General features: G+C 41.3%; 3 protein-coding genes and 2 long non-coding RNA genes across 10 annotated transcripts in view; 3 read left to right on the top strand and 2 right to left on the bottom strand.

Moving 5' to 3' along the window:
* Nucleotides 1–1,431: 1,431 nt before the first annotated feature.
* On the top strand, nucleotides 1,432–5,244 carry LOC146701936 (thiosulfate:glutathione sulfurtransferase). Of its 2 annotated transcripts, none has more exons than XM_085468366.1 (4): nucleotides 1,432–1,523; nucleotides 2,499–2,621; nucleotides 2,710–2,872; nucleotides 3,729–5,244. In XM_085468366.1, the coding sequence occupies exons 1-4, from the start codon at nucleotides 1,517–1,519 to the stop codon at nucleotides 3,790–3,792; spliced, it is 357 nt and encodes a 118-aa protein (XP_085324492.1). In that variant the 5' UTR covers nucleotides 1,432–1,516; the 3' UTR covers nucleotides 3,793–5,244. The 2 variants fall into 2 exon arrangements, with proteins under 2 accessions (XP_085324492.1, XP_085324491.1); XM_085468365.1 differs by lacking the exon at nucleotides 1,432–1,523 and adding an exon at nucleotides 1,535–2,012.
* Nucleotides 5,245–6,175: 931 nt separating this feature from the next.
* On the top strand, nucleotides 6,176–32,584 carry drd3 (dopamine receptor D3). 4 transcript variants are annotated; one of them, XM_085468360.1, is made up of 8 exons: nucleotides 6,176–6,971; nucleotides 8,874–9,206; nucleotides 14,303–14,415; nucleotides 19,390–19,526; nucleotides 23,218–23,411; nucleotides 26,989–27,054; nucleotides 29,444–29,813; nucleotides 31,493–32,584. In XM_085468360.1, the coding sequence occupies exons 2-8, from the start codon at nucleotides 8,916–8,918 to the stop codon at nucleotides 31,768–31,770; spliced, it is 1,449 nt and encodes a 482-aa protein (XP_085324486.1). In that variant the 5' UTR covers nucleotides 6,176–6,971; nucleotides 8,874–8,915; the 3' UTR covers nucleotides 31,771–32,584. The 4 variants fall into 4 exon arrangements, with proteins under 4 accessions (XP_085324486.1, XP_085324487.1, XP_085324489.1 ...); XM_085468361.1 differs by having other exon boundaries at nucleotides 29,447–29,813; XM_085468363.1 differs by having other exon boundaries at nucleotides 31,432–31,698.
* A 5,542-nt stretch (nucleotides 32,585–38,126) lies between these two features.
* On the top strand, nucleotides 38,127–39,938 carry LOC146701938 (uncharacterized). Its single transcript, XR_014922397.1, has 2 exons — nucleotides 38,127–38,571; nucleotides 38,782–39,938. It is a non-coding gene; the product is annotated as an uncharacterized LOC146701938 (long non-coding RNA).
* Nucleotides 39,939–41,475: 1,537 nt separating this feature from the next.
* LOC146701939 (uncharacterized) lies at nucleotides 41,476–43,273 on the bottom strand. Its single transcript, XR_014922398.1, has 2 exons — nucleotides 42,843–43,273; nucleotides 41,476–42,632 (listed from the first exon to the last, which is right to left on the bottom strand). It is a non-coding gene; the product is annotated as an uncharacterized LOC146701939 (long non-coding RNA).
* A 25,820-nt stretch (nucleotides 43,274–69,093) lies between these two features.
* The window catches only part of qtrt2 (queuine tRNA-ribosyltransferase accessory subunit 2), a 16,138-nt gene continuing 13,642 nt past the window's right edge, over nucleotides 69,094–71,589 (bottom strand). For both annotated transcript variants that reach the window (XM_085468371.1, XM_085468370.1), the window contains exon 8: nucleotides 69,094–71,589. This exon is cut by the window's right edge and continues 41 nt beyond it. In XM_085468371.1, the coding sequence (XP_085324497.1) occupies nucleotides 71,378–71,589 (212 nt within the window). In that variant the 3' untranslated portion in view covers nucleotides 69,094–71,377.

The following is a 71,589-nucleotide window of genomic DNA, read 5'->3' on the forward strand; positions in this document are numbered from 1 at the left end:
TTTATCTAGGGATTGAGAGTAACGCAATTTCTATTCTCTGTATGTCCTGTACATGTGGCAGAATCGACAAATAAAGTTGACTTTGACTTTGACTTATTAGTTCCATTCTAAACTGTTATTGTTAGTTTTTTTAACAGACACTCATATAAAATATAATCATGAAAGTTACTAAATGTAAAGTTTCTGCATAAAAAAAATAAGTCAGACTAAGACTCTCAAAGTGTGACGTTGAATTAAAATTAAGTATTGCAAACTCACCCTCCCTATCCAACGCCAACTCCAACGCTTACCTCCCCCATGATGTGGACATCGGGTCAGCTGGAGGCGCAGCCGAAGATTGCAGCGGTCCCAGATCAGATGTCCACACTGGAACACTTTCCCATGTTGCTTGTCTGTGTTTATTGTGTTATGGTGTGTTGATACTTGTGCATTCCTGTATTATCCTTTTGTGTTGCACATTTCGATGTGTTTTTTTCCTCGCTACCTGGCCTGACCTGTCTCCCCAATGTGATGTTTGTATTGTATGTACGGTCGGCAACGTCTGTCATCTCGGTTGTGGGCAAAAGACCTGCAACTGACAAATAAAGGCTATCTCAACTCTCATCATCATCACTTAAAAAAATAATGTGCACTATAGATAAGATATTACAGGTGAATACAGTCCAGGCATCATGAAGAAGAGTAATGAAGTTTGACGGCCACGGGTAGGAATGCTTTACTGTAGCCTTCAGTGATGCATCGTGGCTTAATGAGTCTTTTGCTGAACATGCTCCTGCATCCTGTGTGAAGGATTTCTCTAGTATTGACTGTAACCTGGACAGCATCCTCCTTTCTGAAACATCCGTCAGAAAGTCAAGCTCCACATCAACGACGTTGCTGGCCACATGAATCGGATTATTGAGCAGTGCTGTTATGCACTACCCTCAGTCTGCTGCTGCAGCACACCAATAACATAGAGGATTCGACTGGACACCACAGACTCATAAAACATCCTGAGCACCGTCCAGCAGATGTTTTAACTATTCCTTTGAAAAGATAGAAAAGTCACTCTATAAGAGACGTGGTGCTATAATAATAAAAAAAATCTTTTTATTCAGGGTAGAATATCACCTGAAAACATTTTTTTTAACCCTTTCTTAGCTGTTGTCCAAATCTTACGCATTTCTTTCCTTTACCAGAGGACAGGCATCAATGTTTTTAACTAAGTTTAACTGTTTGTAAAGTTGTATGGAGCTAGTTAGCAAAAAGAAAACTGACAATTATTACACTGAAGTTATCAATGACTGATTGTGTATAACATATTATTATGTGGATATTTCTTCTTCTTCTTTCTTCTTATTCATTCGTTTTTACCACAGATTTGTGTGCTTCAACACAGGACGTCCATATGCTTCTATATGCGCAAGCGCAGCTCTGAGACGGAAGCAGGGCGTCCAATGACAGCAGGCCGAGAAGGAAAAAAAAACAGCGTAAAGATGAAAGAAGTGTTTAAACTTGTCAAGTGTTTAAAGTAGACATGGCAGGTATGTTCGAACAGTCAGTTAGTTTATTGTCGCAATGATATGTGTGTCTCCAGATTACTGTAGAAATGTATAAACCTTTAAAGTAAAGGGACTACAGAAAATGGCAACAAACCTGCTTGATTTCACTGCCCTCTATCGGCAGAGAATGAAAGCCCTTTTACCAGCGGTTGGTGCTATAACTGCTACATCCTGAGATCGGCGCCAAACGCACCATTATTTAAGGAGCACCCCCTCCCAAAAAGAAGGAGAAGAAGCATTAAACAGGCTGAGTGAATGTAGTCATTTGGTGATAACAATAAAGTAGCAGTATGTATTTAGGTCGTGTCAGTTCGTGCGGTCCAGTAGTGTGCATAATGCTGTCCTTCGTGCTGTCCCGGAGTTTCTGCCAAGGTGTTACGGAGGCGCACCGGAGGTGTTACTCGACCTTTGGGTCGACATGTCGGACTTTTTCAACATCGAGTCCGAAATGCGAAGAAGCATCAGACAACGGTAAAACCGTCGTTGTGTCCTGTCGAAATCCTCTTACAGGAATAAAATAATAATCTTATAATACTAGTCCAGCATGTCACTTTGAGTCTACAGATATATTTCTTAGTAACTAATATTAATAGTTTGATCTCATAGTATTTTGTGTTAAACTGCTGGAATGCTGTTTTAAATCGTCAATTGCCCTGACTGTGTGTGTCACAGTCTGTGTTTATGGCTACCTATACTCAGCATTTTCACAGCTGAATGGACTGCAGGTGTACACAAGCAGTTTCTCTCAATATTTCAAAGAGAGGATAATACTGTAGCTTAGCTGTGGCACTTTGATTTCACCCCCACAGTGTTTACCATCAGCAGGGGTTCAGATAACACGTACTCTAATTAAATCAGGAAATGGTGGTTTCACATAATTTTCAACGAATATAAGCACTATAAGCAACAATAAATTAAAACTCTTTCTTCCTGTTTCCTTTCTTTGTTGCTTTTCAGGTTCAGTGGTGACCTACTCAGAGCTGAAGACCATGCTGGCAAGCCATAACATTCAGCTCTTTGATGTGAGAAATCCTGATGAGTACCAGGCTGGACAAATTCCCCAGGCCATCAACGTCCCACGTAAGCAGGGTTCTGAAACTTGTAGGGACTTGTCTGTTTTCCTGCATTTGTAGTTAACATGTGTGTTCTTTGTTGGTATGCATGTCAGTGGACAACCTGGAGGAGTCTCTGCAACTGTCCCCTGAGCTCTTTGAGCAAAGGTTTGAAGTGAAGGCTCCCACGAAAGCTGACGACAACATTGTGCTTCACTGCAGAAGTGGCATCAGGAGCACCAGAGCACTGAGCATCGCTCATCAGCTGGGATTTAGCAAGTAAGTAGTAATACATGTGCTTGTTTCTATGCAAAACAAACCTGGAGATTAAGCACACTACTAGTGGAAATTGACTGTGGGAATGCGATGTGCGTGTTTCCAGGGTAAATTTATGGAGAGGTGATGTCTAATACTGTATGGCGTCACTGAGAGATTTACAAAGTCTGAAAACATTGGGGCATTGCCAAAAACCTGTGTTGCTAGCTCTGTAGATTATGCTGTGGAGTGTTTTCTCTTTCTCCAGAACCAGTTCTAAGGGTATAGGCTAATGGTACAGAGCGATGGTGGAGAAATGTGGCCATTTACAAGTTAAGTTGGCAAATTGGACAGGGATCAGCAACAAAATGGGCAGTTAGGTCACAGACGAGCGTCCTGCAGATCAGGTTATGCCGAGTGAAGATCAGATACACTGTGAGGAGATTAGACTGGATGGCAGGTTTTATACTGCATGCAGTCTCACTGGCTCTGATAGACGGGTTGAAAGAAAATTATTTACTTAGTTTTGTGAATGTGCGATTTCCATACAGATATTTTTCTACTGACAAATCTACATGAAGTCTCATTTGGCCTATAAGGAAAAAAATGTATGTGCATATAAAAACAAAAACTCAGACATTAATCATCAATCAATTGAGATAATTAGTTATTTTTACAGCACTTCTGCTACATTTAGATGTCTCCCAAGAAGTCAATCCATGAGATATAAATAGTGCATTCCTGCTGCAGCTGGAGAAGTGTCCTCAGGTGATACTTTGACTTGCTGAACTGTGGGCGACCTTTGAATATAAAGCAAACAACAGTGTTAAGAGATTAAGCTCCTCTATCTGTGCTTTTGTTTTTGTTTTTCCCCCCTCAGGGCGAGACATTTTAAAGGAGGCTACTCAGAGTGGGTCGAGCGAGAAGGAAAGCGAATCGGGTGAAATCTGCACTGAAGTTCTTCAAAGTACTGTTCCTTTTATTCAATGCACTGTGACTGGGATATATTTCTTATTTTGTTCAAGAGTACTGTCAAAAGAAGTTTTTAACAGTTTTGCTGTAACTTTACTAAAAATATTACAAGTGCCCTTTTTATCCTGCTTCAAGATATGACATGAATTGGCAGCTGATGAATATGAAGGTTCTTTAAATAAAAGCTATAAAACATTAAACATTGTGTTAAAATCTTTTTTTTTTTCCTTTGTCATTATAAATATCTAATTAGTATAGAAAAAACAACCCACCTGTCCATTTTATATTCAAGTTTTTGGTTGTTTTGTTTTTCTTTTTTCTTTTTACCACGTTGATGTTTCCATGAAAACACTGAAAAAAAGGACAGCACAGAAGTAAAAATACAGGAGACAAGCTCATTAAAATGTTCATTTAAATAAGTGGTGAGAAAAATTTACTTCCATTGGCCCAAATGAGCATGTGGCTGTTTCGCCCGCACTTTGAGCTTATAATAATGGATTGCATTTATATAGCGCTTTTCTAGGCCACCAAAGCACTTTACAATTCCACTATTATTATTATTATTATTATTATTATAGGTTTTTTGTTGTTGTCAGCAGCAGCTGAAGACTACACTGGGTGTCACTCCTCTGAGCTAAGGACATTTGCGTAATAAAACATTGAGAAAACATTTCTTGGTCTGATTAACCCTTATTTCCTGTTGCAACATTTGGTAGAGTTGGTGTAATGAGATCCCTTCCCAGACGCCTTAACCCCCACGCATATCCTGGGCCATTTGACCTCAGTAAATGACATGAAGGGTGGGGCTAGGTTTCACAATCAATCAATACAACAAGGGAAAACAAATAAAATAAAGCTCTTTAGAATACCTAATAAATAAGCAATCCATAGGCTTTTATTATTATGTTTTACGTAATTATTCAACTGTGTCTATTTCCATTTAACATGTCTCCTAATATGTTCTCCTGAGTGTTAGGTATTTTAGTACCATGGGAGCATTTACTGGATATTGTTTTATAGTGACATTATACAGGAAAACTCTGTCATTCAACAAGGTTGAAATACCACAGAGATCACTCCCTCAGCTACATTAGTTTCTTAATCTTTTAGACGCCTGTTGAAGGCCAAATGGTTTGTTTCAGATTTCACTAATGAAAGAACTCTTCGTTTTGTGCCTTGAAAATATGTCGCTGAGATAATCACAATTGTAGCTGAACTAATAAACTACACAAAGGATGCTTCTTCACCCAAGGGCAGGAAGACGCTCCCTTATCTTGGTCTGTACTGGTTTAAACTGATAAATCTGCTGTCTCATGAATTTTACCCTCTATATAAACTGTTGTACTTGTGAATAAAGTTGAGTCACTTTGGGAAGACAATCTAAAGCAGTCTCTGTTTTCTTGTTCTCCCAAGCTGCTCCCGAGCTCGTACTAACACGCTGAATGGCATGCTTGAATATTACTTGAGAATATATTTGACTGTGTTACAGACTAAGGGACATTCTCTGCTGATAGGTGAAGGTACATTCTCTGCTGATAGACGTCCACGCCTCGGAGGAAGCCGATCCACGGAGTAGGCCCTGGAAACAGTTTCCTTCACTGAGTTTCATTTTTTTTTGTCCTTTTGCAGTGTGAACATACCCGCACATGCACTGAATTATTTCAATTTGGAATAACAGCAGTTCAGCCTGAATGCCAGCAGATAGCAGCAAAATGCCAGCCAACTCTAAGTGCTTATTTCCATTTAATCTCCAACACTGTTCTTTTTATTATTGTACCATGCCCTATAAGGACTGACCTTCACAGTGGTATTAGTCTGCGCTGATATTATATATATATATATATATATATATATATATATATATATATATATATATATATATATATATATATATATATATACATATATATATGCCAGAAAGCTTCTGCAGACAAGAAGGATGGGTCAGATTTCCAGTGGGCACCAAGGACATTTAGGCACTTTTACATGAGTTAAAACACAAACTGACAGGTGGTTCAGGGTGAAAAATGATCAGTGGGCGATTGTTTGTCAGCGGCTGCAGTTACACAGGACAGGCCATTAACTTCCTGCTGCTCGCTGCTTTTTAAAATGCACTCTACCAAGGCTTTGTAATAAAGTCGACTACATGGCTCTGTTTTGAATTTTTTTAAATTCTGGAAATGTAAACCACGTGGCCTTTATTTGTCTCCAAAACGGCTGTTGTGCTAAACCTCCCTCACAGGACTTTAACTGAATTTTCTCCGGTTTTTTTTTTTCTTCCTTCTTTGCAAGCTGGAATGTGTACATAAATGGGAAAAATGGCACCCTCGTGTTGTTTCTTTCAGATCCCACTTATTTGGTGCGCGCTGTAGGGGCTCGTGCAGTACTGATTCCTCTTATCTTAAAATGTCATGAGAGAGGATGGGGGGGACGCATTGGATGAGAGCAGAGATATATAAGGCAAAAAGCTCCTGGTATTCTTTATCTGCATAGAGTTTCTTTTTTCTTTTTGGTATTTCTTATGTCGCAGGGTTATAAAGTGGCCCATAAAGATAATGGCGCAATGGTTTACACATGTTTTTAAGCACCCAGGTTGGCCTAATGCCCCACAGGTCTTTCATTTAGTTGTTTTATGAGGCCAGCATCTGGCTATTTTTATTCCAATATCACTTCCAGCAAAGCACGACCCAGACTGCGAGACTGTGTCAGGGTCATACTGATGAGGGAGGGGATTCTAACTCACAACGCAGATATACAAAAACTTCTATCATAGCACTGACACGCAATCATTTTATCCTCAGATTAAAACATGTTCCGCGCCCCCCTCTCGTAATAATTAGCCACGGCGTCACTAAGCACACCTGATGTAGCCACAACAACTCCGGTGTGGCCGCAGAAAGCTCACCGTAGAAAGCCTCATAGCCACCGAGAGCCGGTGGGGGGTAAATGAAGTGAGCGAGCGAGATTGGAGCTTCATCTGTGAGCTCTCAACATCCACATTCGCCCGTGCGCAATGTCACCGAGCGCTTCCCCGGCTCCTCCCGCTCGCCTCGCAGGGCTGGACGCAACGACCGGGCAACTTTTAACTCAGCACGGATGATGCTTTTCCTCGATGGCATCCGATGAATTCTTCACTGCGAAACACTAACAGGTATGTAAGCGTGTGTGCGTACTTTTTGTTTGGGGTTTTTAAAAGAAAAAGCAGTAATGTATTATTAATTGAAATGTTTTATGTGTTGTCTCTCCAGCTAAATCCTCATCCGCTGCTCGTTTAACAGTTTGATTGCGCATTTACTTGGATAACTGATCATGTGGCACAATCATTTTTGTCCCTAATTGGGCCATTCATGTGTGTGACTGGACCACAACTGACCTCAACCTTTGCAGAAAGCTGGTTTCGACGCACGATAGGGCGCTGCAATTATGGGCTTTAACTGAATTCTGCGATAAATGTTTGACGATCGAGTAATAAGATGAACTTGGCAGGTATTTGTAATAAATTCCAGCTACCAAAATGAATTTATTACGCACAGCTAGACTGGGGGGGATCCTTGACAGGGTGTCAGCCAAGTCTGCTGTGGCAGCAGCCCACCCCTTAGTCTATGCGCAGTTTACGGTATTATTGGGTTAACATAACTGTCTTTACGAAAAAGCATAAAGTTAAACACCGTCACGATCGCCGCCACTGTGCAGGCTTCACTGTGACTTCAGAGCATGTCCGCTGAGTCAGATGCGATGCCACCATGCATGTGCATTGAAGGGTCTGTTAGATGCCTACTTCACAGGCACTTATGAGAGGTCAGACCCCTGGATAGGAGCAGTGAGAGGCCGGAATAAGCGGTTAACATTAAAGCGAGGTCGTAAAACAAAAGTGTGCACAGGGCAATCAGGTCCAATTAGCACTTGTTACAAGTATAAACAAACCCTTCAGCAGAGCAATATGCGACCTTGTGCTCCTGTTCAGACTGAACACACACTGTGTGTGTGTGTGTGTGTGTGTGTGTGTGTGTGTGTGTGTGTGTGTGTGTGTGTGTGTGTGTGTGTGTGTGTGTACAGATGTGGTTTTCCTCAAATATTTTTTGATTGGCATCCCTGCAACCTGCCACACCTCATTCTGTGATAAATCCACTGCTGCACTCCCCTGAGGAGACTTCAAGGTGATCGGTATTGGTGCCTGGCTTTCCCCTGCTTCTTCAGGTTCTCCTGTGGACAATAATACGATACAGGAGCTATTGAAGAGCTTGGTAGCATTATAGACTGAGAAAATCTTTAAAAGCCTCCTGGGTCTGAGCCAGTTCTAAAAAGGATCTGATTTTCTCTGTGTCTTTCTCCCTGTTTCTGTCACTGAAAGAATGGGGGAAGCTGGATTAGATGGATCAGTATGTTTACCATCTAGACACAGGTGTGAGTATTACCACAGTGGGCTGATATCTGGACTAGGGAGGTTTGATGATAAATGAGAAGAAGGGCTGAGTGCAAGGAGCACGGAGCCAAGCAGACCTCTCAGGGTGGCAGCACAGACTTATTACCCCTCCCTGATGAGCTAACCTTCCAGACACTGCTTAAGGCTTCTCTTCCAGGCCCTAATTAAAGCTACCATCTCTGTTTTATAGCTCCTGTTTTTATCAGTTGTTTTAGATGCCATTTACAGGAACGATCGCAGTGCTTTTGAAAGGCTGACTGGAACAATCATAAATGCATTGCACAGTCGAAGCATACATTGTCTGCTGAGTCTTTATGGAGATGATTGTCTCTATAGGAGCCATGGAGCCGTATCGTGAAGAGGCGTCAATACGCTCCCCCATTTTTTATTCAGCAGGAGAAATGAAACTCTCGTGCCAGCAAAAAGCAGTGATGCTCTGCAAAGAGAGTGTTACTGCTGGGATTTATCTCCTTACGTTTCATTTATCAGTGCATCTGACTTGTGTTGGGAGTCAGCATCTGTTTTCCAGCAGGCCTTTCTATGGGTAAATTCACCTAATGACTAAAGTGTGGGAATCCAAAAGGAAACAGAAGGTTGTGTGTTTATTCCAATACTCTTTTCTTTGGGCAGGTCTGCCAAACATCTCACCTCCCATGTCACTGGGACGTCTCAATGGCGATGTTTAGCAGCTCGGAGCGGCTCTGGAATGAGTCAGAGCGCCTCAGATGGGATGAGAGGAATGAGACCTTGGAGGCACCATGGCAGGATGAAGGGGAGCGCAATTACTATGCCATGCTGTACTCCCTGCTTATCCTAGCCATCGTGTTTGGGAACGTGTTGGTGTGTCTGGCCGTGCTGAGGGAACGTTCCCTCCAGACAACCACCAACTACCTGGTGGTGAGCCTGGCTGTGTCTGACCTGCTCGTGGCCTCTCTGGTCATGCCCTGGGCTGTCTACCTGGAGGTGAGTGTCTGCATTTACATCCTTCAGTATCTCGCGCATGTTCTTTTCAATAGCGTTTTAAAAATGTATTGTAATTACATCCATATAGAAGGATTTTCTTTACATATTTTGGAGGTTGAATGGTCATATTTTGCACTGTTTGGCAGAGGTTTCATTCCTGCTGCTAATGTTTAGAGTAGCAGAAGCTGAATCAAACTTTTATCCATGCTGAGGTGGGATCTGACAGAAATGGAACTCATTTGCGTTGGTCTGTTTTTCCCTTTGAATTTTCTTGTGATGCACTACACCGCTTCCAGCTCTCCGCTTATTCTTCTCCACCATGCCCGCACTTCAACTCTTTAACCTGAATTCCAGAGAACATCACAGAGTTGCAGGGGGCAAAATGAGACAAGAAGATGCAAGACATGATTAGAAATATGGAGGATGTAGACGGGATAAAATACCGTTATTTAGGAGTGAATGAGTTGAGATTATGAAGAGAACAGAGGAAAGTTGTGTGGAAGACAAAATAAAAAAGCTAAACTCAAAGAGGGAAAGGATGAGGGTCATTTGAGCTTATTACATGGTGACAGCTGTGTGGGTGATCCAAAGACAGTAATGATGATGAAAGTATTTTAGGTAGTGATTCAGTATTTATGTAGATTATGCATAATTGCTTAAGGATATATTGAATATTAAATAAGGGCGTCATCTGCTCTGTAATTGGCTGAGCCGCAGATGATAAAGAGGCTTCTGCAAACTTGTGAATTTCATTCTTATCCAACCTTCGCAGCAAAAAGCTTTTTATAGTTTCTGTTCACTTTTATTTACTACTTGAAGATTACTCACTAGTGTAACATAGTTTTTCTGGTAATTATCGCTTTCCTTCGTGTTACTTGCTGTTCACCAGCTCCATTAAGTATGCAGGTGCACATGACCATCAGACAACCACACTTCACTAAGGTCACTGAACGCTGCAAATTTACTTCAGGCAGGCTCATAGGTGTCTATAGAACAACCTCCTTGAAGCTCGCAGAGACAGAGAGTGTTCCTGCAGGACAGGTGTTTGCCAACATGAGTCCTGAAGTCCGGTTGTGTTTAATAAGCAGCCAACCTTTCGTGCAAGAATTTTGCACAGTGTCAGCAGAAAGTGCTTTTTCTCCTGCAGTGCAGAAGATTCAACAGCAGACCGACCCAAAAAAAAGTAATTACACACCCAGTGAGCAGAAGTTGACAAATTAAAGATGATTACATCCTCCGAAAGGTAAATTTAGGGCGCCATAAACCTCGACAGGGTTCAGTCATGGGTTTAACTTCCTAGCGAGCAGCTATGTTGTAAAAGCATGTGCTACTTTTTTTTAAATTTGGAGTTGGATCTCCTCATTTCAGATTCAAAGGGGAGCTTATTAAACACTGTAAAAACTGGTTATTAAAAGATAATATGACACAAAAGTCCAATATTCATTATTTTAGAGTAAATTTAAAAGAATATTGTTTTAAAAAAAGGCTGGGGAGAAACTTATTCAGCATCAGAGGTAAAGACTTTCAGCTCCCAAGACTAAGCACCATCACCCTGGGAGCTGTAATCTGAAGGTCTGCGGATTGATTGATTGATTGATTGATTGATTGAATCTTTATTTTGAACATGTTGAAAAAAAGGATTAACCTGATGTAGAGGGATGCTGGTGAGCTTCAGCAGGTGTGTTCTTACGAGAAAAGTCAGTGAGCGTCGCTCTTCCTGTCCTCAGCGGGAGCCAATCATGTGCCCTTGAGCAAGTCATATTATCCTTGAATGGAGCAGCTGATCTATGACTTGTACTTGAGCAAAGTGGTTGCAATGGCAGTAATGAATGAGCGCTCACGTCTAGCACCTCCAAAAATATGCAACATGACTGTATAGAAACGGCTCCATTTATAAAGTGGAGGCTATATTCTCTTTTTAGGGTAGTCAGGTGTTAAATGAGCCGGTTCATATATAGCACTTTTATACTCGAGCACTTGGAGCGCTTTGTACGACTTGCCTCATTCACACGAGCACTTTTTATACACCTTTATATCTAACATTGACACGCCAATGAATGCATCGGAGCAACTTTGGCATGCAGATTAGCAGTCAGGAATTGAACTACCAACGTCTGATCTAGTCTTATAATTAGCTTGTGCATTCTCAGTAAAAAACATACAGTACTTTACGAGTCAAATCTGTTAGGGTACCTGGGTTGTTGACCCAGTGTTTTGAGTTTTTTATTATTATTGAACTTTGATTTTGTCATTATTTATATTTCTAGTATTTTGGTTTCTATGTTAGCATTCTTAGTCTCCTGGTTTCTGTCTCTGCTTCATGGTTCCTCTGTCTCCCCTGTCACCTGTATCCCCTTGTTGGGGCTCTGTGTTATGTTTCCTGTTTTACTTTGAAAGTCCGTGTCAGTGTTTCTAGTTTTGTTTTCCTTGTCTCTTGAGGTCTGATTTGTCCCAGCTCTGTTTCCCTCCCATCTCCCATTCCCTAATTGCACCCTCTGTGTATTTAAGTCCTGTGTTTTCCTCGGTCTCTGTCGTGATCTCCATCATCTCTTACTGTGTGTTCTGTCTGTCAGCCTGCATACCTTGTTTAGTTTATTTTTATTTTCAGTTCAGTTATTTTTTGCCATCCTGCAGTAATGCTGTGTTTGAGTTCACCTTTTTGCCTCCATGAGTCTGCACTTTGGGTCCACCATTACTGCCTGCCGCACACAGACATGACAACATCATCCCTGGATCGATGACTTGTAATCGATGACACCTGTTCATGTAATATGTAATCAGCCAATCACATGTATTACTTTCAAAGCATTTAGGTACGTAGACATGGTCAAGACGACCTGCTGAAGTTTGAGCATTAGAATGGGGAAGAAAAGTAATTTAAGTAACTTTGAATGTGGCATAGTTGTTGGTTCGTGTCTCAGAAACTGCTCATCTGCTGGGATCTTCACACACGACCATCCCTGAGGTTTACCAACCTTGAAGCAGATGAACTACAGCAGCAGAAGACCACACCAGGTGAAAGTGAAGCTACAATTCACGTGGGATCAATAGGCGAGATAATAGTTGACTGGAAAAACATAACATTGGCTGGCCTGATGAATCTCAGTTTCTGCTGCAACATTTCAGATGGGAGGATCAGAATCTGTCTTAAACAACATGAAGACATGGATCCATCCTGTCTTGTATCAACCGTTCAGGGTGCTGCTGGTGTATATTTGGTGGATATTTTCTCGGCATACTTTGGACCACTCTGTGCCAATTCAGCATAACTTCATTACCACAGCCTACCTGAGTATTGTTGCTGAGCATGTTCATGCCATTATGACCACAGTGTACCCATCTTCTGATGGCAGCATTAAGCAGCATAACATATTACACAAAGCTCAGATCATCACAAACTGGTTTCTCGAACATGACCATGACTTCACTGTCTTCAACTGGCCTCCACAGTCACCAGGTCTCAATCCAATAAAAGAGCTTTAGTATGTGGTGGAACAGGAGATTCATATCAAGCTCACGGTCAATAGTTCAAAACATGATTTCTACTTCTCCCTGGGTGGTGGCTTTATTTGCCTGACTTTTTGTATTGGTCTCACACACTTATTAAAATAATTTAGAGTCCTCTTCCATTATGTTGCAGTGCTGTTTACATGCATGAACATAATGTGTGTAGAGCCCTTATTTATTGGAAATGTATTTAATTGGGGCCACAAAGATTTAAAGCATGATCTAGGTTCTTTATTTCTTTAAACATCTAGTTCTTGGTTAGTGTTTGGGCTTAAAATCAAGATGAGAGAGGTGCCACAGCAATTTGCTTGAATAGATGCAGGCATTCATGACTCAGTATGATGAGGCCCAATTCCTTCCATTTTACTGAAAGCATAAAGAGTTTCACTGTCAATGAAGCTGGTACATAAAACACTGCATTGCAATGTTGTATTTCAAGCAACAACTGTGGAAAACACTGACTTCCAGGAAACGGTGTCTCATGTGAGCACACTAAATACTTACAAATTGAAGAGAAACAGTATGTAGTTTCAAACTGGTACACAACGCAAAGCTGTTCTTCAATTTTCACACCTTTAGTTTGTGGAAGAATTTGTGTTGAAACTTTGTTATCTTAGTAGCAATCATAACCACAATGGCATCATTGTGCCGTCGTCATTAGATAATTATCTGAGACCTGCCAAAATTCCCCCCGAGCCTCCTGAGAGAAGACTTTATTCAACAGAAAGCAACTGATTTTTGTGTGTGAAGTTGGCAGAATCCCTTCTTTGGGATGAAATTTGGATTTCCACGTGTCGAAAAAGGTTATGACGATGTTAGGTTAAGCAGGTTAGGCATGTGAAATTTTTCTGAATTCGAACGTGTAACACCTCTGGTGTAGAAAAAAAATAGCAAAAAGAAGCTAATTTTACCTATTTACATACTTGTATGTGTATGTGCATATTCCCATGTGTGCCTGCTGCCTCTCTGTGTAGGTAGGCATATATTCACATGCTGGATTTGAGAGATTCAGTAGTGAGGCAATGCTGCTTGGATCCCATTTATCTCTGTCAGACAGTTATTACCAGGTATTATAGTGCCTGAATGAAAGCCTGTCGACTTGAGTAAGACTCTGCTGGGGAGGAAGAGGTGGGAGTACTGGTGTGTTAACTGGAGGCTTATGCCCTTTGTGAAAAAAAGTCTGACAAACACCTTCAGTGTAATTAAACCTTGCATTTAGATGGGCACCCTCCTTCGGCTTATTTCCATGCCACTCATCACAGCACTGGAATAACAGGACTTTTTGCACTTGAGTACTTCAGATTACCTCGCTACAAATCTGAAACACTATATCATAACATAAACACACATTAATAAACCAAAGTGATATCCCGGTAGTGTGTCAGGGTTAATATGTGACTCCTGCTGGCAGCTCAGACTTGATTTTCTTTATGTAATTTGGGCCAAAGTGCCTCTTGTGTGCCCTTTTTTTCCCTTCTTCACGAAACCTTTTTGTCACCTGCGCTGCACTTCACACTTGACTGTGAAGAAGGGGAAGAAAAGGAGGGGGAAACGTGAGTGTCGTTAATCTGCCTGTCTGTCCTTTGCAGGTGGTCGGCGGAGCCTGGCTTTTCAGCCGCCTCTACTGTAACGTCTTTGTCACGCTGGATGTGATGATGTGCACCGCCAGTATTCTCAACCTGTGTGCTATCAGCATTGACAGGTGAGTGCGAGTGTGTGTGTGTGTGTGTGTGTGTGTGTGTCTTTATCTTTTTGCTGCAGTTACTATGTATGACTACAGATGTTGCCATGACATCTCCAGTGTAAATGTCATCTCTGTTAGACTTTTTTTCCGTCACCTCGCCACGTAGACATTTCAAAGCTCGCTGAAGGATTAAAATATTTTCCCCATCTTGCTCGTATCTTCTTGATAGTTGTGTGTCTGTGTGTGCATCTCAGCGTGCAAGTTTCTCACAACGAGAGACAGTGAGAAAGTAACAGGAGTGAGCATGTGCATGCAGGCTAGGTGTTTTTAGGTTTTTGGCTAATTGCTGAGAAGATGTTTGTGCCATTGCACAGGAAAATGTCAAGCATGAGGACCTCGAACCTCTCCTGCAGCATCTGGTGTTTACATCATTATTTGCGTAGGTTTTGTTCTTGTATCAAAGTGAACATTTAATATCTCTAAAGGGTCTTTGAACTTGGAACCCCACAGGCATCAGGGGTTCAACTGCACAGGATGAATACACTGATGCATAAGAACTCTCGGGGGGATATATTTGCTCAGCCTGTATGGAGAAGGGAGTGTTTGCCTTTCTCTGCAGCGAATACGACTGCAGGGGAAAATGAGCGCTTTCATGAGTTTGCATGACAGTAAATGTTTTAGAAGTCCCAGTTTCACTTTGTGTGACTCTGAGTTTTTGGTATTATTTCAAATACATTCATTTGTGGTGTTACCCTTTTCCCTGCGGTGGGGAGAGGCAGACCACCCCGACTCCGCAGCAGCAGGGAGGCCCCACACCCCAGACCGCAGTCGGACGGCCAACTCCTCCTACTAGCCCTCCCGCTCCAGCAGGCCGCAGAGAATGGGGGTGGGAGAAGACTCCAAACCTCCCTCCACCCGCTCATTGTAGTGTTGATGCATATGTGTTCTAAGGTGCAATTAAAACCCAGGAGGGCATGGAGCTACCTGCCAAGGAGCAGCAGGTAAGCGCATAGTCCCTCCTGCTAGCCCTCAATGACTAAGTGTATTTAAAATTGAGAGGTGGGCAACGACGTCAGGGGTGAGGTATACACCCTGGGTCAACACCACCTGGGTCTGGGTGCAATTCCCCCCTCCAGGGGCAAGGGTACCTAGACCCGGTTTGTAGAGTACGCTTGGGGAGTGTGATTGTGTGTACAGCGTCTCTTTATGTCTGTCTCCACGTTGGTTGAGTGTGGAGTGAGTGCATATGAGAGTATGAGGGTGGGAATGGATGTTTGTGTCTGTGTGTGCCTGTATGTCTGTGTCTATATGTCAGGTTGGGTATCAGACGCCACCTCTCTGGGGACACCTCAGGCCCTCCAAGGTTTGGAGGCCTATCTCCACCCACCACCACTTCCCCTGCCGGTGGCGGACTCCCTCAGGTGTCGGTGTGTTGGTGGTTCTTTGTGTCTGGGGGTGGGCGTCCGGGTACACACCGGCTCACTCCTTGGCGGCCGCTTGTCGGGGCCTGGGGCCTGGGGCTCGCTCGGGCCCCTTTGGAGGTGGGGTGCCCCCGGCCTCTCGGCCTGGGGCTCGGTCACTCAGGCGCAGCTGGGGGCCGGCGGAGCTCACGGGCGCGTCACTGCAACTCCCCCTGACTTCTGCTCCGCGGCTGCTGGGCGAGCCCTCATCTGGGACTCTCCTCAGCTCTTACTGGAACAGTGGCACGGCTGCCCCTCTGTTGGTCTTCCATGGTCTCTTGTGTTCTGGGGGCCTCTGGATGTCTGGAGTTTTGATCTCCTCCATACCCGCTTCACACCCTGGAGGACGGGGCTGTGGCCCCCCCACACTCCCTAGCAGATCATTACATGGAGAAACCTTTGGAATGCAAGCATGCTGATCCACACAGGTATGCACACATGGGTATTCACAGACACGGACTAAAGCTTTCTTGGCTGCTGCCTCAAAGCACACTGTGCGCTGTCTATCTTGCGTGCTGCACAATATCGTTTATTATTTAGTAAATATTGATATCTATGACTAGCTAGTTTATTGTGATGGTGCTTTGTTTTCTCTATTATTATGTTGCTCTTTGTTGTTTGTTGTCTCCTCTGTTTGTTTTTTTTTTGTTTTTTTGTTTTTTTTTCTCCATACAGGTGACCCAGGAGTTCTTTTTTTTTTTCTCTCTCTTCCCCCCCCTTCTCACCGTCTCTTCTCCCCTTTGGTTTTCTTTCTTTCTCTCCCCCTCTTTCTCTCATTCATTCCCCCTGTCCTATTTATTTAAAAAAAAAAAAAAATGACAAAGGATGAACTGAAGCTCTGCCATCACGTAATGTCGCATACTGCTGTTTCTGATGTCATTTAAAAAAAAAACAAAAAACATTCATTTGCCGCAATAACAAACAAGGTTCTCCTGCAGTATTTGTTGTGGGGTTTTAACACATTGCTATTACTCTTGATTTGTTACTCATTATATTACTTTATATTGCATCATTGCCTAAGATACAGCTACAGCTAACTTAGAATTGCCAATAAATTAACATGGATGTATTCGGACCATGGAAGAAAGCTGCTAGAGAAAACTCACATGGGCACAGGATGAACATGCCAACTCCACAGAAAAAGACCCAACAAACGAGCAGATCTGAACCACTCTGCCAGATAAGGAGGAAACGTGAAACCAGAGTGGTGGCCACATATCAACAAGAATCTCTGTCCAAGCAAGAGCCGTCAAAGACCACATTTCCTCCAGAGCTGAGAACTCCCTCCACAAAGCGAGTCCCTGGACGAAGGATCTCTGGCTCCAGCTTAGATTTCCTCAAGAACATCAAAACGATATCTGCCAATTTTTGTTACATCAATATGATAAGCATTTGTGAGGATATAATGGGAAACGGCCCTACCTCACAGTGGTGAAGACTACTTCCAAAGAGTCCTCCTTTGGATCGACTCCAAAAGTGAATCACTTCTAAGTTGGGCCAGGGCCCAAAACGTCAATGCAAATCTGTTCAGAAATTATTATTTTTTGAGTAAATTGGACAAAATATAAACATTAAAAAAACCAATCCCACAACCCCCTTGGTGGAGGTTATAAAAAGTAAAATATAACATTCCTACACTTAATTTTAGTAGTGATATTTTTATAATGCCAGCGAGAAAATGCTCACAGTGTGGTGGGAGTTTCTTCTAGTCAAAAACCTACAGAGACATCTGCAGCTTCGATCACTTAGAGAGCTTATCGTGAGAGTTTGTCACTTGTTCACTATTCCAAAGACACTTGCTACTGGTTCTTGGTTTATTAACAATGAAATAATCAGATATAAATAACCAAACTTCCATAATGAAGCGTCGAGTGTAAAGAATAATAACAATGCAAATGCAAATAATGCAAATGCTCGAGGTAGATAGTAACGAATTCTATTGAACTGCAGGTGCAGTTGAAACTGCACTGAGCTAAACAAACACTAGTTAGACTTCAGAAATAACTCAAGTCCAAAAGCAAAAGAACAATGAAAACAGCACACGAAATAGAAAACAAGAATCTAAAAAAAACCTCAAACTCATAACCCTGAATCCAAAATCCAGAACAACAGCAAAAAATAAATAAATCTTGCTATGTCAATGCTGTGTTCATGAAATGTGTCTCCTGTCAGAAGTGGCCAAGAAATCATTATAAATGAATTAATAAACAACAAAACCAACAATGAGAATCCGGGTTTAATGAGGCAACATGGCACAACAGAAATGCCATGGAGCTCTGAGGCCAAAACAGGGCAGTGGCCCCAATTCCAGAGCATATAAACATGTTAATCTGGCAGCGATTGTATCCTGTAAAACTTTCCTGACATCATTTTTTTGTACGAATCCAACTGGTTAAATACTTTATGGGGCTGTCTTCACAATTAAATTAGCAAATTAGATATCCTGAAACCCTTCTTTTATTTGTTGGACTGCTTGATTCTTTTGGATGTTTCATAATTTGCACCTGAGCAATGAAGTCGTCCTGAACGCTGCTCTTCTTCCTGTTTAATACAGAAGTCAAAAGCACCTCTGCAGCATCAGATGTTTGTGTGCTTCTAAATTAATGCAAAGCCCCTGGGACATTGCGTGTCACTGAGATCATTTTTACCTTCGCAGCAGCGCCGTTAGTTTATCGCATTGATCTCTTTGAAAACAGAGGATTTGTCAGCTTTCAACGGCTCTTCAGAAGCAGCGTAAATACGCGATAACCCAAGTTCTACCGTGAAACTTCAAGGAGAATTGTCCCGGTGAAAGTACTTACAGTTTAAGTCGTGCTTTGAGTGGTGATTTTAAGAGTTGATGAAACTAAAGGTGTAACGTAAAGCAGCGCTTGATCAATAAAGGTTGCCTATAATTTTTTTTATCATTCAACTTTTTTCCTTTCTTTTCCTTAATTTTTTTTAAAATCTTTGCATTTATTCTAACCCAGCAGCGCCGTGGCAGGAGGTTAAAGGCAAAGGGAAGCAGCGTGGGAAGAATATTTTTAGTGGATGTCCGCGTTTGGCTCCGGGTTTCACTCTGCATTTTGCCCAGAGAAGAACAGGAGTAATTAGCCTGATGAGGATAAACAATCATGGCAGTTGTCTGGCTCTAAACAACATTACATCACATCTATTTTGGGTTGGGTTCCAGCATAATTGCAGCTTCTTCTAGGCTATTGCTGGACAGTTTTTCCGGGCTCATTATACACTCTTGGCATATAGTGTGCTGATTAACTCTTAAATCAAAGCCTCACTAGAGTTACTGCTGAATACCCATTTGTTTCTAAATAATAGTGCCTGGTACGCCTTCCCATTGTTGGTCTTTATACCATCCACTTTTTCTCTGCATTGCATTTCTTGGCATCCCCAAAGCCCAACATTCTTTTTCTCCCTCTAATTATTCCCTTTTGCAGGACCGCATCAGCACTTTTTCTTTCATTCAAATGTCACCACCTGTCCTCTGTACAAATACGTCTGCAAAGCAAACTCTAATCCTTGTCTGTGTCTGCAGGTATACGGCAGTAGTGATGCCCGTCTTGTACAACACCACTCATCGCTCCAGAAAAAGAGTGTTTGTCATGATTGCTACCGTGTGGGTCTTGGCCTTCGCGGTGTCCTGCCCCCTGTTGTTTGGATTCAACACCACAGGTCAGCTCAGCAACATTTCGACTTTGGCTTGTTTTCTGGTTAACGTTAATTACGTAATTTAGAATTAAAGTTTAGTGTTCTTAGCATTTAGGATGGCCGTGGCGAGTAACTCAAGTGCTGTAAACATTTCATGTGTCGTCTGAGTTTTGTCAAGTCTGTGAAAGTAACAGCAAATGATATTATTGGCATTAAGAGCTGAAGCATGTCGAATCTGAAGGATGTGGGCAGATCAGGGAAGCAGAGTCTAATGCAGTATTCCTGTCATGTTGTGAGGATGTAATCACAGAGAAAATGACCATTCATGTCACACATTTGCAGCGTTTTCACAGAGTTTGAGATTTTGTGCAATTTCTGACAGCTACAATATTTCCTGTTAAAAAATAAGTAAATTTATAAACCAACAAGTGGAAGATTCACTGCAATGCCACAACTGCTGCTGTTGGTTATTAATAAAACCCAGCGTTACAGCTTTTCTCATTTGGATGTTGTTACTTGCACAAGTAAGAGCGTTTACCATCAACAGATGGTGAATCTGCTCAGATGAACATTTTACAGGTGTAGAAGCCTGACTAAGGAGAAGAAGAGCGAGGGAGGATTGTAGTGTAGCAAGGAGATTACAACAGGAGGGAGGTGCAGAGGGTGGATGCAGTGTTGATGGTGGGTTTTCTCCTGTTACAGTGCAACGGGAGCATTAGGTGAGGTTGATAAGTATGCATGACCAAAAGACACAGCAGGATGTGCAGTGATTCCTGTACTGTGCACAGTAGGGCTATTTTTTATTTTGCATGTGTTTTTATACAGATACTTTTCTATGCTGTTCTGTATTTATTCTAACAGCGTTTTACTCTATTGTGGGATCAGTGCAGGAACAAAAATCCCCTCATTCTTGTCTGCAAGTAGAACATAAAATCTTGAACTCAGCATCTGAAGTATTCAGCTCATCCAAGTATCCACTTTCATACACAATCGTGGTCAGAAAACCTATAGTTTTATACTCGAGGCATTCACTGTCAGTGAAACCAGGTAGGACAGAGAGTCTTTTGCTTTTTAACACTACATCATTTTTGATTTGGGTTGCTTATTGCTTGTTTACAAATGTGTTGTAGCGTGGCATTACATCTGCTACGGCCCTGCCTCTGAAATAGACAAGCTTATATTGAGCAAACAAAGAGAGCATTCACACAATGAATTTCAGAGCATAAAACAGCTATCCGCTCAAGGAACATGGAGCCAAACACTGTCATGAGGCCAAAAATGGCTCCACTGTTATGTCCTTTGGAGTGAATGATGATTATAGTTCAAAATGCTTTCCCCTGAGCAAGTTTACATAAAATATAGAAACATTAGATGTTCGCTACAAACCCGTAACCTCAGCCAGAATCATCCTGCTTTGCTTTTAATCATTACTCTTTTGTGAATCTTTTAGCCAAACTGCTGTATTTGAACAACATGACGTCCGTTTTGGCTCCGATGAAAGCCGCAGAGATGGCACGTTAGTAAGTTTGTTGGCTTGTCCAGAATAAATTGTGGACTTTTTCCTGATATTTGCAAAAGTGGTTCTGTTTACCTTTGTGCACTCAACACTGGATTTTCACATAGAGCCTTCTTTATTGTCAAAACTTTAAATCATCAGCCCCCAAATTTCTATCTGCCTGTTGGATAGACAGTTGTTTTTATGCTGAGCCTTATTTGTCACTCATGTGCTTGTGTGCATTTCTGTCTGCCCCTGATTAGGTCATAGATGCCTTTAAATTTCATATTTTTACTTCTTCCAGTTAAAATTACACTTACAATAAATTGCCGCTTGCTATTTTCCTCATTTTAAAATGTTGCTATTAAAGCATTAATTAGACATGTTCTAAATTACTATAAGCACTCATTAACCCCGATCATGCCTGGGTGCTCACTGACACACTCACTTGCTTCTTCATTAGTTACACATTGCTAGTACTGGGTTGGTTCCTCCTTCTGCCTTCAGAAGTGCTTTAAGTCATCATGGCACAGATTCAGATTCGGCATCACATCCATGATGTCAAACTCCTGTTCGAGCAAATCCCAAAGGTGCTCTACTGGAGAGATTGAGATCTGGTGAATGTGGAGTACATATGAATCGATATTTGGTAAAATAAATAAATAAATAAAAATGGGACAAGAATATTACACCACCATTGTTTGGATGCTTTCAGGTGGTTGAAACTCATCAGAGCAGGCAACATTTTTCAAATCTTCTGCTGTTCAATTTTGGTGACCCGATGTGAATTGTCGTCTCAAGGCGCTTTATATTGTGTGGTAGACCCTACAACAATACAACAGAGAAAACCCTAACAATCATATGACCCCCTGTGAGTAAGTGCTTTGGCAACAGAGGGAAGGAAAAACTCCCTTTTAACAGGATGACACCTCCAGCACAGCAGGTTCAGGGAGGGGTGGCCATCTGCCGCAGTTATATGAGCAATTATTTGAGTTACTGTTGCCTTGCTATCAACTCAAAGCAGTCTGGCCATTCTCCTCTGACCTCTGGGATAAACAAGGCATTTTCACCCTGAGAACTGCAGCTCACTGATATTTTCTCTTTTTCGGCCCATTCTCAGGAAACCCTAGAGATGGTAGTACACTAGCACAGCAGATCAGCACTTTCTGCAATACCACGCCACAATCAAAGTCACTGAAATCACTTTCTTATTTCAACACTTTCTTCTCTACTTCAAAGATTGCACTTGATTGATTGAATCATTTATGTCCATTAAACCTCCTCTTAATACACTGTTTCATTGGAGGCCTTTTTTGTATCTTTGGTAAGTGGCTGTTTTATATATTTAATACTTGTTTATTTATCCCTGTCTTCTTTGCTTTTGATCCTTTTAGATTTTTGTATTGATTTATTCATGATCCGTGCTCCTTTTATGGTTGGTTTTTATTTTTGTTCTTTTGTTGTTTTTAATTATTGTAGGAAGTCCTTCAAAGAAAAAACTTTGCAACTTTGTTTGCTCTGTCACACATTTTTCTAGTTAACAAGAAAAGTAAAGCAAATATTTCTTTTGTCCTTTCAAAATATTGTTTGCATTGCAGTCTGATTGGATGAGGTTACGTCAAGTGGAAAACAGATGCCGTCTTGTTTATTGTTAAAAATCATTTGTGTTTTCCAACACTGAAGATGTGCTGTAAAGCCAAATCACATATAGTTTGAAGCTAAATAACTGTTAGGTCTGAAATCCTTCGTCTTTCTTTTGAAGTAATCGACTGACACGGATCAGCTCAAACAGACAAATCTGTTTTGTTCCCAAACAAAAAAGAAATAATCAGTACTCTGAGTCTAGCAGCTGAAGGTAGTTTGGAGAGTGGCACCAAATAGATTGTATCTATCCATCCTTCATCCCACTCTCTGTGTGACATGATTTTGGATGAGGAATTTGTCAGCCTTTATTATATGAAGTGGTCTCTTATCCTGAATTTATTGCTCAGTTCTTGTCAGATCAGTTATGTCTCTATCGTGCAGTGATCTCTGTTGGGGTATAGCATGTGTTCGATATATAGGCATTATATGAAAAGAGGACAAACGATCAAGGCTATTTTCAAGATTGACAGCATACTCTGGGGTCAGAGAGCCAGCTTTAAATGATGATGTTTGTCTCTTTTATTATCCTATAATTTTAAGGCTGTTTTCCATAATGATATTTTCCTTTTATTGCAGACGACCCTTTGGTGTGCTCCATCTCCAACCCTGACTTTGTGATCTACTCTTCTGTGGTGTCCTTCTATTTGCCGTTTATTGTCACTCTGCTGGTTTACATCCGCATCTACGTCTTCCTCAGGATGAGGCGGAAGAGGATCACTTTTGGACAGGCCAGTGGGAAGGTGCAGCCAGGCTCCACCCCACCGTCTGTGGTGAGTCGGTTTCCATTATTAGTTTTTTTAGTGGTGCACGGTATAGTAAAAGATGCTTTATGAGATAGTTAGTTTAACAATAATTATCTATTGATTCTAAAAATCTATTTAGAGGAGCAGCTTTGGGGGTCATCATGAAGAAGTTTTTGACCTTGTCATAAAAAGCCACAAAATCTTCCAAACATTTATGAATAACAATAAGATTCACTTGATTACTTACACTGAGATTGCCTTGACTCTTTTATAATGAGCTCATGATGTTTAGAACTGTAGATGTGCTGTTATAATGATTTAATAATCATCTGACCAGGGTGTGATTTGCCGATGGGGTTGTGAGGGATTCCGCTTCTCTGGTCTACGTGTTCCTGCTTCCACAAAATCATTTAATTATTCTATAAATGTCACATTAAAGAACAGATATTCTGACAGACGTCAGAGTATAAAGGGGCCACGGTGGTGCCCGAATTATTTTTGCTGAGGGCAAAATAAACACATCATCCTTTCTTTTTATTTTTCTTTCATATATCAAACCTAAGATGTCAAAAATAATAACTGGGCAGCTAGACCAGTTATTATACTATTATAACACCTTTCACATTCACTGTGCTCCATTTCTGAAAAACTGTTATTTAGCTCCTGATTTATTGTAAGTGTATTTTCCTCACAGCAAATTCATCTTTCTCAGATTCTGTCTCACTCACTTATTTGCATTCACCAATTTTATGCACTGATAATGAATTACAACTCACCTTTATTTTGGACCCTTTTACAATTAGATAGATTCCCGGTGTGCACAGGGGGGGGGAAAACTCTATTAGACTCTAATAATTGTTTAATTTTAGAGTACAAAATGTAGACAAAGTGATCAACAAGAAAACCGCTGCCAGAAATACTGTAAAAGTGCCCGGGAAAAGGTGTCTTCTTCTGATATGCTGAATATTATATTATGATATGCTGAATATATTAAAAAAATCTGAATGAAAAAGTAAATAAACAAAAACAAAAAAAATGCATAATTATTTGTTGACAGTCAGAAAAAAGGTTTTCACTGGACTCCCTGAAGTGGTGTAAAAATCCAAGTACTTCAATGATTCAGTAGTTTGTGAAACCACCTTTAGTAGCAATAACTTGAGGTGTTGCTTTTCTCTATGACTGTCACGGAGGTGGAACGGACTCAGGCGCAGACTGAGAAAGCACGGTTCAACAATACTTTATTAATCACACTGGTGCGCTATGTACACTGGGGAAACACACTTCTTCGCACTTGCTCCGCTCCTTGTCCAAACAATCTCCACACAAGCTGCCCACTCACACTCACGGGGTCCAGGGGTCACAAAAGGGCTGATCCAGGTAAACCTATTAACACAGACGAGGGTAAGTCGAAGGCAAGCACGGGAACAACAGAATCGCAATGAAGCCAGGCAATACTAACGAGAGTTACTCAATATTCCAGCAACGAGTAGCTCAGAGCCCCTGACCTAAGAAGAGCTGCAAATCACCGGAGATCAGCTGCAGGTGCGTGGGCCAAGGGCGAGAGCCCAATCAGAGCTCCGCCCACGCAGACAGGTAGGAGAGAGAGAGAGAGCAAGGCGAGGGAAGCAGAGAGAGTAAAACAACAAACACTTGTGGCCACACTGGGCTGGCCGGGGAGGCACAGGGACCATGACAATGCTTTTATCAGTCTCTTGTGTCATTGTCAAGGAGTTTTGGCCCATTCTGCCTTACGATGTTGCTCCACTTCATTTCCAGACATTCATTTCTTTACAGCTCTCTTAAGGTCCCACCACTGCATTTCAATCAGGTTGAGGTCTGGATTTTGACTCTGCAATTACAACACTTTGATTCTTCTTTTTCAGCCACTCTGTTGTGGGTTTGCTCCTGTGCTTGGGATCATTGTCCTGCTGCACAGCTGTTAGACAGATGCCCTCACATTTGACTCTAGAATACTTTGGTATACAGAGGAGCTCATAGATGACTCAATGATTGTAAGGTGCCCTGGTCTGTGTCTGCAAAACAAGACAAATCATCGTCCCGCCACCACCGTGCTTGACAGTTGGCGTATGGTGGTTTTTTTCACCAAATTTGGCACTTTGCATTATGACCCAACATCTCCAATTTGGCGTCATCTATCCAAAGGAGATCGCTCCAGATGTTTTGTGGTTTGTTTAGATGCAAATTTGCAAAGCTAAGCTCTGCCGCGTGTTCTTTTTGAAGACTTTTTCCTGGCAATTCTTCCAAACAACCCATACCGGTTTAGTCATTTTCTAATTGCACTGTGATGACCTTTAAGGTTTCATAAGCTAACTGAGGCCTATAGAGCCTGACATGTTGGTCTTGAGCTTGAATGGGAAATATGGTTGGATGTCCACTCCTAGGAAGATTGTAAGATCATGTTTTCACCACACCATCAGCTTATCACTACCCCTGCTTTTATAGAGGAACACTTTAATCAAGTGCATTTGATTAGCATCACCTGGCTGCTGCTTAATTTCTATAAAGACAGTGAGGGTCTATTTAGTTTTTCACAGGACTGCAAATAGACATCATTGTTGACACATGTGGACATTTCCATGTTTTGTTGCATAGCAAAACCAGCTGAGAATTAATAAGAAGTTAAAGTAACTTCAGTGAAAATGTTTTACTTTGATTAATGTGCGCTGATGGGGTCATGTGACCTTTATTCAAGTAAAATTGGATGGATGGATGGATGGATCTGACAAACAAAGCAAGCTTAAGTTATATTTTAGTCCTCATAATAATAATGTCGGCACAAGGGTCACATTGTTCTTTAATCTCTATTATGAGACAATTTCTTTCTCTCAACAAGCTGTCAGTTTTTCAATCGTGTCCCAGTTACATCTATCATACAGATGATGGATGTCAATAACCACAGGCAAGGATACATTAGGTCACGTTTAATACATCTGCACCCTATTATTAAAATATGGTCTATAAAAAGACAAGTCAACCCAGTGACTTGAATAGCTTTGCCACACCTAGAAGCTTCCTGAGTATTCTGGCTGTGTTCATTGCACCCTTTGTTTCCCTTTGTTCCCTCCGTTTTTACACTAGATAACAGTGCAGTCCCATTTTGGAATCTCATCCAGGAGTGGAGGCCTCCAGCTGTAAGATGCCAGCTCTGCAGGGGTTCAGGTTGAGAGAACTACGGTGGAATGATGTTTTTAAACAAGATAATAGGACTCTTACTGAGTCAAGAGAATTAACGTTTCCTATGAAGGAGGAGTATGTCTTTTTTGTGTGTTTCAAAGGCACCTATCTCTATTTTCGCAGCAAGCTTTAATTGGACTGCACAGCGTTCGGCTCGGGAGGGAGTGACTGAAGGCACAACAGGCGTAAATCCTATTCTTTTGATTTTTAGTCCGCGTCAGGGACGCTCAATGAGAATTGGTTGAATTTTAATGAAAGCATTCTGGAGATGAAAAGAGATGGATCAATGAGTTTGAAGTGAACAGCACAAATATGTTCCACTTGTGGACTGATGGGGTTGAGGTGACGGGGTTTTGTTCATTTCTCTGGAAACCATTTTCTCTGTTGAACTTTCCTCTGATCCCCGTAGGAGACCTGTCTGCAAGAAGAGACTCCAAAGGCGAAGCACGACTTGTCACCTATAAGGATTAAAGTGGTGGGTGTTATGTTAAACCAGATTTTATTTTTTTCTATTGCTCTACTTTTGTTTTTTAACTTATATATCACTGTTTAATGCTTAGGTAACTTATATTGACTGTGTTGGAGTTTTGTAATGTGGTTGCATGAATTTTAGCTTTTCATCTCGGTGTCTCTATGACGTATTCAGATAAATTCGATTTTTTTTCTCATTTGGCTGTGTGGTCGCAGCCTGGGGGGGTCACAGAAGGAGCCAGGAATTGTGATTGTGAAGCGTGGCTCAGCAAAGACTGCGTGAGATGCGCTTGCAAAATTCAGCACCTGCAAAATTCACACAGCATTCAACGGCAGAGGATTCATATCAGCAACGAAATAAAAAAGCGCGATGGGCTGAGAATATCATGCAAATTCATGTTTGTGGTCTTACTGCAAATTGTACAGTGCTTAAAAACGTGTTATTGCTGGAGAGGGAAAATTGAGATTGAATTTGTCACAGGTTTGGAAAGTTAAAGTAATTGCTGGCACAAGAGATAAATGAAACAGCTCCTAAAATGTAGCAGGATTTCCTGGCGTGTGCTGAATGTCAACTATTGAACTTGGAGTCGGGCACACTTTTAGTCCATCTGAAGAGCCCTTCAGATATGTATTGACCATAACTTTACATTTTTCTGAGTCTTATTTGCCACTTTGTTGGCTTAGCAGAGCAGCCCAGCTCTCAGCTCCACATATTTTCCGCATGAGGTTAAGGAGGATAAGCTAAAGGCAATTTCTCAATAGATATTACGAGGGGTGAGGGAAAATAGAAGGTAGAGCAGTGAAGTGTGATGACTTAATTTAAACATTAAAACCGGAAACGTTTAAACTTGTATTTCAATTCAGTTTGATTTATATAGCACCAAATCCCAACAGCAGTCACCCCAAAGCACTGTATATTGTAAGATAAAGACCCTACAAGAGAAAGCCATTCAATAAATTAGAGCAATCACTTGGTGACAGTGGGAAGGAAAACTGCCTTTAAACAGGAAGAAATCTCTGGCCTATCCAGGCTCAGGGAGGGGCAGCCATCTGCTGCTTGGGGGTGTTTATTGTGGATCTTTAACCTCTGTTTTGGTTTTTACCCTCTACAGAGGAAAATGTCTTTTTTTAATCCTTTTTTAAACCAGGTAGTGAAACTTTTGTGATGAAAAATCTCCTTTACAACAGTGTCCTAGAATGAGATAAGAAGTATTAATATATATCTCAATGGCAGGACAAACCAGGCCCTCTTGCTGTCTGGCTACAGTGCTAACCACTGAGCCTTCATCCTGCCTAGCTGGTTTTGTTTCATCTGTCTCTGTTGCAAATAAATGGTTGAATATGTTCACCAGATGGAAACTTTGTCTGCCAGCTGATGCTCAGATACTAGTGGCTCTGTGGTGCAGTGGTTAGCACATTTGCCTTACATGTAAAATATCCCCAGCTTGATCCTGGGAGAAGACACAAACCCAGCATCAGGGTCATACTGCACTCTGGCAGCTGGTCCCAAGTACAGATAAATGGGAGGGTTGTGTCGGGGAGTGCATCTGGCATAAAATCTGTAGATCCATCTGCTGAGGTGACCGCTTGTTTTTATTCCATTTTATATGATTTTGGTTTGTCTCTGATCTCCTACATGGTTACTGGTCTTGAATGTACCGCAGCGTGCCCTCCTATCTGTGAACACACTATTAGGATGTCTGGTTATTTACTGTTACTATTCTGCTGTGGAATTGTTCAAATTGTTCAAAATTTAGGAATCGTTGTGGCCATAATAAGATAAATTAATTATTGTTTTATTTAGCAAAGTTTCCATCACACAATTAAATCCAAATTTGTAAAAAGCACAGAGTTAATAAATGTCTTTTCTCAATTCCCTGGTGCCAGTCACACAATAAAACATCACATAATCTAAAATACACCTTGCTAATATTGTCATGGACTCCTTTTTGCCTTTAAAGCTCCCTTAATTAATAGTGGAATAGACTCAATGAGGTGCTGAAAACACATCCATGAAACAAATGTCCAGTTTCACCAGGAACTGTTACACAAAGTAACTTTAATCACCCGCGATGCTCACTTTGAAGTTCAGCAGGTTTGTTTTGGCCATGTCTCCATCCTCTAAAGCAGTTGTAGTCATGTGACTGGCTGATTCAATATTTACATTAAGGAGCAGTTCAGCTGTTTCGGTGTCCCTGAAAAAGGGACCGGTGACAGTATGTAAACCCCTTGAAAAATCACATCAGTTTGTCTGTTGGAAGCATTGGTGTGGAAGCACTTGAAAAATTAATTTCAGGCTCGAAACTGTTGTCCTGATACGTCCAGCACACCAACCCAGCATTAAGCCTTTATTGATTTCAAGCTGTCAATAACTGTGTCGTGTCTCGTGTCAGCAGAGTGAAGAACCCTCGGGTCCTTCCAAGCCTAACCTGCTCTCAGGATGCCTGTGGGGCAAACGCCCAAAGACTGGGCCGGTGGAGAACTCAGTGCTGCCCCCGGTGGACATGCAGAACTACTGTAGCATCAGCCATGCCTCGTGTGGCCGCACCGAGATGGATGTAGAGGAGGAGCGGGGGGAACGGGACCCCGACGAGAACAGCCAGATCCAACGTCCTCCTGTCAGGATGAGCTGTGAGGTGAAAGATCTGTCCAACGGGCAGACGCACACATCACTGCGGCCGATGTCTCACATCAGCAATCCCCGATTCAGGAGCATGCACGCGAGGGAGAAAAAAGCCACTCAGATGCTGGCCATTGTGCTCGGTGAGTGGAGACTGAGATAAGCTGAGGAAATGAAAGTGTAAATGTCACAGTAACACACTCTATAACACAGGCAGCTTTTAGAGAGGCGATATATGACCGAGTTGCTTATTCTGCTTCGACTTCTTTCACATTTGTAGGATTAACTCTTCTGCCACATATACCCACGACAGTACCAACACGTTTTTTTTCTCACTGTGTGCATTTCCTGCATATTTTTCTTATCTATACTACAATAAATCAAGCTGAAATGTCAGGCCTCGGGTTCACTGTGTCGGCCCAGACAACGCACACACTGTAGCTCCTGACACAGCTTTCACACGCTCCAATTATCAGCCAGGTTGCTTATTTAGGCCTGGTCCAGTTAGCTCTGACACAGCATAGATCTCACTGACAAAATGTAATCAGAGGTGCCCGATTACATTACACTGGTGTCAGTGAAAGCCAGTGGCGCATGCACAGAAGACAATCCCAGCCTTGCTTTTTCATCCAAACTGACCACAACTTTACCGCAATGTCAAGACACCAATTATAGCGCTTGAATTTAATGATTGCTCAAGCTACAATGCAGCATTTACAGTCTTGTTTATACACAATAAAATGTATCCTGATGGCCGCTGATGGGTAAGACTTCAATATGACTACCGCACAAACCACAGGTTAAAACTGGTCTAATTGGCCCATTAAAAGTGTCCTCATAGGTCTGCTCACTAGCAACAGGGCAATAGTGGAAGATTTATCCATGTCTGTATTTATCTGCAGGTGGTAAACTATGTAGTTAGACACTGTAACATTTGAAGCTTACGTTAGAGCAGACAAAAGTAGGGCTTAATCCGTTCTTTATTTTATTTTATTCTTCTTCTTTTTTTCAAAACTGTCAGAGAAACACTACTTTGTGTTCACACCAAACATGAAGGGACACTTTAATGCAGCTTAACTGCATAGAAAGTGCAAATGGACTGGGTTTTATATTCCACTTTTTCATTTAATGACAAATCAAAGCACTTTAGGCTGCACGCCACATTTATGTAGCTCATATCTATGGCCAACATGCATATCTTTGGACTTTGGGAGGAAGCTGGAGTACCTGGAGGAAACCAACCGAGGCACATGGAGAATATGCAAACTCCACATAGAAAGGCCCCGGGCGATGAGGGCGTTAAAGCAAGGACCTTGTTGCTGCGAGGTAGTGGTGCTAACCGCCACCGTGCCCACCCATCTGTGCAAAGAGGGAAATAAATTTAAATTGTTATCGTAAATCTGCGTCACAAAGCGTAACCTCGCTTTCTGTTTGTTGTGAACAAACCATTACTGTTCCTGCAGATGCAGGTTTCAACCCAGTGTAGTTATTATAGGGTTGTTAAGAAGGCTTTGGTAGATAACATTTCATTTCATTCATTTCATTCATTTATTTGTTCATTTTCAGGCACAACAACTGTTTGAGGGAGGTTTTAGCCAGCATGTGCTGTGACCATGATTAACACGAATTCTGTTTTCTTTCTCTCCTTTTCTCTTCCTTTTTATTTTAAATGTTATTACTATACCCACCACTCTGTCCGGCGTACACCTTCAATTCCGTTTTGTCCTTTCTCCATACCTCTCTGCTGTCTGCCCGCTCCAGGGGTGTTTCTCATCTGCTGGCTGCCTTTCTTTGTGACTCACATTCTGAACACTCACTGCAGGACATGCTACGTGCCTCCTGAACTTTACAGTGCTTTCACCTGGCTCGGGTATGTCAACAGCGCCCTCAACCCTGTTATCTACACCACCTTCAACATCGAGTTCAGACGGGCCTTCATCAAGATCCTCAGCTGCTGAGGAAGGAGCCACGTCAGGAAATTTAAATGGAAATGAGGCTGCGCACCCGCGCTACAAGTCCGGCGCGGAGCATTTAGTAAACAGTGGCCAGAGAGGTGCATGCTTTGTGTGCTGCATAAGTTACACAGCGGCACCAAGGTGAAGCACAGAAATGGACAAACACTGCAGGGTACAATAAATGCAAATACAGATGGAAGTTTACTTTTCGGACTCCGACGAGGGCTAAAGCTTTCATTTCTCGACATGGCTGGGATTGTATTTGAACAGTATGACTCCTCAAATGACACTTAAACATGCATACAGTCTTATTTATAGCACAAGCTTTGGGCTTTCTTGTGGATGTGGGTTGTGCATTATGTGTACTGCTCATTGGCACGCTTCATCCATTCAGTACTTTCAGATTGATGGAAGTGTGAGAGACTGAAAAACTGACTGTAGAGCTGCAGGCCGCTTCGTTCAGAAGCCTGCTGCTAACGTAATGTGTTGACTAATTGATGGTATTCGTGTGCTCCGCTCACGCTCTTTCAATTCGATGTAGCTGTGAAGGCTCTGGGGTAAAAAAAAAAAAAAAAGGATCCTTAAAGCTGAAAAATTGATCGCAAAGATGCAGGCCTCAGTTGTCTGGGGGCAAATGCCACCGCACTGTGTGGACTAACTCCTCTCAGCTCTCTGTCATCACGCCGGTCCTTGAAGATTGTCCTGGTCTGGAGACATTGTGCTCAGTGTGGATTCATCCATTCATTAGAAATGTGTGATGTTTTAATGTGATGCAGAGTGGAGACATTCAGTTTTTTTGTTTGTTTGTTTGTTTGTTTTTTAAAGCGACTGTCTATTTATCCGCAACCCTCCCTATGACTTCATCAGAGCTGCCTGCTTGGCTGCTCTGATTGGCTGCGCAACTGAATATTTACTGCATTATGTTGTCAATAAAATAAAATAAAAATAGATGAAACATTTTTGAGGCTCATGTATGCGTGCATACATCTAAATGTTACTTGTCATGAAAGATGCCATTAGAGTTTGGTGCATAAAAGAGTTCTGCAGAGGACCGTGGAGGAGCCAAGCTGAGTGACCATGATACTTTGAAGATTTAAGAAACAGAGAGAGGATGAGTCTGAGGAGCAAAACAGAGATAAGGGATGATGAAGGGGGGGCTGAGTGGGAATGAGTGAAGCCAAAAATGAAAGAAATGAAGTGAGAGAACAGGGATCAAAGATGACTGTAGGAGGAGGAATAGAGGGGAGAAAAAGAAGATGGATGGAAAGCTGCAGGAAGGAGAAGGGGGTCGGTGTTTCTCAGCCCACATCTCAGGCTCTCTCTACTCCTCTGACAGGCATAAACACCTGCTCCCCTGACGCTTTGTGCCATCGAGTCGTTCCGCTGAAACCGGTTATGATGATGACGCACAAGGTGTGTAAACGGGCGCGTGAGTGTGTGTGCATGTTTTTATTTATGGATGTACGCTGGGACATGAGCGGAACATACAGTTTGTAATCATCATAATGCAAACATCAATAGCTCGTGGCATTCCTTCCTTCTGTTAAAAAAGTACATAATTTGGTGCTGAGACATTTGTTGAGCTGTTGTCAGGATTTAAAACAGGCTGTGATTCCTCTGTGATCAGATGAGGGATTTGCTCTTCTGTTCTTTAATTGAATTTGAATTTAATTAAAGGTTATGCTGTAAAGGCTGCCCAGCTGCGTGCATGTACCTCCAGATTATTCCTTGTAATTCAGTGACAATTAACAAAAAACAGACTTCTGCAAATAAACCTAAAGCCCCAAAGGCCTGACGCTACTCTAGAGGCTTAACGTTCATTACATGTAACAATGTGAAACTCCTGGAGGGATGAAATATATTAAGCTAATGGGTTTTCATCTTTATCTGTAGTGATGCTAAAAATATTGATGTTGTCCCTTAAAATGCAGCCAGAGGAAAGGTTACAGGGTCACAGAAAACAAGAGTCTACCACTTTGGGGTATTGTACGTGCTCATCCAATTTCATGGTAATCTGATTTTACTTTGAAAGATGTCGGTGTGAGCTGACTTTTTTTCCCCTGAGGTCAAAGTAAGCTCACTGAGTATCTACAATTATGTGGAGGATCCAGATGCTCTAATTAGAATATTTCTGCCAAAAAACCCGCCAAATTCTAAACATTAAAAGAAAATTTGTAATTTGTTACAAATGTTCTCAATAATTAGGAAAAAATTGCTTTTTTAGTCCCAGGAAACAACTTGATATTAAATTATTTAAAAAATAGACCAGTAAAATATTTTTTATTTTATATACCATACAGAGAATAAAAGATGGAAATAACCAGGATGATGTCACCCATTGGTTAGTGAAGACGATTATGAAGCATGGTGATCATTCAGTTAGCATTAGCTAAGAAGTTAGCTAAAAATATCACAAGCCAACCAACATGAGTAACGCTAACAGCAAACATAATCTAATAAGATATTTATTATTTTGAAGAAATTAATAAAGAAAGCACTGAAAATGCTTACCAGATTAGTGGGGAAAGACCTAGATTATCGAATCATGTGGCCGCCTGCACATGCTGAACTAGCTTTTATAAAAACAAACCCAGCTTCTAAAGTGACACTCATAAAGATTTGGCTAATAGTAATATTACCATCAACAACATAAACTATTGTTTTAACAGTCAGGCAGTTGCTGCTCCCATCACTCTGTAATGTGATTTTATGTGAATGGCATCAGTGTGGAATAGTAGGACCCAGTGAGAGTAGTTGACTAAGCATTCGGAGGTCTCCTGACTCCAAAGCACTCTCAGCATTATTTCAGACTGATCATCTGTCAAAAAGTGCAGAGTAAAGTCTGTAAATATGGATTCTAAGTGCTAGGCTTACTGACAAACACGATGCATTTCCTGTGAACTCCTGTGAATAAAACTCGATGTAAAGTGAAGCTCCAAAGATGGAAATGTTTGCATTAGTAGTAACTTCATGCAGCCACATCTGTAATACTGCAAATGTTGCTGTGCTTTGGCTCAATTGCTCTGTGTGGTTTTATTTATCAATAGTTAGTGATTGTTTTATTTATTTAAATGAAATAAAAGTGAGAGAGAGAAAGAGAGAGAGAGAGAGAGAGAGAGATGGCTACTTGAAGTGCTGACAGCGTTCAAAGTCCTCGCTGCTGCTTTCGTTCTGGATCGTGTGAGCTGCCTCGTGGAGCCTTTACTTAATTCATATACTTCACGGTGAGCACTGAACCAGCCTGGTGAAGCTCCACACCATCTAATGTAACGACTTCTCTGTCAGCTTTCTTTGTAGTTTTCCTTTAAGATTAACCCCAAAAAACTGGCACTGCAGAGGGCAAAGAGAGGTGGAGGAAATGGAGCAAAGCCATAGTGGAATCAATCTCATCAAAGATGAGAGATTTCACGGTAGATTTGGGTAATATCTTAAACTGCATTTACATTTTTGGCAAGAAGGAAAGGAAAAAGCAGGCAGTGCTAATTGACAAAACAGAAAAGTAATATAGAGACAGTCTTGTGGAGCAAAAACACTTGCAAAAAGTTTTTTTTCTTTTTTGTAATTATGCAAAAATTTTAACTAAATGTCCCGACTGAATGAACAGCCAGCAAATATGCACGTCTCCTCAGAGTCCTGCTGCAAGTGTGGAAAAACAGCAGTTCCACCCTAGACCTGTTATGCAAACTAACTGTTACTGGGTTCACTCTCCACTTCATGCTGCATGCGCAAACATGATCCCTGTATGTATGCTTCACAGCTGCATGCATAATTATGCCTGGGTGGACACATACAGGGGTTTTGGGGAGTTTTGAATGTCTTTGAAAGCACTAACCAGTGCTCGATTTCTTTCCGTCTGCATGCATTTATGTGATGCACACGACAGAACATAAGTGAGTTGGGAGGGCCACAGATGAAGGAGCCATCCATAAGTAAAAGACGGAGGAAGAGTTGAGCTGCGCTGCTCATGAAAAGATGAATGCTGTGCAGCTTTTGGCATGTTTATCAGTAAGTCTCAGAGGGAAGAGGATGCTTGCTTGATTGATGGCTGCTCAGTTTCTAATTACTCTGACGTGGTTGGACTCCTGTTAATCCTGTCAAAACTCCAAATCTGACTCTCAATACTGCCTGCTGCATTGCCACTGAGGAGGTGAAAGGACATAAATAAGTTGATGCCTTCGGTTGCTTTACTAACAGAAAGACTCTTCCTGCTCCTTCCTCCTCTCCTAATGGATTTGAGAGGCTTTGTGCATTTCTGTGGGCGTGTAAATGGATGTGATCGGCAGTTGCCGCATTTAACAGTGGCTAATGATGATGGATAAAGATGCTGATTACAGTGGCTACACGTCTTGGGTCTGTCCCTGTCTTCTTTCACCACAGCCTCTGAGGTTTTTTTCCTCACACCAGTGTGTCAAAGCGGCATGATAATTATCCTCCCCTCACTGTCTCTCCATGTCAGTTGAATGCTGCCTTTACTGTTAATTTGACACCATTTTGAGGTTAAGGAGTCGTGTGTGATGAGGAAATGAGTTCTGTTTCAAGTCGTCAAGATGTAATAACGCAGTGGTTTTTCAGCTCCTTTTGATTAGGCCATACCATTTCACAATCCCTTTAGTGACACACTTACACCTGAAAAAAGGGCACATTACAAGGGCTCAACTGCAGTCTGGGCACTTTCTACAAGGGTAAAGGAGGTGTTTGACATAATTTATGCTCACTAAAAGTTCATTTGCTGGGTCTCTCATCACTGGGAAATCAGGTGCAGGGATTTATTCATACACGGCAACATACGAGACAAAAGCAGCTTGAGTCACTATTTGGTATGACCACTTTTATTCTTCAACACAGTGTGAACTCTCTAAGGCAGCTTTCTTTTAATTTCCTGAAGTAATCTTCAGAAAAGTTCTCCAGGCTTCTTGAAGGACATTCAAAGCTCTTCTTTGCATGCTGGCTGTCTTTTGTTCTGTTCTCTGTAAAGATGATTCCACACGGCTTCAATAATGTTGAGGTTCAGGCTCCGGGGATGCCAGTCCTTGACTGATAGTGCTCCATTGTGTGTTTTTCGATCCAGGTATGCTTTTACTGTACTGACAGTGTTTTTTTGTTCTCAGTTGTCCTTGTCCTTTTTCTTTTGTTCTCCATTTGTTCACTTTCCTCAAATCAAAATAAGGACACACTACACATCATGTCAAGATATGCCAAGTTTTCAGCTAATATATTTTTGGAAATCATCTTTTTTATCCAAAAATACCATTATATGTCTGTGAAACTGTGTTATCTTTGGCATTTTTGTAGATTCAAGTAAAGAAATGGGAACCAATTAATAATTTTTGTGACAGGCTGCTTGTAATAAAGCGCCTATTGTTATGTGGAGACACACCACTGACTTTTTGTCCTTGTTAAGTGGCTAAACAAATAAACAAATAAACAAAAAAACATTCCTTTAGGTAAAGGTCGGGATTGAAAACAAGCAACAAAAAAAAAAAAGTAGCCAGTGTCCAACAGAAAAATCTGAAAGACCTTCAAAAAGCCTGGAAAACTATCGCTCAAGACCACTTTTGAAACATTAGAACAAGTCTGGCTGACAGTATAAACAAATGAGAGGTGGCTCAAAGATTAGCGCTAAGCATCAAGTTTTGTAAAAACACATACTGGGGGGAAGTTTGGACTGTATTAAACCTAATCACGATGCTTTTTCATTTTTCACACTGTCATAGCCTAAGGCTACGTTCACACTGTCATAGCCTAAGGCTACGTTCACACTGCAGGCGAAAGCGCATCAAATCCGATTTTTTTGACCCTATGCGACCCATATCCGATCATGCTATGACAGTGTGAACGGCGCAAATCCGATATTTTCAAATCCGATCTGGGTCACTTTCGTATGTGGTACTGAATCCGATACATATCCGATGTTTTAGAAAGCGACTGCTGTTTGAACGGTCATGTCGCATTAAATCCGTCTTTTACGTCACCGACACAAGACTGAAGCCAATTATCAGCGCCGGAGAAGCACCCGATACGACATCGCGAACGCTTCCTGGCCATCCAGCGTAGATGTCAGTGAAACTGTTGGGAAGACAACGTAAACATTTTATTTGTACTGTATAATCTGCAGATTCTGACAGAAATCTGCAGCTATCCTTTGAAGCACCGCTCCTCTCTTAAACAGCAATAAGGATCATTATTAGGTTATTTACATTATTATGTAAATAACAAAACAACTTAAAGCAAAAATTGGGAAACGTGAAGTCCGAAGTCTTTATATTAAGGGCCATCAGTCAAACAATACTGTTGCTCTGGGTCTAAACAGAGCGCGTTGTGTGTGACATCTTCTTTTGCGCATGCGGGCCGCTTTAGTATGGCAAGCCATTAGTGCCAAAATTCGCCACTTTCCTAACCCGTTTGGTTAAGAAATGGCGTAAAAAACGCCGTTTAATTTTTCAAAACGCCGAAAAAAACGGCGTTCTGTTCCGACAAACGCCGCTTTTTCCGCCGCTCGGATGGCGCCCTGAACGCACCATCCGAGTGACGTAAAAAGCGGCGTTCAAAGACAGACGGAAACGCCGTTTTTTACGCTACTCGGCACAAAACGCCGTTTTTATGCATCTTTGAACGGCGTTTTTTACGGCGTTCTCTGCCAGCTGTAACGGCGTTTAAAACGGCGTTTTATTGAAATTATGCAGGGCACTCCCCATGGTTCCCTCATCCAATTACTTTCAACTCATTTCACCCAATCAAAGAAGAGGAAGTGCAGACCACACTAATGCATCACCGATTCACCTTGCTGCTAAGTGATTGCCTATTCAGTACCAGTGCTTGTCACAGTATTCACTTGTATTATAATCCCACTATGCATTTTGATGTGTTTAAGGCATGATCGAGCAAACAAACGACAGAATACTTTTTCTGAAACCTTAACTGTGTTACCTGTTATGGCAGCTAACAGGTAATGAGCAGAGCTAGCTCTGCTCATTTCTGAGCTTCTTTCTTATTTTCCTCTTTACTTCTCTTAACCTTTAACTTATGTTTTAGCAATCAGATCCTGCCATCTTGCATTACCGCTTCGTGCTAGTTATGTTGACTTTTCTCTTCTTTTGTCTCCACTTTTTTCACCCGTGTTTGGACACTCGGCGCATGGCTCCTTTGTTTACATTAGGGATCAGCTGTTAGCGCTGCGCCCTGCAGCTGCGCTACCGGCAGACAGACCCTACATCCCCAGTGAGGGAAGAAACGGGGGTGATGTCTCCCGAGGACACCTCACACACCATCTCTCCTTCCTGTAATCACTTTAAATGTGAGATCGCTCCCTGATATGATTGAGGAGCTAATGACGCTAACCCGGTCACAGTGGCAGTATCCCGGCACTCCCTCTGTGAGTAGGCTGCCCGGCTTCCAGCTGCTGCGGGCGGACAAGACGAGAGACAGCGGTGAGAGGAAAGGAGGGGGGCTGGCAGTGTTTGTTAAAGACGGTTGTGGTATCTCTGGGCACATCGCTGTGAAAGAACAACTCTGCAACACAGACATTGCGCTATTAGCCGTTAGCATCCGTGGAGGTAGCCTGTGACTCTCTGTGGTCCGCAGACTGCAAACGCAATCTCCGAGAGCTCTTCTTCTAATATCAGGGGACTTTAATCATGTCTCGCTGGACTCCACACTGCCCACCTTCACCCAGTATGTGACCTGCCCCCACCGTAGGCAATAAAACATTGTACTTAATGTATGCCAATGAAAAAGTGGCATACAGTTCATCACCTCCCCCTGCCCAGGGAAGATCCGATCGTAACCGAGTGCGTCTTGTCCCTGTGTGTGCAGCCCTTACTGTGCAGGGAGCCACTAATCACCCACGCAGTGCAGAGATGGTCCGCGGAGGGCATATAAATAAATAATAAAAGCAAGTAAATGACAGTATGCTCTTTCTGAAACAAACGGAGACCTTAACTTTTATCAAAATACCGTTTTACTCAGTTTAAAGTAATACCACTTTTTTCTTTTCGAAATAAGTGGAGACATTAACTTTGATCAAAATTCTTTCCCCCGCCATCTCCCTCCTAAGTGGTTAAACTGTCACACTGCTAGACTGCAACTGCACTCTTTGGTATCAACTTCTGTAATCCTGTAATTTCTGTGTAAAAGAATTAGATTGTGTATTATATTGTTAGTTTATACACCTGTGTGCGTGTGTATTTATGTATGTCCATACACATATATGGATTGTGTTTTACTGTTTTGTGCTTGAAAGACGCCCTCAAATGGAACCAAATTCCTTGTATGTGTTTGCGCATATACTTTTCCAATAAATGCGATTCTGATTGAGATATTTCCCTCTGTATGGCACACACGAGTAAATTAAGTAGAAAAAATGTCATGTGTATAGCCTCTTTTAAAATTGTTTTTAGGCTTGTAGAGATGACAGTAGGCAAGCAGACAAGTTTCCTGAGGTTGGGCTGAATGAACCTATAACACAGAGATAAACCTAAACAAGCAGAAGGAACTTTAGCTAAATATATTTTCACGTACAGCCAAATGACTGTAATAAAGTAGGTAAGCCGTGACCATAGAAAAAGCAAAGATCAATTCAAAGATCTTATGAATGATGCCTTAAAAGGATCCCTGGGATTTGGAAAGGTGTAGCTGCATACATGAACTGATGCTGGGAAGCTGTGGTTAAAACATGTGGGCTTTTGGGATGAAGTTCTTATTGTAAATGTTCTTAAAGGGGATTGCTCCTGGCACTCAGGCTTCTTAAAGATTTTACATTTTAAAAGTGTTTTTACAAATGACTGTTCATTGTGTATATAGTTATATTTATAGTCCAGTTAAGACAACTAGGGTATTCATGCATCAAGCTATGCAAAATAAGTGGTGTTCAGAAAGTTTCCAGGAAATAGTTCAAATGACAATTCATCTAGAAATATTCTTTTGAAATATTGTTGTTTATGTTCAATTATAGTACACTGCATAGAGTGGTTTTTGTTTTTTATTTTCAAGATGTACAAGAGATGCCAGACAAACTTTGAACTAAAAGACACTGACTTTTGTAAAATAAAATATTGTAATGTCAGTTCTCATGGTGTCTTGTCTATTTAAAAATTAAATTTGAGGCTTACCTGTTACTGTCAAATACTGGTATTGGGTTCCATTGACGAGGGCTATGTAGTACAATTATGTGCTTAAGTCAAGGTAAAAGGTTAAATGAATTTACCCTCATCTGTTCTCAAACCAAGAACTGAAGAATCAATCTCAACTCAGAATTAAAAGTTACGAATTAATTTTACTGGTTTCGAGAACAAAGCAGTTTTAACAAACTGACTTTAAGCTCCGGCGTTAACTCTGAGATTGACACCTGGCCTTTCACTATAACCTGGTTAAAAATCAATTATGTAATTGTGGTAGAATTATGTAAGAGGCTGTAAAGCTTTTTTGTAAAAAAAAAAAAGAATCACGTCAAGATAATGAACACTGGTATTAAAATTATATTTTATACATAAGGCAATAACTGTAATTACCAAAGTAAAGAAAATGATTTGTTAGACTCAGTTTGTTGGTGAACGATGCTTAAGTGTGTAGCAATTTGGACAGTATATCCAGTGATTGCTTTGCTTTTTCTATGGTCACGGCTTACCTACTTTATTACAGTCATTTGGCTGTACGTGAAAATATATTTAGCTAAAGTTCCTTCTGCTTGTTTAGGTTTATCTCTGTGTTATAGGTTCATTCAGCCCAACCTCAGGAAACTTGTCTGCTTGCCTACTGTCATCTCTACAAGCCTAAAAACAATTTTAAAAGAGGCTATACACATGACATTTTTTCTACTTAATTTACTCGTGTGTGCCATACAGAGGGAAATATCTCAATCAGAATCGCATTTATTGGAAAAGTATATGCGCAAACACATACAAGGAATTTGGTTCCATTTGAGGGCGTCTTTCAAGCACAAAACAGTAAAACACAATCCATATATGTGTATGGACATACATAAATACACACGCACACAGGTGTATAAACTAACAATATAATACACAATCTAATTCTTTTACACAGAAATTACAGGATTACAGAAGTTGATACCAAAGAGTGCAGTTGCAGTCTAGCAGTGTGACAGTTTAACCACTTAGGAGGGAGATGGCGGGGGAAAGAATTTTGATCAAAGTTAATGTCTCCACTTATTTCGAAAAGAAAAAAGTGGTATTACTTTAAACTGAGTAAAACGGTATTTTGATAAAAGTTAAGGTCTCCGTTTGTTTCAGAAAGAGCATACTGTCATTTACTTGCTTTTATTATTTATTTATATGCCCTCCGCGGACCATCTCTGCACTGCGTGGGTGATTAGTGGCTCCCTGCACAGTAAGGGCTGCACACACAGGGACAAGACGCACTCGGTTACGATCGGATCTTCCCTGGGCAGGGGGAGGTGATGAACTGTATGCCACTTTTTCATTGGCATACATTAAGTACAATGTTTTATTGCCTACGGTGGGGGCAGGTCACATACTGGGTGAAGGTGGGCAGTGTGGAGTCCAGCGAGACATGATTAAAGTCCCCTGATATTAGAAGAAGAGCTCTCGGAGATTGCGTTTGCAGTCTGCGGACCACAGAGAGTCACAGGCTACCTCCACGGATGCTAACGGCTAATAGCGCAATGTCTGTGTTGCAGAGTTGTTCTTTCACAGCGATGTGCCCAGAGATACCACAACCGTCTTTAACAAACACTGCCAGCCCCCCTCCTTTCCTCTCACCGCTGTCTCTCGTCTTGTCCGCCCGCAGCAGCTGGAAGCCGGGCAGCCTACTCACAGAGGGAGTGCCGGGATACTGCCACTGTGACCGGGTTAGCGTCATTAGCTCCTCAATCATATCAGGGAGCGATCTCACATTTAAAGTGATTACAGGAAGGAGAGATGGTGTGTGAGGTGTCCTCGGGAGACATCACCCCCGTTTCTTCCCTCACTGGGGATGTAGGGTCTGTCTGCCGGTAGCGCAGCTGCAGGGCGCAGCGCTAACAGCTGATCCCTAATGTAAACAAAGGAGCCATGCGCCGAGTGTCCAAACACGGGTGAAAAAAGTGGAGACAAAAGAAGAGAAAAGTCAACATAACTAGCACGAAGCGGTAATGCAAGATGGCAGGATCTGATTGCTAAAACATAAGTTAAAGGTTAAGAGAAGTAAAGAGGAAAATAAGAAAGAAGCTCAGAAATGAGCAGAGCTAGCTCTGCTCATTACCTGTTAGCTGCCATAACAGGTAACACAGTTAAGGTTTCAGAAAAAGTATTCTGTCGTTTGTTTGCTCGATCATGCCTTAAACACATCAAAATGCATAGTGGGATTATAATACAAGTGAATACTGTGACAAGCACTGGTACTGAATAGGCAATCACTTAGCAGCAAGGTGAATCGGTGATGCATTAGTGTGGTCTGCACTTCCTCTTCTTTGATTGGGTGAAATGAGTTGAAAGTAATTGGATGAGGGAACCATGGGGAGTGCCCTGCATAATTTCAATAAAACGCCGTTTTAAACGCCGTTACAGCTGGCAGAGAACGCCGTAAAAAACGCCGTTCAAAGATGCATAAAAACGGCGTTTTGTGCCGAGTAGCGTAAAAAACGGCGTTTCCGTCTGTCTTTGAACGCCGCTTTTTACGTCACTCGGATGGTGCGTTCAGGGCGCCATCCGAGCGGCGGAAAAAGCGGCGTTTGTCGGAACAGAACGCCGTTTTTTTCGGCGTTTTGAAAAATTAAACGGCGTTTTTTACGCCATTTCTTAACCAAACGGGTTAGGAAAGTGGCGATTTATGGCTCTAACGGCTTGCCATAGGCGTTCACACTAGAGCGCGTTTGCTGTTGCATTTTATTTGTAGTGTGAACGAGCAGTAAAAAAAATCGGATTTGATCAAAAAATCGGAATTGAGCATTAAGACCTGCAGTGTGAACGTAGCCATAGTGTCCTGCTAGCATCACAAATCAAATCAAAATCAAAATCAAATCACTTTTATTGTCACATCACATGTGCAGGTACATTGGTACAGCACATGTGAGTGAAATTCTTGTGTGCGAGCTTCACAAGCAACAGAGTTGTGCAAAATACAATAATGTAAACAAGCAAAATACAAGAATGGCTACATCTGAAAAAATAAATATATGTACAATATATAATAGTATATGCATTTCTGGATGTGTATACTAAATATTTTTTCTACGTGTGTGTGTGTGTGTGTGTGTGTGTGTGTGTGTGTGTGTGTGTGTGTGTACACATATTTTACAAATTAAATAGAGTAAACAATAAATAAAATATATAAAAATATACAAAGTTGAGACATGTGCAAAACAGTGGCATTACTGTACAGTATGGAGTGCATAATAAATGGTAAATGGCCTGTATTTATATAGCTCTTTACTAGTCCCTAAGGACCCCAAAGCGCTTTACATATCCAGTCATCCACCCATTCACACACACATTCACACACTGGTGATGGCAAGCTACATTGTAGCCACAGCCACCCTGGGGCACACTGACAGAGGCGAGGCTGCCGGACACTGGCGCCACCGGGCCCTCTGACCACCACCAGTAGGCAACGGGTGAAGTGTCTTGCCCAAGGACACAACGACCGAGACTGTCCAAGCCGGGGCTCGAACCGGCAACCTTCCGATTACAAGGCGAACTCCCAACTCTTGAGCCACGATCGCCCATAATGTTAAAGTTCCAGTAGTGAAGCTGAGGTGTCTATGAAGTGTTCAGCAGTCTGATGGCCTGGTGGAAGAAGCTGTCTCTCAGACTGCTGGTACGGGACCGGATGCTGCAGAACCTCCTTCCTGATGGAAGTAGTCTGAACAGTTTATGGCTGGGGTGACTGGAGTCCTTGATGATCCTCCCCGCTTTCCTCAGGCAGCGCTTCCTGTAGATGTCACAAAGAGTTAATAGAGGTTTTGCTAGCTTACAAAAAGTTATTTCTGTGCTTTCAGCTGCAATTCTTTGGTTTTCGTTAATTGTTCTCAATAGTTGCAATTTGGATATATGGACAAGGGGGAAACTAAGGCAACATCAAAATACAATGTTTTAGTAAGATGCTTGGTCTGCTGTGAAAAAATTCCAAAAGGTATTTCATCATTTGTCATTTTAATGTCTGTCTGACAAGTTGGTTCAAAATCTCCTACATTTTGATCTGAAGACTGCAAAAGCCATACCATGTAATAGTTGAGTCTAATTGAATTGAATTGAATCAAATCTCTATTTTGAACATCTTAAAAAAGTACAACAAGAGAGAAATAAAAAAGAGACAAACAAACAAAAAAGCACAATTTCCACACCATCTATATGAATCTGCACTTTTGGGAATTCCCAAATAAGACTATTTTAGTTTACTTAGATTAAGCGATAGTTTATTCCTGTCAAACTATTTTTTAATTTTGCACATTTCTGATGTAATTGTATCCAGCAGCTCTTTTAGATTCCCCCCAGAACAAAAAATATTTGTGTCGTCTGCAAATAATACTAATTTTGATATCAATACAAATATAATTTATATAAAGGTTCATATAATTGTAATACTCATTAAATTATTCAGTGACTCAGCATTCCCTATGGAAGGCAGCACTGTCAGCCTGGAAAAGACATTCGGATTAGAACAGATATTTTAATCCCAAAGGTGATCACTTGAGAAAAAAGACCCAATTAACTCATTCACTGCCAGCCATTTTCAAATCAGGTAACTCCCCATTGCCAGGGTTTTTGAGCATTTTTACTCATTTTTGAAGAGCCACAGAAAACTGTGTGTTATGATCATATAAACGCTGAACCTACCAAAATGAAGAACAGACTCTCTTCTTGCATCCAAAAAAAAAGCTTGTTTCTACCATTTTCCATTCTTTAGTAATCAGCTGTAGAAGAGAGGTGGGTTCCACCAAAAATGCCTGTTTTGACCAAAAAAAGGGAGAAAACGAGCTTTTTGTGAAAAATACATTTCAAGCAGAAAAGTGCCTTTGACACTAATATTTCTTGCTTTGTGACACCTCTAACATATAACATAGTTTTTCACTTCTATAAAACAGAAATAACACTGAGAAAGGTTATGTTTTATCAAAACAATTTATTTACAAATATATGAAAAAATAAAATTCACTGACAAGCTGCCCGAGGTTGTATTCTGGCCCCTCCCATTGAAAAACGTAATTGACGTCTATAGACGTCAATGGCAGTGAATGAGTTAATGCCCTTTACAGCATAAACAGAGCCACCAAATCTGGTCACTGTGGGGTCAAGTGGAAGCCTAACCCAGCTGTCACAGAGCAAAATGTGGGGTACACCCTAAACAGGTCGTCAGTCTATCACAGAGTTAACACAGAGAGACAGACAGCCACTCACGCCTACATCCAATTTAGAACTGCTAGAATTGCCAATTAACAATTGTTTGGACTGTGGGAGAAAGCCGGAGTACCTGGAGAACCCACACAAGCATGGGCAGACTCCACACTGACCAGCGGTTTAAAACCAGGGCCTTCTCATCCAACAATCCTAACTAATGCGCCCTTGAATTATAATTTTAATTTCGTTTGAATATATGTTTTGTTTTAGAGTCATTCAGCTTCATAAGCATCACTTCATTTGATCCCCTGAGTTTGAAAACCAGAAGGCGGGAGTGTTTTTTTCGTCTTCATTGTTATTTCTTCCACATTCGCTTCTCTTCATTAGCTCCCTATTTAATCCAGAATCCCATTTAAAATGTTTCTGTTCACGTCCAAAGTCTTCAATAATTATCTTAAAGACCTCATAGTACCGCATCACCCTGACACAGCACCTCACTCTCAGACGTCTGGTTAACTTGTGCTTCTGAGGATATTTAAAAGTAGAATGGGAAGCAGAGCCTTCAGCTTCCAGATCTTTGAATCAGCTCCCAGATTGGATTTGGGAGACAGATACCCTCTCTACTTTTAAGATTAAGCTTAAAACTTAACACTTTTCTTTGTGATAAAACTAATAGTTAGATCTGGATCAGGTGACCCTGAACCTTCCCTTAGTTGTACTGCAATAGGTCTAGGCTGCCTGGCGCTTCCCATGATGCAATGAGTGTTTCTTCTTCACACACCTGTTTTCACTCAATATGTGTTTATACACCAGACTGCATTTAATCATTAGTTATTATCGCTCACTGAAACTCTTCCATAGTGTGTCTTTTGTCCTGTCTTCCTCTCCTCACCTTCACCTGGTTGTGGCAGATGGCCGCCCCTCCCTGAGCCTGGTTCTGCTGGAGGTTTCTTCCTGTTAAACGGGAGTTTTTTTCCCACTGTCTCCAAGTGCTTGCTCATACAGTGTTGTTTGATTGTTGATTTCTCTGTACTATTGTAGGGTCTTTACCTTACAATATTAGGCAGTTGTTATTTGGCGCTATATAAATAAAACTGAATTGAATTTACTGAATTATTCAGGGAACATGGGATAACATCCAAACCTGTATACTCCTGGTGTCTTCAGTCTTTTGTAAACAGGCCTGTGAACACTGCACCTTGCCCCACATGCCTCGCGTCTCCTTCATGTTACAGGCTTAATTTATCTCACTCCTGTGATAACGAAGAAGACGTACACGAGGAGAAATGGAGGCCTCAGGAGGGCTGTGTTCTTTGTGCATTTCACGATTAACATTCATAAGTGACACTAAGGATTTGAAGTAACTTAGTGCGATTAGATGGAATTAGTTCTAGATGGTTGACGGTGCAAAGTGTTGGTAAATAAGGGATGTTTCAAAGGACTTTTCAAAGTGCATTACTTCAATAAGATGCTTTAGTTAAGATGCACAGAGTGGACCTGCTCTTGGACGTGAAACTATAAGTGAGAAGCCCTTTGGAAAAGTGTCCTGATGTTTGTAAGATCAGACAAAATGAGGATGATAGGTTACTTTATGTGCCATGTGAACAGTCAATTAAGAATCCGGCCAGAGAGGATCACCTGATAAGTCCTGAGAAACCTTCACGCACAGTTCATGGCACATACACTTGCTCACAAACTGAGTACACACACATTAGCGCACATGTATCCATTAAAAAAAGTTTGCATAATATCAGATGTACTCTCGCTCTTCAGGGTCAGTGCATCGTCTTTTCAGAACCTCTTCTGTCGAGGAGATTAAAGGCCCTGAGAATTACCACCACAATGTGGTCGTGTGATTATTTCCAGGCCAGGTCTCAACTGGGGAGCTACTTTTGGAGTTAATGATCAGAAGGGAAGTGGTGGAAGATAAAGACAGAGGCAGAGCAACCCCTCGAAACCTATCAGCATTCATCTTGGGGACGATTTGCTCTCACATTTTCCCAGGTGAGAGCTCAGCAGAGGGAATATCCATCAATACAGAGCCTCCTGTATTTCCCAGGAGATTTGGAGGAAATTATGTCCATGATATGGTTATTTTACCCAGATGGAAGGATTGTCTCTATCTTGCAATTTGTAATTAGCAGCAGATTAGGTGTGCTCCTTAAATAGAGGCACATTCCTATAATGAACTGGGAGTTGACATGCATGATAATGCATTCTGTGCACAGTCACACCCTTCTCTCTCTGGGCCCTGCACACCTGGAATCCCCTTATTCTGTCAATCTGTTCAGCAATTAGAGTGAGCCCTCCCTGCCACCTTGGCAGGAGTGATGGGAAGTGGCTTTTCCAGGGAAACGTGTACTCGTGTGTTAAGCTGCTTATGCGTGGTTGCATGTGCAGAAGTATGGTCACATACAGGGTTGAAGATTCTATTTTATTCCCATAGAAGTTAAAGTAGAAATCTAACACCTTGATTCTCTAATTAAACCTTTCTCATGCTCAGTGTTACTTCTAGTTTTTTAAATCACACTCTTACCAGCAGAGATAAGCTTACTGAGTAAGTATACACCGCATCTCCCTGCTTCTCTTCAGTTTTCTCATGCTCCTTATCCCTATATCACCAAGCTACTGAGCCTCAAAGCCATGCTAAAAACAGGCCACACACGCTCCCATCCTCCTTCTCTTTTGTCACCATTTCTGAATCATTTCATCTCCAGCTCATTCTGCTTCACAGTCACATGTGTGCTTTGTTCGCATCTGTCAGGCTCTTGGGTGCTGATTGTTCAGCGATGACGTGGTTGTTATTGTGAGGCTGCTTTGACCACTTTGCAGCTGTGTGCCTTTCCTGCAGTTTATGTTGTTTTAATCAGGAATAAACCAACAGAACAACATCAGGGTGAGTTATCTACCTCAATTCAGTTCAGTTTTATATATATAGCGATTCAACAGTGACTCGATGTTTTGTGTTAAGACACTCCAATATCAGAAGGTGGCAACAGTGGTGAGGAAAAAACTTTCTTCTTACTGAGGTCTCTCACGTGACATCATGTGCATAGTGCTTGAGACTTATCTGCTATACTGGACATGATATAACCACCACTTATGGAGAATTCCCACCTGGTTCCTTGAGTTTGTTGGTTTTCACTGGGTGAAGTCGGTTACAAAGAAGGTGCAGGGGGTTATTGATCAATCTATAGGTCTGTGTCACTGGAGTTTAGCAAACACTGCCATCAACCCCCAGTAACTACTCACAACTGGTAAGGTAATACTCTCCTCATGGCAGGTGGTTGCCAGATGGGCACAGACTAGTCGCTAGTTGTCTTAATCACTTGATCCTACGCTGTCACAATGATTGTCCAAACAAGTTAATGTCACATGTTTAATAGTCATGTGACTGCAAAACCCCAATAAGTAGAAACCTCTACCAGAACTAGGTTCAATGACTGGCAGCCATTTCCCACAACAAGTGGAGCAGTGGAAAGAGGATAAAAAGCAAGATGAAGGAAAAGGACAAAACAAACCACCAGTGGGAGTAGACAAAAGTTAACTGATGCAGCAGTGGCAATAGTGAAAAGAGGGTACTGGAGAAGAAGTGCTCAGTGCATCATGGGAAATGCCCCAGCAGCCTGAGTCTACAGCAGATTAACAAAAGGATGGTAAAGAGTCATTTAATCCAGCCCTAGCTACAGGCTTTATCAAAAAGGAAAGTTTTAAGTGTAGTCATGAAACTAGAGAGAAGCTATTCAGCACTGAAAACTGGAATTAAGCATTTAGCTGGCAAAGGAAATAAAATCAACAAGTGACGTTTTAAGTTCAAATTAAATTATGAACAGAACACGCTGTTATAGGGTAAATTCTGCAGGCCAGTTTAGCTGTTTTCAGTCTTTATCCCATTAATTTAGCTTCTTTTTTTAATCACAGCCTAATTTTTAACAAGGTTAAGCAAAACTGTGGTACAAGCAGGTCAGTGATGCTCAAAATATATTTTTCAACGGCTTCTTGGTAATTTCTAAAAAAAAAGCAACTAAATGTGATGCACATGTTTGTTTAAATTTGGACTCAAATCTGCTGTCAGAAATTAGTTGTACAGCAACTCTATTTTACTAATAGAGTTGAATCTTCTCATCAAGCAGATTCTTCCTCAAAGTGCACAGCTGACTTTTACTTGTTCATCTCCATAAAGTCGGCTTCCTCTCCTTCCTGTTGCCCGAGGCCTCGTCCGTTCCTCATACCAACTCTCCCTTTCTCCCCCACCACTGCTCCCTTCTTTCATTCTGCTGTTCCCCACCACTCTAACCGACTCACGCTCACCCAGCTGCAGGCTCCTGCTGCCTGTTAGTCCTGTGAAACTTATTAATTAAATCTGCCGATTGAAAGACCCCCGTGGGAACAATGTTTAATCGATGCGCACAAATAGATGACTTTCATTCCACACAATTGCTCCCCTTTTCTGCCCTTATCTAAATCGGGAGATTTAAAGATTATCTGATATGTAGCAGAGGTTTACTCTAACAGCTGTCATCTCTCTCCCAATGGCAGACTGATGTCACTGGCAAGTGACAAGACTCAGAATATGCAAATTGCACTAAACCTGTGCCTAACCATGTACAAAGGAAGTCAAATATTCATGCATTAAATTTGGCATGAACACATGTGCATTCACATGCTAAGTGGACTCAGTGGTAAGATAGAGGGGTGCAAGGCCCGTCTACAGCTGCAGGCAGTATCCCCGATTCGCCCAGCTGTTCTTTTGCCCCTGCGGCTAATTCTGTGTCTGACCTCCACATCTCCAGCAACAGCAACCCAGCCCAGCTGCCTCAAACATCAGCAACAACACAAAAAATGCAAAGTCACGGGGGAAAACACTGGCATGAATCACCACAGCTGCAGCAATTTCTCTTAAAATAGCCAACCAACAAGCTTTAGTGTGCCGCTTCATAAAAATGCGTTTTACATAGGTCATCGTTTTATCCTTAGATTTTAGTCGGGTTGAAGGCAGCCATCAGTGATAGCAGGTGACAAGTGATAGTCAGTGTCATGCCATTTTCAGGCAGCGATGTTTGGCGTGACATGAAGAGGTCATATGCAGGATACCCTTGAGGAAGACTTCAGATGAGACTCTTTAAAAACAAAGCTTTACTTGTCCCCATAAAAAATGTTCTGGCTAAAGTTTTCCACTTTGATGCCTGGTCACGAGCAGAGCCGAGCACAAAGAGCTCATTTGGCCATTTCTATATTTATTTCCTTTTAACAAGCCACAGCAAAATTAGTCCAACAGCTATGTCTGTTATTTCTTACTCCCACTCAATCTGACCTCATTTTTGTGATTTATCTTTCAGTTTTGACTGGTTTCCCTTTTTCGCTAAACTTTTTCTTTTATTTCTAACATTTTGTTTTTTGCGATAAGCTGAAAATTATTATTTGCAGCTTATTGGCATTTTGTAAACTACAAATTACAAACTGAAGTGTGGGCAGGAAATTTAATGGAAGTCTTAACTTTTGGCAAAATAAAAACCACAAATGTCACAAAGGGGAAATATCACGCGGATTATCTACTTCATAGATTTCCTCTGGGTCATAAACATCATAAACATCCAAACTAAATTTAAAGCAATCCATCCAACAGTTTTTAAGACATTCACGACTGGGTCAACGTATTAAAGGCATTGCCATTAGTGTGGCTTTGAGTAGGTATACCTCTTCAATTGCTTCTTAACCAGTCAGCCAACCACACAAAAAAAGAGAGTACATTAAACCTTGAAGGAGATAAGCTACAGCAGAAGACCACACTGGGTGTCGCTTCTATCAGCTAAGACCAGGAAACTGAGGCTACACTTCATAAGACATAAGATTGGTAAAACTTTTCTGGTCTGAGGAATCTAAATTTCTGCTGGAAGCTTCAGATGGTTGAGTCAATATTTGATATAAAGAGCATGAAAGGATGGATCCATCCTGCCTCGTATTAACAGTTCATCCCAGTGGTGGCAATGTAATGGTGTAGGGGATACAACATGGAGTATTGTTGCTGACCACATCCAAACTTATATGACCACAGTTTATCCATCTTCAGATGGCTGCTTCTAGCAGGAAAACAGCTCATCTCACAAAGATCAAAACATCTCAAACTATTGCGTGTTTGTTTGATTTTCTTGAACATTACTCAAATGGGGTCCACAGTCACCGAACCTCAATCCAAAAGAGCAGCTCTTTGTGGTGAAACAGGAGATTCCCATCACACAAAGGAAGAGATGCTTCTCCTACACCTTTTAAAAGTTTTTATAGGAACTGACCCACTGATGTGGAAAGGATAATAGAAAGCTGTATGGGGTGATTTATCACCCCAGAAATATATGTATGGTTTTAAATTTAATAGACTTTAATTTATTGCAGTTTTACACTTTTCAGAACTACACTAATGTTTTACAGTGAACTTTGACTAATAGACCTAGAAGAATGATTGCTGCAGAAGCCTCAGGCAGACATACTTAAAGCCCAAAGTGATGATGAAAATGGCTCAAACTGCAGATATGAGCTGGTATGTCTACTTTTGCATAAAATTATTAAAAACCAGGTCTGATAAATTCAAACATTAAAAATGTTCCTGCATAACATATGCTGATGTTATACATGTCCCCACTCGTCTTTAGTCTCTAAAATAGATAGTTTGGGTCGTTTGGGGGTTAATTAGTAATTGTCCTGTTTGTTAAACTGCATTGAAAATGTGGCATTGCAAATGCACACTGGAATAAAAATAAAAATTAAATAAACAGTATTATTCTGAATAAACACCTGTGTTATGACAGCAACACTGTCTAAAGCCATCAGGGATCTATCGACTAAATAATAATATTCTGCCCCTGTTATTCATCTTTGTTAAGTATTTTGCTCTAAATTACGAATTATAGATGCAAATTAAAACACATACACACAAATTCTTTTCTTTTTAATTGTCAGAAAAAAATTAATTTTCTGCCAATTATTTCAGGGTTCAGGCAGTTCTCTGGGTGTATTGGCTGTGCAAAGCATTTCAGAGACAACTACAACAGCTAACCTTTCAAAAACCCAGATTATTTTTCAGTGACCTCAAAAGCCCAGAGAGTAAATTTAACAAAGCTACAGCAACAGCACAAAAACCACCTCACTGGTGTAATGATTCGTGAAGCAGGTGGGGTACTGCTGATTGGACACGGGCACCCTGCAGCCCCATCTTATGCATTTCAAATGACTTTGGCTGCATAGATGTGCAAATTTGTTTAAAAAGTCACTGTCCCAGTGTAGACTGGTGCACTTTTATCTGCTCTACTGATTGCAACGCTGGGCTCATTTCTCTGCTAAGTGTTTAGTGGGGGATGAGTAGCTGAGACGTGCTTTAGATTTGTGGTGTGGAGATGTGGAGATGTGGACTACAGCCAAGATTTGTGTGGACGCGTTGCCGTCTGACAGGCTTTTCATCAACAACATCGCAACAGTGGACTAATGCCAGAGTTTGGAGTGTACGGACTCCATCATTCACAGACTCACACACTCACACACACTGGAGCAATGAGGCGAAGCATTCTGCTCACAGATCATGTGCGCCCAAGACAAGTTTAGGACTGGGGTGAAGGAGATGACATCTGACAGAGGTTCTATTGGCTGAACACATCTCATCCACGACTGAGCCACCAGGACATCTATCTCTTGATTCAATCAAGACACAAGGAAATTGCCTTCAAACTCAATGCATGTCAGTGTATCTGTCACTGAAGTAGCATCAATCACACGGCTCATTTGTGAGCCAAAAAATCCAGAACTTCCTGAAAAATGTCTTCAATACAAGTCACACAAAAGGTTTGGTTTTAGAAAGGTTATTTTTCGAAGATTTATCTTGGGGAGATGGCTGATTTTTGTATTTAGTCGTTTACCTGAAATCTCAGCTGAAGCTGTAGATGTACTAGTATTTTGTATATCATCTACAGACAGTATAAAACAAATGGATGTAGCTTCTGGATTAGAAAAATGAAATCAGTGCAAAATACCTAAAAACCTGCATTCTATCTGAAGGCCACCAGATGGCGATAGATGTGGTTGCAAAACAACTTCCAGTCCTATAGAAGAGTTTATCTGATATCTCCGTATATATGTTGTTCCTGCATTATTATAAAATTTTTCTTTATTAATTTATACAATATAATAAATATACTATCAAGCTAGGTTAGATGTTAGCCAAATTTATGTCACACATGTTAGTTTGTTAGTGATCATTTTTAGCCATTAGCCAATGAAATGGAGCCCTATAGTCTGTGAGAAAACAGGTTTGTTCCTGATGTTCATAAACACTTTCCTGCTGAGTTTAAGGGTTCACTCATTTTGGGTCATACTGAATAAAAGATTAAGTCTAATAGTATATCGGTGAGAAAATAACAATCATCAACAAGAGAGAGATTGCTGAAATGGAATAGGCATGAAGGAATGAATAAAGAAGTGGAAAAACTTGAGGAACAAATACTGAGAAATGGGAACCTAGGATGAAAAAAACCCAGCTTTTTATTTGTTTTCATACCACATAAAAATCATAGTCAGTGGCGGATCTACGGGGGTGGCATGGGGTGGCATTGTCCATAGCAAATAATCTCTTGCCACCCCTAGTGCCACCCTAGTTTTGCATATGGCAATGTTGTTTATTAAAATAAGCTAGCATTAACACTTTGAGCCTAGCCACAATTAACAATGAATATAAATTGTAAAACTGAATATATTACATGGTGTTACCCCCCCCCACCACCACCACCACCACCACTAACAAATGGTTCAGCCCATAGCTCAGACCAGTTGTATTTCTTGTTGTCCATAGCAACTGATGTTTATGATCGGCATTTTTAAATTTCAACACAGGTGGTTGATTGTGACAGTCTGGAAATGGAATACTATCTGAATACTATTTATACTAATTTCTGAATACTATCGTCACGGTTATTGTGGGATGAAACAGTAAGCACAGCGCAAAAAAAAGAGAAGGAAAAAAAATTCCACCACTTTCCTATTGCATCCAATAAAATAAAAAATGATTTGGCAACACATGGGATTTGGTTATTTAGGAAGAGAGGAAAGTTTTGGGAGTGGCTGCGGCGAAAAGAGATAAAGCGAGTGCTATAGACAGCAAGTTTTGAGTTGTGATAGATTTGTGACATTTAACATGTTTGGAGAGTGTAGTTAATGTGTTGCGTTGTCTTGTGCAGTCGGTGTGTAGCCGTTGTTTTGTTTTGTGTATCATAAAAATGAGGGCAGTAGTGAATGTGACTAAAATGTTTAATTATCTGGGCTAAAGAAAATACAGTTATAGACTATATTTATATGAAACATGTGTAGACTTACTGCATTTGTTTATTCTAACCATATATAATGCATATTACAGGATGCAACTCCAGCATGTGTAAAAACACGGCTTTGATTTTGCCACCCGATTTGATTTCCGTGCCACCCCATGAACATTTCTCTAGATCCGCTTCTGAACATAGTATTGAGCATCCACACACAAGGAGAATATACAAGAGAATATATACAAACTCCATGCATTCCTGCTCCAGAAAATGGTTTATTTCTTTAAATAAAACTAGAGATGGACCGATCTGATATTACATATCGGTATCGGTCCGATACTGGCCTAAATTACTGGATCGGATATCGGAGAAAAATAAAAAATGTAATCCGATCCATTAAATATCACGAAAGCACCTCACAAAACTTGCAACACGCCGTAACTCACCTCAGAACGTTAGCACGTCGGAGCAGTATGCATCACGTGATAGAGCGGCTGTGGCATGCGGGACCTGTCGGTGGTCTGGATAGCATTTGGAGCTTCGCTAGCAACCCGGCATTTCATCTCGACAAAGTTATCCCCGAGAGAAGTAAAGCAAGTGTGTAAGTCCATCTCTGAATGTTTGTAAAGCATTCCTGCGTTAAGCTTAACGAGCGACTGCCTCTCCTGCTGCTACTTCAATCATGAAACTGCTTAATGATCAGCTGATCGGCTTTTCTGTCGCGAGTCCGTGTCTCTAGTTTGCTTTTGGCCCACTTTGCACCAGAAAGAGGAAACCAGCGGCTGAACAACAGCAGCACGTTTAAGCTTGATAAGCTGTTGTTAGAATGTATTTAATATTACTTTCTACTCGAGGATCTTTTTCTACGTAGCTGACGGCTGGTAACTGTGCAGGGGCGGATCTAGCAAAGTTTAGCCAGGGGGGCCGATAGGGCATGAACAGGGAAAAGGGGGCACAAAGACATAGTTTTCTTTCTTATTCTCATTTAAAATGTCGAGCTTTTAATAAATAATTATCTGACACCCAAAGTTTTAATTTGATGTAAAATGAATAGAAGTCCATTACTGTATATAGTGACTATTAAGTCTAATATAAATATATACCCTAGTAAGCTATAGTACTTTTTCCTTTGGGAAGGTACCATCTGTGCAGTCTGCAATTTTGTTGAAGAAAGATGTTGAATCTATTTAATATTTCTTGAAAAATAATTGATTTCTGTGCATTTTTTTTCACACTGCATCAAATTAAGGTTGATTACGTCGATTAAGCATCATGAGGTGGAGCGTGAGGGGTGGTTCCCTATTTTTTTATTTTTTTATTTTTGTTGTTGCTGGGAGTTGGAACCCTATTAGTTAGGTTGCTTAATATTTACGCTAAGTACTCTTTAAAATACCAGAATAGGGAGGATGGTGTAGGTTTAAGTTTATTAGATTGATCAGTATTGCTGAACTATGAAATATTTTTTTTTGCATACAGGTATAACAGAATAGCTTTAGTGTAGTTGTTGTTTTAAACTTGAGTATGAACTTATACAAAATGCAGCAAGATATTAAAAAAAAACAGTTTTGTTGATTAAAAAACACTATATCGGATTCATATCGGTATCGGCAGATATCCAAATTTATGATATCGGTATCGGACATAAAAAAGTGGTATCGTGCCATCTCTAAATAAAACATGAAAGCTAAGTTGGACAGAGGCTTCTCCCCACTTCTCCCAGCCATACTGTAACAAGAAAAGACTGGATTTTATTTGCTGCTGAGCTCAATCTGATTCTTAAAACTATTTATCCTGAGGCATCAATGTGAGCAGGAGTTGGTGTAATTATTTCACAAAGCAAACCCTCAAGAGAAATCTTTCTCACCACATTGAGCCTCTGATAGTGTTAGCTCGCTGCTAGCGGCTGTCACTAGCTAGTATATTGAATCAGACAGTGTGAGTGTTTACTGTAGTCATAAATGAATGCCTGAAGTCTCTTTAGGTTTAGATTAGGGTGAAAACAGCTTTTTCTCTCATCTGCAGGCACTGCTAGACATCTCTGCGTCTATAGCACATAGTAAACGTTTTATATGATGGCTGCAGTATGCTAATAAAATGACACAGGTTCTCTGCAGTGCAGTCATTTTAGAGCATAAAGCACAAATGAGAGTCATCTTGACGTCTTTTAAAAGATATTGTTAGAGTGGACCAGTGACGCTGGTGATGTGTGCAGCATGAAGCAGCTGAGCATCTATATAATCACAAACATGCTGTTTAGGAATATTTCTTGGGGGTGGGGTGGGGGGTTAAAAAAATTGCTTTTAGAAAACAAAAATTACAAATAAAGTCTTACTAAATGGTGTGTTTTTTATGATTTCTAAATTATGCCCTGAGAGGATTTCTAACAGTAAATTTGCAGTGAGTCTGCTTCGTATTGAGCAACAGTGACTCAAAGTTCAATGACCAAGTTTTCTTTTGAAGTTCCTCCCAGTTCTGATGATCCTGTAATACTGGATCATCAGACACTCGAAAAGGCAAGAAGAAAGAAGAGCTTTTGTTAAAGACCAGGAAGGATCTTATTTCTGTCCACAGTTTTCATTCTCCCACTAAAAAATTCACTTTCTGTACTGGTCCTCTGCTTCCTCAAAGACTGCTGTCACTTTCATTTCTCTGTCACCCCCTCGTTCCCACATGCCCTTATTTCTTTTTATACCCCCACTAAACCTGCCAAAATAGAGAAACTAAAAGTTTGGTGTTTTTTTCAGCTCACTTTAGCTTAAAGTTGGCACCTTCAGAAAAATAAGGGGCAGTGCTTGTGATTCACACCCCTCTAAGAACACAGCTGCTGATGATTTCAGGCTGATTCCTTCCCTCCCCATCTCCAGCTGCCTCCCTCTTCCCGCTCCTCCACAACCACCCACACATGCAGGGCCTTGGAGTGGGGGTATGTCACCAGGGTGCAGAGGAGGCTACCCCCCCCTGTCCCCTTCTGGCTGCCTCTGCCTCAATTTTATCCCACAACTTAGACATTCACATTATTCACACTCTCATTACACATACATATAGGATCTTGGGGGTGGGCACAATCACGGAGTCCAAATTACCATCAGGGTGTATACCTCACCCCTGACGTCGTTGCCCACCTCTCAATTTTAAATACACTTAGTCATTGAGGGCTAGCAGGAGGGACTATGCGCTTACCTGCTGCTCCTTGGCAGGTAGCTCCATGCCCTCCTGGGTTTTAATTGCACCTTAGAACACATATGCATCAACACTACAATGAGCGGGTGGAGGGAGGTTTGGAGTCTTCTCCCACCCCCATTCTCTGCGGCCTGCTGGAGCGGGAGGGCTAGTAGGAGGAGTTGGCCGTCCGACTGCGGTCTGGGGTGTGGGGCCTCCCTGCTGCTGCGGAGTCGGGGTGGTCTGCCTCTCCCCACCGCAGGGAAAAGGGTAACACCACCTGGGTCTGGGTGCAATTCCCCCCTCCAGGGGCAAGGGTACCTAGACCCGGTTTGTAGAGTACGCTTGGGGAGTGTGATTGTGTGTACAGCGTCTCTTTATGTCTGTCTCCACGTTGGTTGAGTGTGGAGTGAGTGCATATGAGAGCATGAGGGTGGGAATGGATGTTTGTGTCTGTGTGTGCCTGTATGTCTGTGTCTATATGTCAGGTTGGGTATCAGACGCCACCTCTCTGGGGACACCTCAGGCCCTCCAAGGTTTGGAGGCCTATCTCCACCCACCACCACTTCCCCTGCCGGTGGCGGACTCCCTCAGGTGTCGGTGTGTTGGTGGTTCTTTGTGTCTGGGGGTGGGCGTCCGGGTACACACCGGCTCACTCCTTGGCGGCCGCTTGTCGGGGCCTGGGGCCTGGGGCCTGGGGCTCGCTCGGGCCCCTTTGGAGGTGGGGTGCCCCCGGCCTCTCGGCCTGGGGCTCGGTCACTCAGGCACAGCTGGGGGCCGGCGGAGCTCACGGGCGCGTCACTGCAACTCCCCCTGACTTCTGCTCCGCGGCTGCTGGGCGAGCCCTCATCTGGGACTCTCCTCAGCTCTTACTGGAACAGTGGCGCGGCTGCCCCTCTGTTGGTCTTCCATGGTCTCTTGTGTTCTGGGGGCCTCTGGATGTCTGGAGTTTTGATCTCCTCCATACCCGCTTCACACCCTGGAGGACGGGGCTGTGGCCCCCCCACACTCCCTAGCAGATCATTACATGGAGAAACCTTTGGAATGCAAGCATGCTGATCCACACAGGTATGCACACATGGGTGTTCACAGACGCGGACTAAAGCTTTCTTGGCTGCTGCCTCAAAGCACACTGTGCGCTGTCTATCTTGCGTGCTGCACAATATCGTTTATTATTTAGTAAATATTGATATCTATGACTAGCTAGTTTATTGTGATGGTGCTTTGTTTTCTCTATTATTATGTTGCTCTTTGTTGTTTGCTGTCTCCTCTGTTTGTTTTTTTTGTTTGTTTTTTTTTTTTCTCCATACAGGTGACCCAGGAGTTCTTTTTTTTTTTCTCTCTCTTCCCCCCCCTTCTCACCGTCTCTTCTCCCCTTTGGTTTTCTTTCTTTCTCTCCCCCTCTTTCTCTCATTCATTCCCCCTGTCCTATTTATTAAAAAAAAAAAAAAAAAAAAAAAAAATGACAAAGGATGAACTGAAGCTCTGCCATCATGTAATGTCGCATACTGCTGTTTCTGATGTCATTTAGAAAAAAAAAAAAAAAAGATATTTAAAAAAAACAGTTTTGTTGATTAAAAAACACTATATCGGATTCATATCGGTATCGGCAGATATCCAAATTTATGATATCGGTATCGGACATAAAAAAGTGGTATCGTGCCATCTCTAAATAAAACATGAAAGCTAAGTTGGACAGAGGCTTCTCCCCACTTCTCCCAGCCATACTGTAACAAGAAAAGACTGGATTTTATTTGCTGCTGAGCTCAATCTGATTCTTAAAACTATTTATCCTGAGGCATCAATGTGAGCAGGAGTTGGTGTAATTATTTCACAAAGCAAACCCTCAAGAGAAATCTTTCTCACCACATTGAGCCTCTGATAGTGTTAGCTCGCTGCTAGCGGCTGTCACTAGCTAGTATATTGAATCAGACAGTGTGAGTGTTTACTGTAGTCATAAATGAATGCCTGAAGTCTCTTTAGGTTTAGATTAGGGTGAAAACAGCTTTTTCTCTCATCTGCAGGCACTGCTAGACATCTCTGCGTCTATAGCACATAGTAAACGTTTTATATGATGGCTGCAGTATGCTAATAAAATGACACAGGTTCTCTGCAGTGCAGTCATTTTAGAGCATAAAGCACAAATGAGAGTCATCTTGACGTCTTTTAAAAGATATTGTTAGAGTGGACCAGTGACGCTGGTGATGTGTGCAGCATGAAGCAGCTGAGCATCTATATAATCACAAACATGCTGTTTAGGAATATTTCTTGGGGGTGGGGTGGGGGGTTAAAAAAATTGCTTTTAGAAAACAAAAATTACAAATAAAGTCTTACTAAATGGTGTGTTTTTTATGATTTCTAAATTATGCCCTGAGAGGATTTCTAACGGTAAATTTGCAGTGAGTCTGCTTCGTATTGAGCAACAGTGACTCAAAGTTCAATGACCAAGTTTTCTTTTGAAGTTCCTCCCAGTTCTGATGATCCTGTAATACTGGATCATCAGACACTCGAAAAGGCAAGAAGAAAGAAGAGCTTGTGTTAAAGACCAGGAAGGATCTTATTTCTGTCCACAGTTTTCATTCTCCCACTAAAAAATTCACTTTCTGTACTGGTCCTCTGCTTCCTCAAAGACTGCTGTCACTTTCATTTCTCTGTCACCCCCTCGTTCCCACATGCCCTTATTTCTTTTTATACCCCCACTAAACCTGCCAAAATAGAGAAACTAAAAGTTTGGTGTTTTTTTCAGCTCACTTTAGCTTAAAGTTGGCACCTTCAGAAAAATAAGGGGCAGTGCTTGTGATTCACACCCCTCTAAGAACACAGCTGCTGATGATTTCAGGCTGATTCCCGTGTTTCGTCTCCTAGTGTTGCCAAACATGTGACAACGGCTGTGAAAGAGAAAATTATGTGGACATGTGTGTACAGTTTTGTGTTAACATATAGTGCAGAGTGTTTTGTATTAACTCGACTGAATCTGGTGGTTATTTGTAAGGCTATAGCCTGTTTACAGGTTATGTGCCAAGTTTTAATTCTTGGAGAGACTTTTTTTCATCCAACCTCGTGAAAAGAGAATATTACATTTGTAAATGAGACCATAATAAGGTTTGAGTTTATATACAAGAGAAAACTATAAACCATGTAGAATGTGAAACATAAGTTGATTTTAGTGAGCAAACAAACTCATTGCTATCCACCCAAAACACTAAGTGTGAAAATGTGACCTACAAACCAATGAGAGATGTTTTTTTTATCTATACAGTTTTGCAGACATGTGACATTAACTTGTGGAAGAGACATGCCTGTCTACAAACAGTGTCCAGCTACTCTCAGAGCTGTAGAGAAACTGTGAAAAGTCCAACACAAAGTTGAAAAAGTAGACTTTGCCCTCAGAGTAAAAGGTGTATCTTTTGAAAAGTGTTGGCTGCAGGTCTGAAGCCCAACTTTCACTTTGAAGGTGAATTTTCTCCATTTCTAGTTCAACCAGTTTCTTGTACAACCACTCGGCTAGTAGTTAGCGAGTATTTAAAGACCAACACGAAAAACGTTTGGTCACTAACCTAACCTCAGTTCTATGAAAGCCGAGTCAAGTGTCTCATTATGGGAAGTGCCCTCTGGAGGCAGCCTGCTAGCAACCAAAGCAATCAGATCAAGTTTTGGTGCAGCACCTTCTTTGCAACCAGTTTCGCCCCGTGAGAGCCAACAACCTCCAGGAACCACTGCCAACCAGTTGATAAATACACATTTTTCCATAAAAAAACTATAAAAAACCCGAAAGCCATAAATTTCACACCCAAGCCTCAACTCTCATGGCCCAGTACCAGGCTGTGGCCCGGGGATTGGGGACCGCTGACCTAGAGGAACTGCAGGTCTTGTTACTTGTCCAATGAGTTCAGTTTTCAACCCCAGACGTTTCTGCTTGGCTAAATCCTGAAACCACAAAACACATTCCCTGAAAACAAAACCTAAACACAACATAATTGCAAGAATCACCACAACACATAAAGTTGAACCCATCCAGTGAGTTCAGTGCAGAACTCTGCATACCCACTAAAATCATATTAATTATGAAGCAGACAGAACAAACAAGAAAGAGTATAAAAAAGGAAAAGTACTTGTACTATAGATAAAGTTAAATTCATTATTCAGTTTATGTAAGGCCATTGTTTGCATCTATGGTATTAGCCCTGAAATGTAGGCACTAAAAGCAAAGTGAGGATCCTTTTAAAGATAAACCAATGAATAGGTTTTTTTAGCAGTTAACTTTGTATAAAGTACAACAAAGGCAACAGAAACATAAAACCTGTCAAATCAATTTGTAGTGTGAGCTCTTGTAGCCCCCTCACTTGCATAGTTTTTCAAAGTGGTTGGCAGGTAGCATCATTCTTCGGTTGATTTAGGCTGTCTCAGTGTTTTCTGTTTCTTCACGTAATCCCACACAGACTCTATGATGTAGAGATCAGTGCTTTACAGGTGTCATACCAGATGTTCCAGGACTCTTTGTTGTTAAATTAATAAATAAAATAAATATCGCTGCATGTTTAGAGTTGTTGCTGCAGAGCTGCAGGGGTGTCTGACAGGTATTTGATGTTGGATAGAAATCTGAAACACTCAAAGTGCTTACATTTTATTTTTTGCACAGTAGTGAATCGGTTGTTTGCTATGGAGAGCCGTGTAATAGCTGCATACGACGGCAGGGTGATCACATAAATTTGCTCTTTTTACATAACACACGAGAAACATTTGGAATCAAATGTAACTTGGTTTGAAGGTGCATTTTAAAATTAATCCTCTTCATCCCTCATTATGTAAGACGGTTGCAAATTAATGCATATCTAGAAATACTGTCTCCTTGGAGAAGAACACTTGAGGTACACCACTTCAGGTGGCAGTAAGTGACAGGTAACTTGGAGTATTAATGTTTTAGCGTCAATAACCCTTATTTCCTTAATACATCACTTCTTCCTTCCAGTGCTGTAAATAGAAATTTTGCACATTGAGACTTTCCTTCCTTCATTTTCCCATACAAACAAATTACACTCATCAGTAAAGGTCAAATCTTTCATGGCCTTGTCTTCCCATCCCCTCCTAGTAAACCTTTCCTTTGGCTCCTGTGACTGCTTTAATGAAACACAAAAACATAAGAGAATCATCACCCGGCCTCCTGAAGCACTCTGTGTGATTTGGTTAAATAAACACTCACAGCAGAAACTGTGCATGCAGAAGGTCTGAGCTGCGATCAAGCAGAACCCCGGATAGTAACAACTGCCACATCAATAATGCAGACATGTCATTACTCTCAACAAGAAATAAAAAATGCCTTTTACCCTCCTGTCCTAGGTGTATTATTTTTCGCCTTTGATTCATATGCGTGTCATAAAAAAATCATATTTTAATATCGCTGGAAAAAATTCCATCCATTTTTCTTATTGTGAATTTCTTTTTTGCTGACTCAGAGAAAATAGTTTTGGGTTGCTTTTTAAAAAAAAACCCAAAACAACAAACACTTTTCCAAAGAAATATGACTTTGTGCCGACCCAGCAAACCTCTCCAGTCAACGTGACGACTGTATATTCCACAGCGCCTGTGGATGTGTGCGAGCACAGGCAAAGGATTGACGACCAAATTAAACGTGCATGTTGGGGGCAAAAAAAATGTAACTCGCCCATTAATTTATCTTTCTAAAATAGAGATTAACTGTCATTCATTATGATATATTAAATAATCTCAGTATTTTCTGCTAGATTCAGGTGGAACTTGTGTATTCTGTCTCTGGCTTCACGTTTTTCTGTTTTATCCTCAGTTACATTGACACAAAGGCATCTGCTGTGATGCTTATTCCAAGTGTCAGTACTGATAAATAATCAGAATTATAATATTTCTGACTGTCTGAGTCAAAACTGAATCAAATTGAATCGGGACCTTGTGAATCAGAATCGAATTGATTATAGAAATCAGTGACGATACCCAGTCCTAATCTGGGGTTTACAACAATAGAAATACACTTATTTGTGTCTTGGTAGTAGGAATGGTGCCAAAACCATTCCTGTGGACAAGGAAATACAGAAGATTTATACAGTGTAAAAATCCTAATAATGAAGCGTGACATGCAGTCAGGCCTGCAAAGTATTGCAATATCAGCCAAACAGTACAATGCTGCATGTGTGGTAATAAGCTGAACATAAACCATTTTCGGATACAAGCAGACAGAAAACAGATTCCACACTTCTCCAAAACGAGAGTTAGTCTTTCTTTTGTATCACATCCCATTAAATTTACACAAGGCATCAGGACAGACAGTCATGAGGTGACTAAAGCAATAAGTCTGGAGCAATAATGTGTTATGACCTTCTTTCAATGTTTCAGCCTAACACTTATACATTATGATGTGCAGAGTTGTAGCCCTGATAAAATATTCACTCGGGGCATCCGACAGCAGGAGAAGGTCCTGGTTAATTTAGAACATGCTGGCTGATGACTTGTGTGTAAACTAATCCTGAAATACTTCAGGGAGCAGGTAAAGAATTTGGCTCCCTGTTTGATGAGCAATCCCTTATAGCAATATAGGGGTGAGGAGCAGGGCTGCTCCTTGCTCCTGGTCAAGGGTTACCATGGGGACGGAGAAGAGGGTTAAAAGGGACGATGAAGGCGCGTCTGTCTCGGTTCACGGTGTCCTGATTGTTTTTGATTGAAGGAAAACCGAGAAGATAAGCTGCCACTGTGGTGATACTGTGCCTGTGTCCATTTCAACAATAAGCCTGGTCACTTTTTCTTATTCTTAAAAAGAATAACAAACATAAAAAACAACGTTGAATTTGTCATAATAATAGATGTTTGTTTGCTAAATCTCATATTTAGCTCATAAAGCTCCACTGCTATGTGCTGTCATGTTTCTTAATTGCAAACTTATTTTATTTTTTTAAACAAGTGTTCTTCAGTATCATAATAGCATTGACTTATACTAACCTTTAGATAGTAGCTCTTGTACTTGTTTCACACATCACATCCTAATGACTCTGGGGTCATAGACTGTAGATAAAGATGGGAGACACTGTGACGTCACGTGTTTGTTAATGAAAACCCTTTGTGAAGCCTAAAGCCACAACACTACAGGCTTACAGTCTAATGACAATCGCATGCAGCTAGCTATGGAGCAACACTAACAGTGATTATGATTTACAAAATGAACTTCACTTTCAAAACTAGAGGATGAGCCCATGAACTCAGCCACAAAGTGTTTACTGAGATCATCCTGGATGTATAGACCTCTATCCGGTGTTGCTTTGTTTTTATTTGGGGGGTTGGCCATTAAAGGAACATAGTTTTGATGGACTTCTTCTTTGCCTTCACTTTTCAGACCAAGCGGCCTGTGTTTTATACATCTATATCATTTCAAATCATAGATGGTATGGAACAGTTGGACATAGTGAAAGTGGCATCAACAACATTTGTTGTTTACTTCTATTCTGAAGCCTTCATTTTAGCTTAATGGCCAAAAGTGAACATATTTCACCCAAAGCTAGCTAAACCTGGTTGGCAAATTGCATCCATAGACTATATGGGTGCAGTTGTTATTCAAAGAATGCCATATATTATACATTACTTTTTTTAAAAGCGTTATTTAATTATTCGCTGGTGAAAGTAATTTGTTACTCTACTGGCATAATTACTAGTTAACAATACAAACCTAAGGCAAAGTAGGGGCAGCCACCTGCTGCAACTGGTTGGAGATGAGGGGAGGAAGACCAAACAACAGTCTACAGTCTCAATCCCTGTTCTAATCAGAAACACGAATATGATCTATTTTTTAGTGTTTAAGTTTGAATACAAAGCTGAAAACACAAAGCAAAATTGAAAATAATCTTAAAGAGACGATTTCTCCTGTTATTGGCAGAAACATGACTTCATAAGACCAGGCTCTGGCTGCTGGGCTGGGGTCAGCATATACTTATCTTTCTGCTAGCTTTGTACTAGCATGCTGTCTGTGCAGATGTTTGCATGAACCCCATCCACCTCATCCCTGCACACGTGCAGTAGGAAAAAGGGCATGTTTGCTGTTTTAGTTCCATCCTGCCATCATGATGAAGAACTTGCATATCACAAGTAACATCATAACTGTAACTGTAATGTGATTACTGAATTTGTATTTGAAATGCTCCAAAAGGCACCAACACCACAAACATGACTGAGAGGTCTAGGACCAAGGTCAGCGACTCCAATTATCTGAGGTCAGAGCTAGCCAATTGTCTCAGGAGCTAGCTGTCAGCTGGAGACCACAAAAATGCACAACATTAAGGATGAAAACAATATAAATGTTTACAGAGCTCACTCATTTATTAGCCATGAAGGATATAAGTAGCTACAGAGACTAAAACATTTTTACTGTGCAAGGCTCTAAACTTAGCTCTGCTGTAAACCTAGATATTTTAACATGAAAATCATGGGCACTGACTCGCTTTTCAAGCCAGCCTCTAGAGGCCATTCAAGCAGCAGTTTTCACTCTTCTACACTGGTCTAATTTTTCAGCCCAAGAGGCTGTCGCTTAATGACTATCTGTTGACTTTGAACAATAAGCATTAATCAATAATTAATCAGTAAGAATGTGCCGGACATGGATTCATTTAACCTTATTTCTAAAAATGCTCAGAAGAGAAAACAGAGTCTAACGCTGTTACAGCAAAGTTGTGCTATTAGCCTGTGGAGCTAGGCTTTGTTTTCTGTAATGAGAATTCATACCACCCACTGCAACAGTGTGGTTTAGTAACATGTTTAAACAGAGAGATTACTGGAGCTCTTTGGCAAAAGATTATTAAGCTACATCAGGTTTTGGACAGTGAGTCAGACAATACAGGCTTGTTGTTTTAAGAATTAATAAAGAAAATAGAGAAAATCACCAGCCTTGTTCTTGAAAAACGAACTGGAGCTCTGAACAAATCGAGATAACGGGCTCCTGGGCACTGAAATGTAGGCCACCCACCTCTCTTTACACAGAAGCTAAGCAGGAAAAAAAATGTCTTTTTGTAATCATTCTGAATCCCCTTGTGCCTATTTTGCATCTCTCTGTAGTCATTTTGTGTCTCTTTGTAGTTGCGTTATCAGTCTCTTTGTAGTCATTTTGCATCCCTTTGAAAGTTGCTTGACTTTCCTACAGGAAACATTCAGAGCTTTTTAACTGGTTCAGGTGGCTCCTGGGCATGTGGCCAGTGGGCTTTTTCAGTAATCCACCCATGGCTCAGACAACCAAAGCTCTTTTTTTCAAACCAAAGATTTAAGCTCCCATTTCATTGCGGACACTGGTTTATATAAGTGACAAATGCAGTCACTGAAAAGACTCTAACAACACAATCCCCCACACATAAACCCCTCTGCTGGCCATCATTTCAACCACAATAACACCCCCCACACCACTGGCTTTATGAGACTTTGTCATAAAGCCATGTTGTTTCGCAAGGGCAGCTGAGCTCACTCCTTTTTCTTCTTTTTTTTTTAAACGTTGCGCTGTCATGACAGCAGCTAACAATCCAGCTGCCGTGTGAAGTGTGAGATAAATGCTCTGCTCACGCTGCAGCCTTGTCCAGAAGAGCGGAGAGGAAGAAAGATACTTGTAGCGATCAAGCCTGAATGGTTCTCTCCATCTGTGTAATTGGTTGAAATGAGCTATGAGGACCACCTGCTGACTGTCATTCAGAGCTCTTTTACATGGAAACTGTGCCCAGTGTCAGAGAAAGAGGCACACAGGGAACGTTACCATCAGCCCTGCTCTGTAAAATTCCTCGGAGGAAATTAACTCCTGTGCATTACGAGATCGATTATATTGTGGTTGGATTATCTTGGCTCTTACTTTATGTAACTAAATATCCACAGCGAATGTTTAAACTGCATTCGACTGAGATAACGGCTATTTAGATAAGTGCAAATTTAAAATTAAAGCGATTGTTATGTTGTGCAGCTTCTTTGCAGCATAGCCAGTTTAAAACAGCACCAGTCAACATTTAAGATAAGCTGTAATAAATTTACATAAATTGTAATAACTTTCCCAAGAGTTGGCGAAAACCAAAACCTCGCTTTAAAGCAACATGCCCAAACACCAGCTCATCCCTCAGTGTTTGACTATGCAGCACCATATTTTCCACTAAAAAAGACCCACAGTAAGTAAAGTAAAACTTTAATTTATAGCATTTTTTTTAAAAACACGACAACAAATAGTTACCCAAAAGCAAGTTTAAAAAGGCGAGTAGTTTTCAGCTGCTTATTGAAGATCTCAGGCTCAGAGGGAGAAAGCTCCAGAGTCTGGGGAGCACACTGATGCAAAACGTTCCCACAGCCAGCAGAGCCTGATCACATGACCCCAGAGACCTGCTGGGGATGTATGGATGTAAAAGTTCACTGATGATCGCTGGTGCTCATCCATGCAGAGACAAAATCAGAATCATACAGCAGATCCTGTAGTTAATAACAAGCCACTGCAACTGAATTACCAACTTTAATACACATCTTTACTGCTTCTATAGGAATTAAGAGGGTCAGTAGCAGCCAGGTGTTAATAATTGAGATCATTTTCTTAACTGATCATCAGCAAGTGTGAGCGCCTCTATAAAAGGAGAAGTCTTGGCAGTTTGCTGATCTGGAGTATTCAGACCAATGTGTTTGGGGAAAAAAACCCGGGCACCTTGCAGACTCGATCATTAACTCCTCTGCATATCAAAATAATACAGTGTGAGACATCTAAACTGTGGCTGAAAGTGGGTCATAGAACAGGACAATGATCCCAAACACAGCACGAATCTACAACAGAATGGCTTAAAAGTAAAAGAATAAAAAGTGCTGCGGTCCATACCTCAACGTGACTGAAATGCTGTGGTGAGAAATGAACAAAGTTGTGTGTAAATAAAAGCCTGCAAACCTCAACGAACTGAAGCAACGTTGTAAAAAGCAAAAGAAAAAAAAGAAAAGGAAAAAAAGAGCCGGCCAAAATTCCTCCACAAAGATGCGGGAAACTGATAAAGCCAAACAGAAAACAATTCAAGTTATTACTGCTAACGGTGCTTCTACCAGCTACTAAATCATGAGGTGTACTTTAGTTCATTCACAGGACTGTAAAAAAATCCCTATGAACACTCCATTTTTTCACAAGGACTGTATTACTCATTTCTTATGCATATTCTGAAGGACAGAGTGCAGCCTTGTGTGAACCCGTGTTAATGTAAATGATATTAAACATGCTCCAAATTCACAAACCGTTCCCACTTTTACACCTTCATTTTCTCCTCTTAACACATTCAAGCTGTTATGTTTAAACTCGACTGCTACGCTCCTATTTATATTCCTATTTATTGTGCTGCATCTTATCATTACTGCAATCACTTATGTTCCACTTCTGGAGGTCACAAGCTTAATAAGTAAACCAGGGCAAGAAAATGAAAGATCGGCTGGGGTCTGGATTCATTAAAGGAAAATTCATTCAACAATCAACGGTAACAGCCTCAATAGGGCTTAATTAGTGCAGATGAAATCTTGGGTTTGTAATTAGTGCGTATTAAGCAAGGGTTGATTTGTTGCGCGGGAGGAAAAAAAAAGCACATTACATAAGTAAACTGCTGTTTTGTTAGCTTCCTTCTACTTCTACTGTGATTGTTTGAATACAAGATATCAATATCTATACAGCAGTTTTCCAGGGAAATGAGGGCAACAGCCATTTAATTCATTTCCTATTTTTACCAACTAACCAGGGGAATTTACTTTACAACCTTCTCTTCAATAGTTTGTCTGCTGCCATCCCATTAAGCCTCAAAATAAACCTAGGCTGAAGGTCATTGCTTGTTTTGGCCTTCACCCATCTTTTCATCTTTTTTCAGCCCCTTTTATGTCTTTGGGCCTTTAGCATTTATGCCCACCAACTGACGACAGCAAATCCTTCAGCCCACTCGTTCATAACGTTGGATGCAGTTAAGGTAATCCACAATGTAAATAAAATCCTCATTACTGTTACATAAATCTGTCACAGTCTCCTCTCTGCAAGTCTGCCCCCCCCCAACAGACGTGTGCATGGTCTGGCAGTCAATTACATCCCTTCACCTTCACAAAAAAAGAAGAAAAAAAAGCCCCCTCCACCATGGCAGGGGAGGCAGCAGAGCCCCGTATCTTTATCTGATCTTTATCCTCTCTCAGCAGCACGAATGGGGGGAGCTGTCAGTCTAAAACTCCAGCTAGCCAGAGCTCGCCAGAGTCCTCTTTAATGCAAAGCATCATCTCAACATAGACGCTGGTTAGGCAGTGAGGTTGAAAACGACAAGAAGTCAATCTCCACACGTTTGAGAGGAGGTATCCAACTGCAACATTATAAATATTCATGATGCACGTAAACAAATGGAAAATGTTTGATTAGGACTGATCAGTAAGGTATGAAATGACAAAAACAAAGCCTTCCTGGAATCATATTTTACACATGACCTGTTCACATATAACAGGAGAAACAGTGGCATTTATTAATGTCTCCCCGCTAACAATTGATCACACTCGTTTGGTTCTCCCTCTGGTCTGTGCTTCTATGTCACTGAGTTCAGAGGACATTAGTCATCTGCCGACCTACAATCAGACCACATTAAGGTTTCAGTCGTCATCAATAGTCCACCACCATCCATCCTCACTATATGTTTTATGCAGGTTCCTTCTGACCTCATATTAAGCGCCTTTTCTTCCCTCAGCCGCTGAACCCTGACACAGTCTCCTCTGCTCAGATCAATAGACTAGGACACAAACCCAAGGCACAAACATCAAAAAGTTTTCTGTGTGCTCCTTTCTCCTTTCATCTTCTTCTTTAAAGCAAAGAGATGGCAGCATATGGAGTGTGTCATTCTCAAGGACAGTTCAGTTCGTCGTGTGACCGGACTTGGCAGAACAAGATAGTACTTATGATTGCCTCTGGCCATGTCACTCCACTGAAGAAGATCTCTCCCCCTTAGTCCCTCAGCTCATTCCCTCTCGCATCTATTGGCTTCCATCCATCTTACTCTTTTCTCTCTCTCTGCAGGCTTCCATCCCCAAGTACTCGTTTCTTGAGTACATCCAGTTTATCGGTGGCCAACGCTTCTCTTAAGGCCCCGAAGAAGCCGTGATAGTGGGCTGTGTTGTGGATCATGAGTAGAACTCCAGCCAGCAGCTCATTGGTCACCAGCAGGTGGTGCAGGTACGCCCTCTGGTGGTTCTTACAGCAGTAAC

The sequence above is a fragment of the Copadichromis virginalis genome, linkage group LG9, assembly GCF_057382275.1.
Source record: "Copadichromis virginalis isolate Kocher_CV1m ecotype Utaka linkage group LG9, C_Virginalis_male_GT1.1, whole genome shotgun sequence".
Classification (NCBI taxonomy): Eukaryota; Metazoa; Chordata; class Actinopteri; order Cichliformes; family Cichlidae; genus Copadichromis; species Copadichromis virginalis.

Bases quoted from the DNA above. Each gene is read 5' to 3' on its own strand.
- LOC146701936 (XM_085468365.1), top strand. From the start codon at position 1,832: ATGTATTTAGGTCGTGTCAGTTCGTGCGGTCCAGTAGTGTGCATAATG. The intron at 2,013-2,498 runs GTAAAACCGTCG...GTTGCTTTTCAG, and splicing joins CGAAGAAGCATCAGACAACG to GTTCAGTGGTGACCTACTCA. The intron at 2,873-3,728 runs GTAAGTAGTAAT...TTCCCCCCTCAG, and splicing joins CATCAGCTGGGATTTAGCAA to GGCGAGACATTTTAAAGGAG.
- drd3 (XM_085468360.1), top strand. From the start codon at position 8,916: ATGGCGATGTTTAGCAGCTCGGAGCGGCTCTGGAATGAGTCAGAGCGC. The intron at 23,412-26,988 runs GTGAGTCGGTTT...TGATCCCCGTAG, and splicing joins GCTCCACCCCACCGTCTGTG to GAGACCTGTCTGCAAGAAGA. The intron at 27,055-29,443 runs GTGGGTGTTATG...GTCTCGTGTCAG, and splicing joins CACCTATAAGGATTAAAGTG to CAGAGTGAAGAACCCTCGGG.